At 31.5% G+C, this 72,089-nt stretch overlaps 3 protein-coding genes across 6 annotated transcripts; 1 reads left to right on the top strand and 2 right to left on the bottom strand.

The window, feature by feature from the left end:
* Positions 1 to 22,171: 22,171 nt before the first annotated feature.
* LOC120083717 (palmitoyl-acyl carrier protein thioesterase, chloroplastic-like) lies at positions 22,172 to 24,803 on the top strand. The gene is made up of 6 exons (XM_039039566.2): positions 22,172 to 23,004; positions 23,227 to 23,360; positions 23,522 to 23,635; positions 23,745 to 23,922; positions 24,063 to 24,131; positions 24,294 to 24,803. Exons 1-6 carry the CDS (start codon positions 22,546 to 22,548, stop codon positions 24,534 to 24,536), a joined length of 1,197 nt encoding a protein of 398 aa, XP_038895494.1. The 5' UTR covers positions 22,172 to 22,545; the 3' UTR covers positions 24,537 to 24,803.
* Positions 24,804 to 39,628: 14,825 nt separating this feature from the next.
* On the bottom strand, positions 39,629 to 41,704 carry LOC120084232 (heavy metal-associated isoprenylated plant protein 7-like). Its single transcript, XM_039040132.2, has 5 exons — positions 41,399 to 41,704; positions 41,034 to 41,316; positions 40,721 to 40,926; positions 40,518 to 40,605; positions 39,629 to 40,364 (listed from the first exon to the last, which is right to left on the bottom strand). The coding sequence occupies exons 1-5, from the start codon at positions 41,405 to 41,407 to the stop codon at positions 39,922 to 39,924; spliced, it is 1,029 nt and encodes a 342-aa protein (XP_038896060.1). The 5' UTR covers positions 41,408 to 41,704; the 3' UTR covers positions 39,629 to 39,921.
* A 26,001-nt stretch (positions 41,705 to 67,705) lies between these two features.
* Positions 67,706 to 71,303, bottom strand: LOC120082546 (SUMO-activating enzyme subunit 1B-1-like). 4 transcript variants are annotated; one of them, XM_039037763.2, is made up of 11 exons: positions 71,061 to 71,303; positions 70,842 to 70,937; positions 70,669 to 70,720; positions 70,348 to 70,543; positions 70,044 to 70,123; positions 69,830 to 69,946; positions 69,496 to 69,546; positions 68,756 to 68,822; positions 68,357 to 68,460; positions 68,164 to 68,268; positions 67,706 to 68,083 (listed from the first exon to the last, which is right to left on the bottom strand). In XM_039037763.2, exons 2-11 carry the CDS (start codon positions 70,922 to 70,924, stop codon positions 67,976 to 67,978), a joined length of 963 nt encoding a protein of 320 aa, XP_038893691.1. In that variant the 5' UTR covers positions 70,925 to 70,937; positions 71,061 to 71,303; the 3' UTR covers positions 67,706 to 67,975. The 4 variants fall into 4 exon arrangements, with proteins under 4 accessions (XP_038893691.1, XP_038893688.1, XP_090172126.1 ...); XM_039037760.2 differs by having other exon boundaries at positions 68,357 to 68,586; positions 71,061 to 71,300; XM_090316000.1 differs by having other exon boundaries at positions 68,357 to 68,586; positions 70,669 to 70,745; positions 71,061 to 71,232.
* Positions 71,304 to 72,089: the final 786 nt, after the last annotated feature.

The raw sequence follows: 72,089 nt of genomic DNA, 5'->3' as shown, positions 1-72,089 counted from the left end.
GATAACTTCACTAATATAAATAGTAAGCAATTAAAACGTAGTACTTATCAATAATAGTAACACAATTATAGTGACTCCCAAATAGCTCAATTACTCAACCTTTTACTTAGGCTCTCCTAGGTATGAAACTCTTTCTCACAGTAACTTAGGCTCCTCTAAGTTGTAGTATTAGTGAAGAATGTCTTAAGTTCCTCCTAAGATATAGACTTCCTCCCTGCTAGTCTGAAGCTCACCTCAAGTCTATGACTTCTTCTCACTTGATCTTTATCTTTCCCTTTTAGAGCAAAGTCTCCTTCGCTTGAATAGCCTAAGCTCCTTTAAGCTTGAGAATCCCTTCTCAGATAAAACACACTTCTAATGTAGTGAATAATTTGGAGTATATCCCTAAACAACATAACTACTTCTTTTCTTCCAATGATGATCACTCTGCTCACAACCAAATACAACTCACAATACAAGAACTCTAATATTCTTTTCACATAAAACAACCAACCCTAAGCGAAGGACTAAGAGTTTTTTAAATATGCACAATGGACAAATAGATGAGCAATACTAACTTTCAAAACAGTCGTGCACAAAGAAGGAAAGAAATTTGCAAAAGTACTACTCATAAGAAATTTCGAAAAGGAAAGTATTTTTGCATAATAGCATTTCCAGAAAACATCCTTTTGTCAAAAAACCACCAATGTAGAGACATCTCAAATAATATTTGTGAAACATAAACAAATATTACCAACACATAATATCTAATCGGATCAAGTCCTATCATGACTTTAAGTCACATTAACTCAAGAAGAGTATGATGAATCAATGGTAATCTGAAACAACAATGATGAATCGAGAAGGAAAATACTAGTTCAAGGATTTTAGAGTTATTAAACGAAGACGAAAGGAGAACAATCGGAATTTGACGAAGAAGAGTTCTAATATTAATCTATACTTCGCTCAAGTGCATCTAGTCCAGTATTCACATTCAATTCAAGTATTCACTCCAAAAATAAAATGATTATGAAACAGAGACAAGTAAAAGAAATTAATTCTTAATTTTTTTAATTATATCCTATTGATATGTTGTGCTTTTAGGAATTGATATATATAACTTGTAAAATGGAGGTTAAAGTGATTTGTGATTATCTCTAAAAATTATTTGTTAAATAATCACATGCATGCCTACTTTACCTAATTCCTTTAAAGATATTAGAATATATCTTTATTTTCTCTAAAGCATGAGTAATGGAATCTGATTGGGAACTAAAGGTAGTTATTCAAATTACACTAAATAAACTTTGTTAAAAAATCTTTATTAAATGTGGAAATAATCGACACCGAAAGAAGAGAGAAAATGACTTGAAGAAAAAAAAATTAATGTAAAAATACAAATACAAAAGAATTAAAAACGTTGGATAGAAGAAAATCTTAAATACAGAAGAAATACGATTAAATTGTTCGTTTTAATGCTGCAAGTAAGTATGGTTTTAAAATTCAATAAATATAATATTAAAATTTTATATTTGTTAGATTTTATGATAGATATAAGGTAGACCAGAGCTTATCAATTAAGTTAGAGAAGAAAAAGAATTGCATTGCACAAATAAAAGGAAGAAAAAAAGATTAACTATATGACATGGCTTAACTACTTTCTTTATGTTTCAACCTTTATATTTTGATCACAAAGGGTTTTACGTTTGAGGTAAAGGTTTACAAATAAGATACTACTTTATAAATGGAATGTTCATTTGCATATTTAAGTGATCCACCCATTAAGGAAAAGATGATAGCTTTACATTTTTATTTATATGAATAAGATGCAACTTTAATTTGAGACACTTCCATTTCAATGTGTATGCAAGTCAATTTCTAGGAAAGGAATAGATTCTAAAGTTATGTGCCCTTCCTTAAAAAAAAATTATATTATATATTTCATTGTTGTTATGCATTTTCGAGCTCCTTTACTTAGTTTAGAGTTATAGCTAGTAATATTGTCTCGGTTTGTTAATCTTTTTTTATTTAAATTATTCTGATTTCTTATTTAAATAATGTTTTGGAATAAGATAGTTCATTCTTCACTATCATTAGTTGGACTCTTAATCTCTATTTGATAATAATTTCTTTTTAGTTGATTTTGTTAGAATAACTGAAGGAGTACGAGGCAATCAACCCAAAAATCTAATGAATTTAGGTCATTTTTTAAGACAATTTTGCTTCCTCTAAAGGTACAATTATCTCTCAAAATAAGACAGATTACTAACATGTGAATACAAGACTCAACACAAATTCAAGTATTTAAGTAATTGTATTGAGAGGAGAAATGTAACGACCCGTCCTTTCAAGTACTCTGACAAAGGCCGTTACGACTAAATACACATTTAAAACCCAAATATTTTGTTCAAAAAAATTCATTAAAACAATAAGGATAGTTTTTCCAAAATAAACTCGAAAACAAATAAATAATAAATTAATAAAACTTTTATTCGGGGTCCCCTAAAAAATAATATTCATAAAGAAAACATTCAAAACGTTAAAATTTGCTGTCTCACATTAAATTCTAGTTTTAAAACATTCAAATGACAAAAACATAGACTGTGCGAAAGCTATTTCTCTCGTCATATGGCTCCGTCATGGGTCCTGACTGTCACTCGCCAACCTGTTCCTGTCATTCCTTGAAAACATAAAGGAATAAAAGATTAGTATAACAATACCTAGTAAGTGATCCCATTACCGGGATTAGGCTGTCCATTCACATGCAGTTAATGCTTATGGTTAGTGGAACTTTCATGGTGAAGTTGTTCCTGAATAGCTAACTAAAGGGATAACCTGACTCACCTTAACTTGCATGTCTAGTGGCCTTGTGGCATACCGTCAATCATGGGAAAAGAACCATAATCGTGTACCGGTCGGTTCACGCATGTCTAATGGCCTAAAGGCACACCGTCAATCATGGGAAAACAAACATGAACATGAACTTATCGATTCATGCATGTCTAGCAGCCCGAAGGTGGATCAGGCTATGCATCCACAAGCAGAGAGGCTTAAACAACTACAACTGTTTCAAATAATGAAAAGAAACCAAATGACATATTGTCTTGCCTTGATCTACATGTCTAGTGGCCTGATGGCACACCATCAAATATGGAAAAGTAACATGAACGCGAACCTATCAATTCGTGCATGTCTAGCGGCCCGAAAGTACACTGTCAAGCATGGAAAAGTAACATGAACGTGAACTTATTGATTCACGCATGTCTAGCGGCCCGAAAGCACACCGTCAAACATGGAAAAGTAACATGAATGTGAACCTATCAATTCACGCATGTCTAGCAGCCTGAAGGCACACCGTCAAACATGAAACTAGACCCGTCGATCCTCTGAAATAAAACATGCATCAAGGCGAGATGGTAAACTGTCCTATTAGTCTAATCATGCATCACATACATAATTTCAGTACTGTTTCCGCCGCACAAACCATAACATAACATGGAAGTTCAAACATGCTCATAATACATATAACTATCATGCAATAAGTATATCACAAAGACAAAATAATGCTTCTAAAATCATTAATTAACTTTGTAAATCTAATCTAGGCCGCCTGGTACGAAGGTACCGGTAATAGTACTACTTACCTCAAATTAAGTCAAGGACAGTTATCTCAACAACCAATTCCAACAATTTACTTAAACTAAAACTAACGGAAGGACTGAACGATTGTAAATCCTGCTAGAAAGCACGCCATTGATCTCCAAACTTCGAATAGTAAATGTTCAAAAACTCGTTTCCCTTGTTGGATAGTGACCCGAAATGCTCCCAAACTTCAATCTAAAAGCAAAACGTAAAGGATATCAACCAATTTGGGCCAAAAGCTAATGGATGGTCAAGAACCTCCAAGAATTCTAAAACTTACCCAAAATATCAATTTCGGTGACAATGATATCAGCAGTGGTGACAACCATAGATAGGCAGCGGGTGTTGTTATCGGACGACATAAATTGTTTAGGCTAGCGGCTGGTAGTGGGAGTCTTGTATGAGGAGGGTTTGCGAGAGTGAGAGAGAGAAGGGGAATTTCTAGTTTTACAGATTTTATTCACCAGCTATTACGAATAAACTAGAGCTTCAAACAACGGTCTAACCGTTCAAAATGGAACTCTATATGTCTCGAACAGACTGACCAAATTTGAGCACGATCCAACAGTTCAAACTCCGGCAATCGATAATTTTGTGGAAGCTGTTACTGAAAAATCGAATTGTTTTCTCCCTGATTTTTGGTTTCTTTTCAACCCTATTTAATTTCGAAAAATCTCAATTCTTTTATTTTTTTTCAAATAAAATATTTTATAACAATATATCAAAAATTTCCAAAGATTCTATTAAATTAATAAATCAATTAACTTTTCAAATTGTCTTAGTTTAGGCTTCAAAAACCAAAATTAAATGGCATAAGATCCATCAATTTGATACAAATTAAATCCTTCCAAATATTTAAATCAATTCAAAACCACATGAAATTAATTATCTCCTTGATTTTTTTTTTTAAGTTACCCTAAAATCCAAAATCAAAGGGAAGCAAAATTCAATATTTTCAAGATAATTAGTTCGAATATCTAATCAATTAAATTCAATTTAACTAATAAAAGTTTTACAATTATTTCAATTTAATCTCAATTTCCTAAATGAAAGGGAAATTTAAACTCAATAATTTTATATAATTAATTTAAATTTTCCTGAAATTTGGAATGTTTCAAGAAAGAAGTTTTGTATTTTTGTGTGTATTAAAATTAATAAAGAAACTACATATTTATATACTATTTATGATTATTCAAATAGTCACAACTCTGTGTCTTTTGATAAAAGACATATCATTTCATTTAAAGATTATGTCATTTACCAAAATACACTCTCTCATGTGGTTTTCTAAATTAAAAATAATAATAATTTTATTCATAATTTTCAATTGATTTTGTTTCTAAAAGAAATCGAATTGTAGTTCTAAGAACTCGTAGTTTTCTTGCTCATGATAGTGGTGATGCGTGGCCACCTCTTGCTAGCCACCATTACTGCATTTATTAATTTCACTTCTTTTCCTTTTCTTTATTTTTTTTTTAAAAAAAAGTCACTTTTTTTCCCTTTTTTTGTGTGTTTTTCCCCCTTAAAATTCACGTTATTTCGTTCCACTTTATTAAATATAAATATTGAGCCCATTATGGAATTCGATTTTTTAAAAGCGAAAATAAAAGACAAATAAGAAAGAAACTTGAGAAGCTTCTCCTTTTAAAAAACAAAAAATCAAAATTTGCTTTTAATAAAGCTACTAAGATTTGCGCATTCTCTCTAACAAATGTATAATATAATATATGATCCTCCACTCACATAAATTAAAGTTGCTTATCCAACTTGTCATTAGTTTATTATTTATTATTGTCTAATTAGAGATTAATAATTTTAAAAGGGGAAAAAAACAACCAAGGGGTTAATTGGATAAAAAGGGCTGTTTTAAAAAAAAAATGGGAGAAAGGGGTTGCTTCAAAATTATTTAGAGAAATGGGTTTTTTTTTTTTTTTTTGTCTTTTAATGCATAAAAGGGATGTTCGTGAATTTGGTTAGATTAGGTTGAAAAACTTTTTAGACCTAACTCAATTATCCGGGTTGTAAATTTCTTCAACCTAAATAACCCTCATTAAAAAATGAACCGAACCCAATCCAACCATGAAACATTTGGATTGGGTTGGTTCAGGTTACTCAAGTCATTTATTTAAATTGTTATAAAAGGAAGTAAAATGTTAATACGTAAAAATTCGATATAACTATTTTTATATATGAATTAAGATTAACAACTCAATTTCAATTTATATAATGTATAATCTTTTTTCAAAGTGCAAAAAAATTATTTTTAAGAGTTGTTAAAAAATAAATTATCCAAAAAATGATAAAATTAAAGAAAACTAAAATAAATATATGTATGTCTAATTGTACATAAGCAAAAAAAAAAATACATTTTAAAGTTAATAATAAGTTCGGTTGGTTTGAGTTATTTTAGGTGACCTATGAACCAACCCAACCAATAAAATTTTCATTTAATTGAATCCAACCCCAGACAAGCCGATCGGATTGAGTTAGATTGATCATTTTTTTTCGAGTCATCACGTTTTTTTAACACCACTAAATACATTTTCCCTTTTTATTTTTTTTTTATTTTTTTTCATTTTTCATCTTTTCCCATTAACTACCGTTAGACCGTTACCGTTTCTTTTTTCTTTTTTCTTTTTTTCTAAAGTTCTTTTGTTTACTTCTTTTCCTTTTAAACTATTTTTTCATTCTACTCAGATGGTCAAAGGTTGTTTTTCTATCTAAAGAATAAGTTTCTAAATTTTGAATCTAATTTCTATTTAATTGATATGTTTCAAAATATTATATTTTTAGTTATTTAATTTTGAGTAAATTTGATTTTAATTTAGTCATTAAAATTTTTAATGTAACACGTTTACCGTTGAATACACTATTTGGTGGTTAATTTTTTATGGTTTAGTGGTTAAGTTTTTATATTGTGAGAATTATATTTGGGGTTGAATTTCTTAGCTGTAGTTCATAAAAAAATAAAATAATAATAGAAATAATAAAAGCTCTAACACCTCGATGTAAGTGGGAGTTTATAGTATTACAAGCTTAATTTAGTGCTTCATTTAATTGTTTAGTGGTTAATTTTTATTTTCCAATAAATATATTTAATGAATAAAAGTTTTATGTTAAAATGAACCATGATTTTAACTGACATAAAAAATTACCACAACTTCGAAATTAAGGATTTTATTCTCTCTCCATATTAAATAAATTATGTGTCAAGCCAACAAGCATGGTAATCAAAATTTTAACCATCACATTGTATTGGTCAAAGAAAATAATTAGAACAAAAGTGTACTTTCTAAAATTTGAGGATTAAATAGACTAAGGGTTAGTTTGTCATTGCCTTATGGAGGGTGAAAAACAATTCTAGAATAATCTTAACCATTTTATATGTTTGATGAATCAATTATTTCTTATTTTGTATAGAATCACTTTTCTCATTTTAAAAGCAGTTTTCTTTTAAATTTCATATTCTCTAACTAATTATTTTAAATTAAAATTTTATCCTTATATGGCTATCACAACTATTTCATCCAATATCTATAAAATTTTGATTGATTCAACATCTTTATAACCAGTGTTTTTCATAAACTTGTATCAAATAATTTGGATTCAAATAAAATATCTTGCAATTTAAATCATGTCATTTTAAAACATTAACTTATAATTAAAAAAAAAAAAAAAAAAAAAAAAAAAAAACTTAAATTGGAGTAACTCACCTTAGTTTAGGCAATTGTTTTAAAGGGTAAAACTGCTGAAAATATTTTCTAGTATAGCAAAATGTCATTGTCTATTAATGATAGACCAAAATAGACCGTGATAGACATTTACCACTAAAATTGATCGATGTCTATCATGATCTATCGAAGTCTATCACAATAAATAGTGATATTTTGCTATATTTGTAAATAAGTTGGTTGATTTTCCTTTATTTTAAAACAACTCTTTTAATTTTATATAACAATGATTTTTCTATTCTTTTATCATATAATTTAAAGAAATAAAAAATTTAATTTGTAATTTAACTATAAAATTATAAATAATAAATCTAAGAAAATTCATGTACTAAATAACAATATATAAATAATTAAAATAATATGTCGAATTTATGCCCCGTTTGGAAACTATTTCGTTTTTTTTGTTTCTGACTTTTGAAAATTAAGCCTAATTTCTCTCAACTTTTTTACCATGATTTGCATCTTTCTTAATTTCGAGAGTTAACTCTTAGTCAAATTCTAAAAATAAAAAAAAATAAAAAAAATTAAATTTTAAAAAACTATTTTTTTTTAATTTTCAAGATTTGACTTGATTTTTTTAAAATAATGGTAAAAAGTACATAAGAAAGCAAGCCAATTGAAATGAATGATTGTAGGTTTAATTTTTAAAAACTAGAAATCAACTACCAAAAACCAAATGGTTACTCATCAGGACCTTAACTTTTGGTTTTTAGTTTTTGAAAATTAAATCTATAAACACCTCTTCCAACGGATAGACTTTTTACTTTGTTATCAACTTTTTTACCCATGTTTTAAAAAACAAAAGCCAAATTCTGAAAATTAAAAGAAAAAAGTTTTAAAAACTTGTTTTGTTTTTTAAATTTGACTAAGAATTCAACTCTCATACATAAGAAATATGTACATTGTTGTAAATAAATATGAGGAAATGAGTTTAATTTTCAAAAACCAAAAATAGAAAATTAAATAATTACCAACAAGGTCCTAAGTTTTGAAAATTTTAATTTAAACTTTTTGAACATTGTTACCTAATTTTTTATTTACTAAACACTAATTTAATTAATATAACAACTGCTTTTTCTAAAAACATTGTCATCGGTAATTATTTAAAAAGCAATTCCAGAGCCTAACTCAGACTAAAAATTAATCAATTACATATTAGGTGGATAAACAAGTTGAATATTGTTGTTTTCATAAAAAAAAATTAGAGATAATTATAAATATTATAGAAAATAGATATCCATTAGATGCTTATGCTTAATGTCCATTGACCATGTGTCATGTCTTCATTTTTTAAAGTGTTGTTCATTTGTCTTGTAAATACCATTGTTAGTGTCCATGTAATCCACCTCCTACTTACCAAATTGCATATAAATAATGTCATTTGGTCGGTTTTGAAATACACACGTTGGGTGAAATCCATAATTTGTTATTTTATTTACTCATTCTTAGTGTACCAGATATTTCAAATTAGTAAGTGATTACAACTCCGTATTATTTAAAATCAGTTCAAAATTGTTATTATGCGAAAAGAAAATTATTGATGTTGATATGTTAGAGAAGATATTTTCTACATTTCATGTCTCGAATATACTTTTGTACCGAGAGAAAGGTTTCAAACAATAAATTAATTTCATGTCTTCTCGTGGTCGAAGAAAATAACAAGTTATTGATGAAAATTTTTGAATCTCGACCAACCAGAATGACACCATTCCTTGAAGTGAATGCTGTGACTTTTAATAATAATTGTGGTCAAGGTCGTGATTGAAGTCGAGGTTATGACCGTGGCAAAGGAAGAAATAATTATTATTTTCGTGATGGTCATTCTAATCATTCAAATTTCAAAAGAACCATACAAAATGATGATCACAAAGGAAAAAACTCACAAGATAAGAATTCAAAAATTGTTGAAAATAAATGCTTCCGATGCGGAATGACTGGGCATTGGTCATATCTGTCGTACGTCAAAACACTTAATCGATCTCTATCAAGCCTCCCTGAAGGAAAAAAAGAAAAATGTAAAAGCAAATTTTGCATATCAGAATAGTGACATATTTGACCCATCCCATATGAAAAAATTGGATGTGGCAGGCTTATTTGAATCTCTTGAAGAGAAAATTGGCAAAATTGATGGAACATCAAGTGTTTCATTTGACTTTGAAAATATATACATTTAATTTTTTTTTCATCTTCATGTTTTTTTCTTCTCTTAGTAGATGTTAACCTTTATAGATTAAAAATATTGTTTTTCTTATTGTAATTATTTTCTTTTAATGAAGAAACTTGGATCATTTTCATATGTTGGGTGACTCAAAGATGAGTAAAGAAGATCTAAGTCTGGCAAACAGTGCAACTTTATTTTCATATGTTGGGTGACTCATAGGCAGAAAATATTTATCAGAACTGACAATGTTGGAAGTAAAAGTCAATATGATATCAGGTTCTGGAAACCTGATTGAAGACTTTGGAAAAACAAATATTATTTTGCATAGAGAAACAAAATTTACAATTGACAATGCATTCTTCTTAGAGATGTCCAATTTTTCAAAGGGGGTAGGGCCCCGACCCGAATGAGGCGGGCATTCCCCGATTAGGCGGGGAATGGGGGAGGGAGTGGGGGGAAATTCCCTGTGAGATAAACGGAGACGGGGTGGGGAATGCATTCCCCATCCACACTCCCGCCCTCGCCCCCGCCCCCGCCCTGTTCTCCCTCCCTACCCAGATTAGCTTCTACATATTTATTTAGTATAGTTATCTAATATTATGTTATTATTATTATTATATAAATATTACATTTAAATTTTAAATTTAATTATTTATTAGGAAAGATAATGAATATGTTTAAATTGATTATTTAAATTTAAATTATATATGTGAATAATTTGATTTATATTTATTTCTTTCTACTAAAAAAAATTAATTAGCTTTTTCAGGCCAAACTTTAAGTAATTTATCTTTAAATTCAAATTGTCATGTAAAACTAACCATAATAAACAATTTAGTGATAAAATTAAGTATTTAATTAAAATTTGCTCAATTTAAATTAATTGAATTTTTACCAAAAAAAAAAAGTAACGAAAAAAAATTTCCCGCGGGGAACCCAATCCCCGCGAATTTCCCGCAGGGAATCCCTACACCGATCTCTGTGAGGAATTTCACATGAATGAGGACGGGGAATGGCATCCTCGGCCCCGCCCCACCCCGTGTGAAGGAAATTTTTTGAAAAGATCATTTGAGCGGAAGCAAGAACAACCAGAATTCCATTTTTCCTTGAATATAAGTTTTACAATAAAACAAGAACAAGATATGCATTTACATAAATTATAGCATGTTTTAAAAAAACTTAGGGTTTCAAAAACCCTTAACTTTGAAGAACCCTTTCTTCAAGAACTCCCTCGAACAAAACATGAACGAATCACCTTTTCCACGCGGGTCTCCTTCTTTAGAAAGGACACCAACACTTGAGAACTCTCTGTATTCTCTTAGGATAAATGATTAGTTGTGAACTTTGTTTGAATTCTTGAAAGAGGGAAGGAGATGGAGAGGAAGAGAGGGAAGAGAAGAACTTTTCTTTTCTATATTTGTTTTTCTAGAAAAAACTCTTCTCTCAACGTTTTTCCAAGTAGAAGATGAAAATCTCATCCACTCTTTTTTCACACAACCCACGAATATTAACTGATAGAAAATAGGATAAGGGAGTTGTAACTCCTTCCCTTTAATTAATTTCAATTAAATTAATAATAATAAAATATATATATATATATATAATAACTACTTTATTATATATATATATATATATACACTATATATTATATCAAATATAACATATAGTCTATAGTTTTATATTGCATCAAATACAACATAACCAATAGATTTTATTTTTTCTCAACAATACATGACATTTAATATAAATCACATTTATATTAAATTCACTTATATGAATCTCATCCATATAATTGATATTTGGATCATATCCAAATATTTAATTCCTCTCAATATAAATCATATTTATATTAAATTTAGTTACATGAATCTCATTCATATAATTAGTATTTGAATCATATTCAAATTTCTCTCATATTACCTTAAATTATAGTGTATCAAATACATTTATTAATTATATCGCATATATAATCAATTTAATTAATTTTACCATATATAATTAATTAATTTGAACACTTCAAATTAATCCAAAATTAATTCTCAATTAAATCTCTGTTGAGCTACAGAAGGGACCTTATGAACCTATAGATTGAAGCTCCAACGGTGCTCAAATAATTAATTAAACTCTTTAATTAAATTACCCAACATCCGTTAACTGTCGGTCACTCCACTAAAGACTGACAGTTGCACTCTTCACACTACAGATAAATTTCTGTGTTCATTAGATATAACCAATCAACAGTGCGATGACCTTTCAAATTGATCGTAAGTACAGCTAGGCCAAAATTATCGTCTTGCCCCTATAGTTACATCTAACTTCTTAAGTGCCACTAATCCCTCTAATGAATAATAAGTTATAGTCCAACTATGATCAGGTCCCTCTTAGGTCAGGAAAGGGTGTGGCCACTATGTTCAGGACCCACAATCAGCCCTTAAGGGAGCAATTTATCTATTTACCCCTGCATCGGGGAAGGAGTGAATTCCATCTTTTGTAGCTGTGTTCCCAGCTCCCCAATCAGACGAATCTCCAAAATGGTATGCTTGTTGAGTTGGCAATTTGGCCACTCTCACCCATACAAATCAAAGGATTGCCTTCATGAGCTGGAGTTCACAACTCACTCAAGATTCAGGTCATGTCACCTATGGTCATCATAATGAAATGTAAGTCTCTATTATTAACGGCGTTATATAAAGAGACTAGCCATTTTGTGGTCTGGTCTTATACAAATTCTATTTGTATAGGATACTCCCGCTCATATGTCTCCACATGAATGATCGGGATCAAACATTTGTAGTACTTTACTACACTTGTAACACCTACAAAGCGGGTTGTATCCGTAGTGTTATCATGATAAGGTACCCAGCCTTATCCATCTACTACATATCGTTTAGGTTATTATTTAAACAAGATCCACTTGTATGTCTCTACATACTTGTTTAAATTACATGAAATAACCTCGGATCTTAGTTTATTGGATTGAGTATATGCTTATAAAATAATACTTATTTTATTAACAATAATATGTTTATACAAATTTTACAAATTACGAGATTACAAGAGATTTAGAACACCAATCCCAACAATATCCCACTTTTCCTAAAGCTTAGGGAGACTAATGTACAATAAAAATAAAGTAGAAAAACACAATAAACTAGGGCATATACTATACCCCAGTAACATTTCCCACTTGCCCTAGACAATATGCTGCATATCCCATAGACCCAGACTTTCTACATGACCCTCGAATACTTTAGCCACGAGAGCCTTTGTAAACGGATCAGTAATGTTGTGCTCTGAAGCAATCTTCGTAACAATCACATCATCTCGATGCACGATCTCCTGAATTAAATGATATTTCCATTCTATGTGTTTGCCTCTTCGGTGACTCCTAGGTTCGTTAGAATTTACCACAACACTACTGTTATCACAATAAAGTGTGATAGACAAAGACATGTTTGGAACAACTTCCAAATTATTAAGGAACTTTTTAAGCCATACAGCCTCTTAGCAGCTTCACAAGCAGCTACGTATTCTGCTTCCATAGTGGAGTCTGCGATGCATCCTTGCTTGATGCTTTTCCATGCTATAGCTCCTTCATTCAAAGTAAACATTGACCTTGATGTGAATTTCTGAGAATCCCGATCAGTCTGAAAGTCAGAGTCTGTGTATCTTGTAAGGATCAAATCCTTATCTCCAGATACGAGCATATAGTCCCTCGTTCTCCGAAGATACTTGAGGATCATTTTGACTGCCATTCAGTGATTTAATCCTGGATTGGACTAATATCAACTGAGAATTCCTACTACATAGCAAATGTCAGGTCTAGTACATAACATTGCATACATAAGGCTACCAACAGTCGATACATAAATATTTCGTCTAATTTCCTCAACCTCTTGAAGAGTCTTAGGACACTGTTCCTTAGACAATAAAATTCGACGCCTGAAAGGTAATAAACCTTTTTTGGAATTGTGCATCGAATATTTGACAAGCATCTTGTCAATATATAATGCCTGAGACAAGGCCAACTTTTTGTTCTTACGATCCCTTATAATCTAGATCCCTAGAACAATCTGCGTCTCTCCCAAATCTTTCATTTGGAATTGGGTGGCAAGCCATTTCTTTACATAAATTAGAAAATCTACGTCATTCCCAATGAGTAGGATATCATCCACATATAGCATGAGGAAAGCTACTGAGTTGTTGATGATTTTCTTGTAAACACAAGGCTCATTAATATTCTGATCAAAGCCATAAGATTTGATTGCAGTATCAAATCTTATATTACAAGATCGAGATGCTTGTTTTAGTCCAGAAATTGATCGATTAAGCTTGCAAACCTTTTTCTCTTGATCTTGCTCAATGAATCCTTCTAGTTGAATCATGTAGATGGTCTCATCAAGATTACTGTTCAAGAAGGAAGTCTGACGTCCATTTGCCATATTTCATAGTCATAATATATGGCTATGGACAATAGAATCCTGATAGACTTTAACATGACAACATGTGAGAAAGTTTCTTCATAGTCCATTCGCTCAACCTAGGTATAACCCTTTGCCACAAGTCTAGTTATAAAGGTCTGTACCTTTCCATTTACCCCTCTTTTCCTCTTGTAGATCCATTTACAACCTATAGGTTTTAGCCCATCAGGTTGATCTACAAGCTCCCAGATAGAATTGAAGCACATGGACTTCATTTCTTGATTCATGGCTTTAGTCCATTCGTTCTTGTCAACATCTTTCATTGCTTGTTTATAAGATAATTGATCCTCAACTCCATCATCGGTTATGATGTTTTAAGGTTCTGTTAAACCCATATAGCGTACAGATGGGTTCATAACCCTACCACTACGTCGAGGTAATCTCAACTCTTGAGATAGATGACTAGATGAACTGACATCAACAACCCTTGTTGATGTATCAGCCTGTTTAAAAACTAAGTCTCAACAGTCTCATTAGAAATCTCATTTAAAACTAGTTTATTTCATGGTTTATGATCCCTCATGTGGTCTTTTTCCATTAAGGTAACATTTGTCGATACAAATACTTTATTCTCACTTGGATCATAGAAGTATCCACCTCTAGTTTCCTTGGGGTAATCTACAAATAGACACACTTTTGAACGAGATTCCAACTTTTTGAGGTTTTCCATAAGCACATGGGTTGGACATCTCCAAATTCTGAAGTGGTGTAACTACCTTTACGACCTCTACATAACTCAAAAGGTTTTTCAGAAACACTCTTTGAGGGATTTTTGTTCAAAATATAAAGTGCAGTCTTTACTGCATATCCCCAAAACAAGTCAGGAAGATGAGCATAATTCATCATAGACCGAATCATGCCTAACAGGGTTCTGTTTCTCCTTTCTGATACATCATTCTATTGAGGTGTATCTGGGGCTGAAATTTGGGACGTGATTCCATGTTCTATCATATAGTTTTGGAATCTTAAGTCTATATACTCTCCACCACGATCAAATCATAGTATTTTTATCTTTTTACCTAACAAGTTTTCTACTTCAATTTTGTACTCCTTGACCTTTTCAAGAGCTTCAAACTTATGTTACATTAGATATAGATACCCAAATATAGTATAATCATCTATGAAAGAGATGAAATATTCATACCACCTCGTGCTCTTACATTCATCGGACCACAGAGGTCTGAATGTATAAGCTCCTAGGTTTCTTTGGCCCTATACCCTTTTCCAGTAAAAAGTCATTTGGTCATTTTGCCTTCAAAGCATGACTCACATACTAGTAAAGAGTTTTCTTCTAAACCATTTCGAAGTCTATTTTTTACCAACTTCTAAATCTTATTGAGATTGATGTAACCTAATCTTAGATGCCAAGATGGACATTTTTTTTAAGAGAAATTCTCGGTCTTTTTACAGATGTTGATGTTTTGAACATTTCAGTATTGAGCACAACTTTTCTGACTAAGTTATTTTCCATTGAACTAAAACTTAACTCCATTCCATTCTTAAAAAGAAACACTTTATTCTCAGAGAAGAATATGGAATATTTTTGTTCAATCAAACAGGAAACAGAAATTAAGTTCCTCTTGATATGAGGAATTACATAACGTCATCTAATAACATATAACGTTTCTTATCCAAAAATAACTTAAGTTTGCCTATAGAAACAGCTGAAAGGGTCTCACCAGTACCGACTCTAAAAGTCATCTCTCCAACTTCCAACTGCTTACAGGAATTAAATCCTTGATGAAAAGAACACACGTAGTTAGTAGCTCCTAAATCAATTATCCAAGCAGAATCATCATGCTCTGCTAAGCACGTCTCCAAGACAAATAAATCAGATTTATTTTCTTTGGAGTTCTTCCTTTTCTGGAGAGTGGTGGGATCAGCTTCAGAACCTAAGTCATAAACTCCAAGTTTCATCTCCGTCGATGAACTTCATCAAAGTTGGCAACGATTAATTTCTCTGTTAGTCCCTTGACATTCAATATGGGCTGGAGATTATCTTGAGAACTGATACTATTGGTTTCATTGTCATCAATCTCGTTCTGCTTGAATAGTGAGAACTTTCGTTCAAACAATTCTCGCATTGATACCATGATCTCAAGTGCAATGACCATGTTCTCAAACCTTTTGGCCAATGCATCAGGTATGATTGTAGAAATGTGAACTCGAGCCCTCGAATTAGCCTTTGTCCACACCTCATATGCACTACGAACACTTCGTGGTGCATCAGGGGTTGGGACTTGAGGACAATCCTCATTCATGACAATTTCGAGGTCGTTTACAACGAAAAACGTTTTAATGAATTCTTTTCACGTCCTATAATTGAAATCGATCAAACTAGAAAAGGCAACTAATGGAAAATTGCTATTTGACATATTTGTTGAAAATAAACACATTGATCTATATTAGATTTTAGTATAACTCTTAAAAAATCCTATCAGTTTACCAAAATCTAAATGAACCCCATTTAACATCTAATTTTGCAATGGCGCTTCAGTCAGTAGTCCCTTCACTGAATTGAGACACTCTCAACCAATCATTCCACCAGAATAACTTTTATTCCTATAACGATCAGTCATCATTTATTTGGTCAAGAAATCATTAACTTGCTTAATAATTTTTCGTAAGTGTGACCCTTCATTTTAGATCCTAGAGTTCCGCCCCAATGAGCCAACCGAAGGGAAAAATCGATTTGGACAAAAACTAAAACAATCATATCCATTTCTAAAGTTTGCCTTTATATTGACCTACTGCACAAACCATCTGAATGGGGACGCTCCTAGAGTGCCTCGAGGCCAGGCAAGAAGGTCTTGTGGTGCAAAACAATGAAAGAGACCGTAGGACATGTTGCACACATCCCTCTCCCACTTACTATCAATATTCTCCCCATTCACCTTATATTGATCCATGCAAACACCATCTGAAAGAGGACGCTCCCAGGGCGCCTCAAGGTTAAGCATGAGTCTCACGGTGTGAATATTAAGGGAGAAACGTGAGTGAAAAAATGACGTATCATATACATCTTTTCCTCCCACTGAGTATTTTAACAACCTAGGGTTTAATTTATTTGGGAAAAATACGGCTAATCATTTGTACTAAGTGATTGTTTAAGTTTGCCCAAAAGTAACATTTACTTTGGAAAGTTAAATAATTTTGATTAATATTCGCTAGACACTTTAACAAATACTAATCAACAATTGCATGCTTGTAGCAAATCTATTTAATTCACCTTTCTAAGTAGGTTCCTAGGTAGGGGTGTTCCCTCCGTCATCTTAAGTACCCCAACCTAGCTAGAATCCACCTTAGACAAAAGGACCCTTATAGATATATTTTCTATAAATTTAATCTTTTATTGAAATCAATTTAATCTTATTACATTGATTAAAAAAATATTAATCTAATTTTTAATCTCATTAGAAATTTATGAACATAGGTCTATCTGAACCATATTTTAAAACTATTTTAAAAAATGATTTTACCTAAGTTTGCATGCAACTCTTAGTTATTGATTTTAATTTCTAATTTCATTTATTTATAACTCTTATAAAGTAAATGAAACAAATTAAAACCTACATTGCATTGATTGACATACTTTATAAAATTATAACGTTTATAAGATTACCTAAAGTAATGTCATGCATTTTGCAATGTTCATTTCATTACCACATATATATAACAAAGTAATGAAATTAAATAACATACATCAAATGCATACATTCAAACTATATATTATAACGATTATAATATAAATGATGCATGGCTATGTTATTTATGCATGCAAGCATATTATAACACTTATATTATATGATGCATGAGCATGCTATAAAATAAAATCATGCATATACATATATTATAGCACTTATAATATAAATGATGTATGAAATTAAATACATAACCTATGGTGGGTTTTGATTCAATATGACATACAATATGACATATAAGAAAAAACATACATCATATGTATATTTAATTCAAACAGTTAATAGGCCGAGATAGGACACCTAAAAGGAAATTCAAAAGGCTAACTATTACAAGAGCAAGAGTCCTCTGGTTCGAAACAGGTGAACCAGGCCTTGAACCGCTCGAACCGAACCACCATTCAACAAACTTTTTGCAGTGATCGTGTAGCAAAAAGGATATGCGATCTTGTAGCAAATGTTACATGATCGTGTAGAAAAGTCTACACGATCATGTAGTATTAGATACACGATCGCTTAGCAAATGCTACACAATCGTGTAACAAAAGCTACAAGATCGTTTAGCAAAAGTTGCACAATAGTATAGCTATAGCTACACAATCTTGTAGAACTACTTCTTCTTCTTCATTGAAACAGTGCTCAACAACTCTTCTTTGAAACTCCTTGGGAACAGCATGAGCGACTCAAACTTATAAATTACAGACTCTATAGCAAGAGTAATGCCCAAAAACGCATGGGCCTTTACAAACAAAATTTGTAAACAAAGAAAGCCTTAAAACTAATTATCCTATCCCTAAACATCCATCAACAAAACCACATTCACAATCATTCATCACATGAACAGAATGCAAAATTTGTAAAACCCACCAACACTGTAAAACTGATTCAATAAAAGAATGGAATTTGGGATCAGAAAACCAACACCCTGACTTTGATACCAATTGAAGGAACTCTAACTAGAGAGAACCGTGAATGGAAGATAGAACGACCTAAATTCCATTTTTCATTGAATATAAGTTTTACAGTAACAAGAACAAGATATGCATTTACATAAATTATAGCATGCTTTAAAAAAAACTTAAGGTTTCAGAAACCCTTACCTTTGAAGAACGCTTTATTCAAGAACTCCCTCGAACAAAACATGAACGAATCACCTTCTCCACGCGGGTCTCCTTCAAACGGGAAACCACCACCTGAGAACCCTCCGTATTCTCTTGAGATAAAGGATTCAAGCAAGAGTTGTGGGCTTTGCTTGAATCTTTGGAAGAATGAAGGAGATTGAGAGGAGGAGAGGGAAGAGAAGAAATTTTCTTCTTTGTATTTGTTTTTCTAGAGAGAACTCTTCTCTCGACGTTTTTCTAGGAAGAAGATGAAAATCTCACCCACCCTTTTTTCACACAACCCACGTATATTAACGGAGAGAAAATAGGAGAAGGGAGTTATAACTCCTTCCCTTTAATTAATTTCAAGTATATTAATAATATATATATATATAATAATTACTTTATTATATATATACACTATATATTATATCAAATATAACATATAGCCTATAGTTTTATATTGTATCAAATACAACATAATTTATAGATTTTATTTTCTTTCAACAATACATGACATTTAAAATAAATCACATTTATATTAAATTCACTTATATGAATCTCATCCATATAATTGATATTTGGATCATATTCAAATATTTAATTCCTCTCAATATAAATCATATTTATATTAAATTTAGTTACATGAATCTCATTCATATAATTAGTATTTGAATCATATTCAAATTTCTCTCATATTACCTTAAATTATAGTGTATCAAATACAATTATTAATTATATCACATTTATAATCAATTTAATTAATTATATCATATATAATTAATTCCCACAATAATTTGAACACTTCAAATTAATCCAAAACTAATTCTCAATTAAATTCCTATTGAGATACAGATAAGACCTTATGGACCTGTAGATTGAAGATCTAACAGTACTCAGATAATTAATTAAACTCTTTAATTAAATTATCCATCATCCTTTAACTGTCGGTCACTCCACTAAAGACCAACAGTTGTACTCTTCGCACTACAGATAAACTTCTGTGTTCATTGGATATAACCAATCAACAGCGCGATGACCCTTCACAAATTGCTCGTAAGTACAACTAGGCCAAAATTACCGTTTTGCACTATAGTTACATCTAACTCCATAAGTACCACTGATTCCTCTAATAAACAATAAGTCATAGTCCAACTATGACCAAGTTCCTCTCGGGACAGAAGAAGGTGTAGCCACTATGTTCAAGACTAGGAATCAGTCCTTAATGGAGCAATTTATCTACTTGCCCCTGCATCGGGGAAGGAGTGAATTCTGTCTTGTGTAGTTGTGTTTCCAGCTCACCAGTCAGACGAATCCCCAAAATGGTAGGTTTGTTGAATTGGCAATCTGGCCACTCTTACCCATACAAATCAAAAGACCGCCTTCATGAGCAAAAGTTCACAACTCATTCAGGATTTAGGTCATGTCAGCTATGGTCATCCTAGTGAAATGTAAGTCTCTATTATTAACAACGTTATATAAAAAGACTAACCATTTCGTAGCCGGTCTTATACAAACTCTTTGTATATAATACCCCCACTCACATGTCTTCACATGAATAATTAGGATCAGATCATTTGTAGCAGTTTACAACACTTGTAACACCTACAAAGCGGGTCGTAGTCATAGTGTCACCAAGATTAGGTACCCAACCTTATCCATCTACTACAGACCGTTTAGGTTATTATTTAAACAAGATCCACTTATCCATCTACTACAGACCGTAGATGTCTTCACAGACCGTTTAAGTTATTATTTAAACAAGATCCACTTATCCTTTGTTCCTGATAGATGACCTTCAAGTTTGTATCCCTTCAGGATGGGAAGAGCTAACGTCTTCCACATCATAAAATTACCTCTCTCCAACTTGGTGCTGGTTATCTGATTCAGCAGTTGATTAAGAGGAGGTATGCTGAACTTCGACGATTCACCGATCACGTTAAGTCCTGTGATAATGGCATCTGCCATAGTAGATCTGATACCAAGTTAGAAAATATAAAGAGATGGAAACTGAATCGTTTACATCTTCTTTGTGTACGATCGAGTCACGCGGTTAAACAATGCAAGACAACCTTGTTGTTTACCTTGTACTAAGAGACAGAGCCTTGGATACTAAGCGATAGTAGTATCGCCTACCTTATCGTACTAAACGATGGAGCCTCGGAAACTAAGCGTTAGTGATATCGCTTACCTTACCTTATCGTCTACCTTGTCTTGCTAAGTGATGGAACCGCGAAAGCTAAGCAATACTAGTATCGTTTACCTTTTTCGTACTAAACGATAGGACGTTATCGCCTACCCTTTCGTTATACACAATGGACTCTATGCACTACACGATAAATGATGTATTCAATCGTTTAGTTGATCATTGTACACAATGAAATCAATTTACTAAGCGATAGACAGAGTGATGTTGGCTTTTGACTCTTCGTATTCTATATATTTCATTGAAAATGGGCAACATGCCCGATTTATACATTGTTTCCTATTTTAGGGATTCAAAGAATTAAAAGAATTATATACTAATCAACTAATAAAATGAGGACACATGGTTCAATACATGAGGAATGAATATTTGTTTGTTATCACCAATCGTAATAGAAATCTTGGAGCTCTAAATGGAATAATTTTTCATGACTCTCCACAGTGACATGACAATCTTCAACTGTTGACTCCTCCTTAGTTGCCGTGACATTTTCTCTAACACTGTGGGCTTATTTTGCAGATTTTCTTCCTAGCATGGCCCATACTGTAAAGTTGGGTTGGCCCAGAACCCAACACTTTAGCGACTTTGTGCATCGTAATTTGCGGCCCAATCAATAGTGCACTTATTAGAGCTTAAATACTCATTGTCATTGATGATCGTTAAGACTTTTATTTATTTATTATTTTGTGAGATTAATCCTTCATCTTACGAAAGGAAATAGAAATTAAACAATCGAGCTATAGTAAAATTTCCAAAGAAAAAAATCAATCCAAAAAACACTAAATTTGAGCTCATTTAAAGCAAATCGAGTATAACTTGAGTTCATCAAAAATAAAACTTGAATCCATATATGTGGTAAATTTCTAATGTTTGTTACGGCATTAAATAAGTGAAATAAATTTCTCGAACAACTCTTTTGGCAAGGCAACATTATTGCAGGAATAAGATAGTAAAAAAAATTCATATTTGGTATATTCTTATTGAAATTGTCAATGAAACTGGAAATATAGCATTCTCATTCTTTGGAGGAGCTTCTTTTTAATAGTAAAAAGAAAAGACCCATCTAAATAAGCATTATAATCATATTATTGCAGATATCCAAATTGGTCAATTATTAGAGTAGAACCATTCTCGGAAGAGTCTATAATTAAGAAAAATGGCAAAACCATTCATATCTCTCTACTTTTGCGTGTAAGTTAACGATGGAAGAGATCTCCCAATTTCTCTCCCACCCATTTCAAAGTGGTTCAACAAATAACTCCCATTTCTTTCCCTTTCCCCTTCTTTATACATACTTTAATTACTTACCTTACCAATTTTTCCAATTTCCCTCTTCTTTCTTTTTCCTCATTATTCTACCTTCTTCCTTCAATACTTGAAATCTTCAGTTGCACCTACCAGGCTTATTTTTATTTCCCCATTTCTTAGCCAACAATGACCTAGCATTATTTTATTATCTCCTTCCTCATATTCTCCACACATTCACTTCATTTCCTTTCCTCTTTTCATTTTAAAACAACCTCCATCCATCCATTTACCACTATTCAATGGCCTCCTTTCCACCATTTTCGCCTAATGCAAGATCAATAACAACCCATTTTTGCAAACTCCAAAACAGTTATTATTCTTTCAAATTCAACGTTGGTAACACCTCGTGTCTTCGTCCCAGATGCCACGGCAGTGACCGTGATTTAAACCGACGATGTAACTCCTGCATTGTGATAGCAAGCGGCCGACGTACTAGCCCACGAAGCGTGGGCTTGGTAAATGGGAAGAAGGTAAATGGGGTTCACGTCATTGGGGAGGCTCCGCTTTTCTCCGGCGAAAAAAGGGGGCCGTTATTGGTGGAAGAAAGCGGAGTTGATGGAGAAAAGCCTCTCCATGATTGTCTTCTTGGGAGGTTTGTAGAAGATAAGTTTGTTTATGGACAAACGTTTATTATTAGATCCTATGAAATTGGACCTGATAAAACTGCCACCATGGAAACTCTCATGAATCTTCTTCAGGTTTGTTTGTTGAAAGCATATAAATGGATATAATTGATTTAAATAATACATTAGCATATTAACTTGAGTTCTTTATTTAGCGATGATTTATTATGAGGTGATATGTTTGAACTTAATGCAATCTTATCTTTGTTTAATTCCTTTATAAAGGGGAAAAAATGAAGTATATAAAGTAAGGGGTTTGATGATAATTGAGAATAATAATGAAATAAAATTAAACAGGAAACTGCGCTGAATCATGTAACGTGCTCGGGGCTGGCCGGAAATGACTTTGGCGCTACTCGGGAGATGAGCCTCCGAAAACTGATTTGGGTTGTTACACGTGTTCACGTCCAAGTTCAAAGATATAGTTGCTGGTAATATTAAAAACCAAAAGAAAAACGCTTTCAATTTTTGTGAAATGAAGATATATGTTTCAAAAACTTTATGTTATGATTTGGATGTTGCCTGTCCAAGTCCAACCGTAGGATTCGAACTCTCAACGTTTGAATTGAAGTTATTAAACTAAATCATACAGGGGAGATGTTGTTGAGATAGACACGTGGGTTGACGCAGCAGGCAAAAATGGAATGCGGCGTGATTGGATCATAAGAGATTACCATACTCGAGAAATTATTACTCGAGCCACTAGGTACTTACGTATCCTACTACACATTAAAAATTATAACCTCTATTCATGTTTCATTAATATTCTCTATAACATTATTTCTAAGTTGCGCAACTTTTTTTTTGGATTTCAGCACCTGGGTTATTATGAATAAGGAAACAAGAAGGCTGTCAAAAATACCGGACCAAGTAAGAGAAGAGTTAACTCCATTTTACCTCAACAGAATCGCCATCCCCTCGGATGAAAACGATAGTGAAAAGATCGACAAGCTCACCGATGAAACCGCCGAGAGAATCCGATCAGGCTTAGCTGTGAGTAGCATAACTCACCCTTTGTAAATTTAAGATGCAATCAAACTAATTATTAACACGTCCATGTCCAATCTAAAAAAATATGAATATGTGATAAAAATTTCATACCATAGTTATTAACATTGATATCTGTCTTGCAGCCTAGATGGAACGATATGGATGCCAACCAACATGTCAACAATGTTAAATACATTGGGTGGATTCTAGAGGTACAAAATATTTAACGTTAGCTAAAGTTTTAAAATTGTGTCAAATAAGTCCATAAATTTTGTGTCTTATAAGTTTTTAAACTGGTAATTTATCGGAACATTAGATAAGTTAAAAACCCAGTTAAATTTGTAATATAATATAATATTTATATAATTTTGCAGAGTGTACCAATAAATGTGTTGGAAGATTTTGATCTGACGAGCATGACGCTTGAATATCGAAGAGAATGCAGGCAATCCAATCTGGTGGAGTCGTTGACAACCACCACCGCGACAACAGCCGCCGAAGACCGTCGCAACAACCTCCAGTACACTCACCTTCTTCGTATGCAACCCGATAAGGCTGAAATTGTGAGAGCTAGAACTCAATGGAATTCCAAGCCCAAACAAAATATTACTAAATAATCACCTCTTTAAATTTCTTACACCCTTTCTTTTTTTTCCTTTCAAACATTAATTCTTCTGTTTCATATTGGTTTTTTTTTAGGACTATTTGTCTGTCGTCCAAAGCGATCTCTACCAATTAATAATTTTATTTTTTTTTATTAAGAGTCGCGATGTGACTGTCACTCTCATAATTGTTGGAGGGTTTTTTTTTTTTTTTTAAATTTTTTACATTTAACCCTGTAAAACTATTTAGTTGAATAATTTCTTGGAACTGCATTTTCATTATTTTTTTGATTTTGTGTTCATGATGTTTTGAGGTTGTTTGGAAACTAGACCAACTAATCCAAAACTCATGATTCAGAAGTGCAAGAGACATAAAAGGGCCCATAATAAGCTTTGACACATAGAATATAAAAAGTCAAAAGAATTTTCAAATCTATTGCAAATTCACAGGTTAATTGAGGTTTATATTTAATTCATATTTCCCCAGTTATTTCTTCCCTCTTTTCATTTTTCCTTTTCGTCCGTTATATATTCCCTTCCTCTATCTTAGTTGTTATTCTCTCCCTAACACTGTATGCCAAATAGCACACCATAAATAGATAAATATCAGTACCAAGGCTCTCATTTTTTAGTCGTCAAGCCGGTTCATTTTTCATCATCTTATCTTCTTCCTTTCTTCTTCTCTTACATGGTATCAGAACTTTAGGCCTCCTTTTTTGTTTTTTCTCTTCCATGGTGTCAAGTTCAGGAACATCAGAAGAACAATCAACTCAGCCGGTGACGTACTTTCCAGGTACTCACTCCCCCAATCCACCTCCAGCCAACATCTCTGTCTCCTCACCCTCTTTCACTCCACCAGCAACTCATCGAATCCCACCCCATTCTATCCGAAATCCAACCTTCCCTCCTCAACACGGCCCTTCACCGCCGCATTTTCATCCACAGTACGTCGGTTTTCTGCAAATTATCCTTACCCACCCCAAGTACCACAAAATCCTTTCTCCACCCTCCCATCCCCTCAATCACCAATTGCTAATTTTCCTCACATGTCTCAATCCCTCACTATCAAACTTAACGACTCCAACTATCTCCTCTGGAAAAATCAGCTCCTCAACTTGATTATAGGCAACGGCCTTGAAAGTTTCATCGACGGCACTTATCTTCAACCTCCCAAGTATCTCGACCCTTAGAGAACACAAATGAATCCTTACTTCTACTACTGGCAAAAATGCATTCGAACCATCGTGAGTTGGTTCTATTCCTCACTCAATGAAGATAAAATGGGCGAAATCATTAGCTATGAATCCGCATTGGAAATCTGGGAAGCTCTTCGCACAGTCTACGAGTCATCCTCCACTGCCCGAATCATGGGACTCTGATCTCAACTACAACAAATCAAGAAGGATGGACTTACCGTGTCTCAATACCTAACTCAAATCAAAGACGTTGCTGATAAGTTTGCTGCCATTGGTGAACCTCTGTCTTATCGAGACCACCTCAGATACATCCTTAAAAGGCTGGGTAACGAATACAATCACTTTTTAACTTTTATTCAAAATAGAACCAATCGTCCCCTTATTGTTGATGGTCGCAGCCTTCTTCTTGCATATGATTCCCGTTTGGAAAAGCAAACTGCTACAAACCAGCTTCAACTTATCCAAGCCAATGTTGCTCATCTTTCTCTCCATTCTCAGAATAGGCGTCCACAGTGGCAACAACATACCAGACCTCCCTTCAGATGTCCTCCACCTCTCTTAGGTACTGTTGACCATACCTTCACTTGACCCCCTGCTCGAAACCAAAAAGGACCACACACTCAATCACCTAATTATTCCAATCACCCTCAATGTCAAATTTACAACAAACTTGGTCACACTGCTTTAGCTTGTTACAACATTGATAATCCCAAATATCGAACCATTCATCCTCTCTGAGCTCACTTCACTCAAACTATCCCAGCCACCAGCCAACCCCTGTCCTATGCAACCTCATCCCTTATCTCCCAAACTAACCATCCCGATCAAGGTTGGTACATAGACTCCGACGCTACTCATCATATGACCCTTGATCTCTCCAACATACAGCAGCCTATTCCATACTATGGTGGTGAACAAGTTGTGATAGGCAATGGTAAGTCTCTTCCCATTTCTCACACTGGCTCTTCTAAATTTCTCTCTTCCACCCCTCCCCCCTCGACAAATCACTTGTGCACCTCCACTTTGTCCTCTACACTCGTTCCATCTCTCGAAATCTTATTAGCATTGCTCGATTATGTTATGACAATCATGCTTATGTCGAATTTTTTCATGACTCATTTGTTATGAAGAATCTTCAAACCAAGACTCCACTCCTCCAAGGCATACTTGATCGCGGACTCTACAAACTATCTATTAATCCAGCCGACTCAAGTTTATCCCATCCCTCCATACATCCCACAGCTTTTGTCTCAACTCTCACCGACGTCTCCCTGTGGAATCATCGCTTGGGGAAGCCTACAATTCCAGTTGTTAAATCTATCTTATCTAGATGTAGCTTGAAGTACAAAAATAATGTTACTCTTCTTGTTTGCAAACAGTGTCAAATGGCCAAAAGTCATCGCTTACCTTTTTGCACATCTGTCTCCTTACCCCCTTCCCCTATTGAACCTGTGTATGCTGATGTATGGGGTCCTTCCCCTATAAATTCAGTAAATGGAGACAAATACTTTCTTCTCTTTATTAATGCTTTATCTCGATTTACATGGTTATACACACTAAAAACAAAATCTGAAGCCCTCCCCTGTTTCACAAAGTTTCAGGCCATGGTTTCAACCCAATTCTCTACCCCTAACAAAGCATTTCAAACCAATGGAGGAGGTGAATTTCGAGCTCTCTCATCTATCTTAGACAAATATGGCATCTTTCATCGCTTATCCTGCCCCTATACCCCTAAACAAAATGGTACTGTTGAAAGAAAGAACAGACATGTTGTCGAAGTAAGACTATCCATGCTAGCTCATTCCTCTATTCCACACATATTTTGGCCCTTTGCCTTTCATACAGCTACCTATCATATAAACCGAACACCTACACCACTTCTTGAACATAAGTCTCCCTATGAAGTTATTTATGGTAAACTTCCGGACTATCATCTCCTTAAAGTCTTTGGATGTGCTTGTTTTCCTTTTCTTCGTCCCTTTAATGACAATAAACTTCAATTCAGATCCCACGAATGCACCTTCTTGGGCTGTACTTCTCTCTACAAAGGATATCTTTGTCTTCATCCAACCTCCAATCGTATCTATGTCTCTAGACATGTCATATTCAATGAAGTTGCTTTTCCCTTTGCAGCCAACTTCCCAACACCGAATCCTTCAAAATCATCTTCTTCTTTTGTCATCTCAATTCCTATCACTATCACCTCTCCCTCTGCCAACTCCCTTAGCCCACCTACTACCACTCTTCATCACAACGATTTCACCATCTAGATTCACCCCCATATCCTCTGCATTCACTCCTCCAATCTTTCCCCCTCCCATCATTCTTCACCAATCAGCCAACACCTCACCCTCGATCTTAACTCCCCTACCTTTGCCATACATTCACCTAATTCTCCAATTCCCTCACAATCAACGATGTTCACCCCTGCCTCTACCTCTGCCTCTACTTCTTCCAATCACTCTTCTTCACCATCCCCACCTTTCCCACCCTCTACCTTACCTCTCCACACACACACATAAAACCAATGCCCATCCCATGATCAAACGCTCCAAAATGGGCATCTTCAAACCCAAGGCATGGTTATCTGTTGTCACTGACCTAGACACGGCTGAACTAAGTTCCTACGAGGAAGCTTTCTTCCATCCCAAATGGCATCGTGTTATGCTTGATGAGTATGAAGCACTCATTCGAAACAACACATGGTCATTAATGTCTGTGCCCCAAGATCGTAAAGTCATTGGTAGCAAATGGGTGTTTCGACTCAAACACAACTAGTCAGGTGATATTGATCATTTTAAGGCCCGAGCCATCGCTCAAGGTTTTGGCCAAGATTATGGTATTGACTATTTTGAAACATTCAGCCCAGTTGTCAAGCCTACCATAATCCGGATTATCTTATCCATTGCACTATCAAACAATTGGGCTATTCGACAACTTGATGTCCACAATGCCTTTCTCAATGGCGATCTATCTGAAAAGGTATACATCAAGCAGCCACTAGGTTTCATCAACAACAATATCCAAATCATGTACTACTCTTTCACAAAGCACTGTATGGCCTTAAACAAAGCCCTCGTGCATGGTTCTCCAAGCTCTGTACTTGTCTGATGCAGTGGGGCTTCTTAAATGCCAAATCTGATACGTCTATGTTCATCCTTCGCAATAACAACTCTTTAATCATTTTCCTCATTTATGTTAATGATATCATTGTCACCGGCAATAACTCCTCCCTTAGCAATAACTCCTCCTTTACTCAACATTTTATTAGTTGTTTACATAATCAATTTGCGCTCAAAGACCTTGGTGACCTATCCTTCTTTCTTGGTATTCAGGTAGCTCACTCCTCCAATCTCTTACACCTATCTCAAACTAAATACATTCACAACCTATTAGACCGTTCAAGCCTCTCAGACTGTAACTGAGTACCGTAGTTTAGTAGGAGCCCTCCAATACTGCACTCTAACCAGGCCTGATATCAGCTTCAGTGTAAATAAACTATGTCAATTCGTGCACGCCCCAACCTCCTCACATCTTCAAGCGGAAAAACGGCTACTTCGATATCTCAAAGGCACTTCCAACCATGGTATCCTACTGTCAAAATCCCCTATTTTAGCCTTAACCTGTTACACTGATGCTGATTGGGCCAGCTGCCTAGACGATCGACGAAGCACAAGTGGTTTATGCGTCTTCTTAAGTTCAAGCCTAATCTCATGGTGCTTCTCCAAGAAAAAGGTTATATCACGGTCTATTGCTGAATCGGAATATCGAGGACTCTCAAACGCTGCTACCGAGGTGATCTAAATTCAATTGGTTCTGTCTGAAATTGGTATTGGCCCATTCTCAACTCCCCTACTGCTGTGCGGCAATCTAAGCGCCACCTACATGGCTGCTAACCCCATGCTCCATAATCACACAAAGCACCTTGAAATTGATCTCCATTTTCTTAGAGAGAAAGTGGCTACAAAACAAATTTCGGTCAAATTCGTTCCCTCAGAAAACCAACTTGTAGACATTATGACCAAGGCACTACCCAGACTCTCAAGACCAAGCTCACAATCGCGGCAGCTCCTCGTTCACTTGCGGGGGGTGATAAAATAGTTTTGTTTGTTATATTTAATTCCCATTTCCTCTGTTATTTCTTCCCTCTTTTCATTTTTCCTTTTCGTCCGTTACATATTCTCTTTCTCTCTCTTGGTTGTTATTCTCTCCCTATCAATGTATGCCAAATGGCACACCATAAATAAATAAATATCAGTACCAAGTCTCTCTTTTTTTTTTCATTGAACCGGTTCATTTTTCATCATCTTGTCTTCTTCCTTTCTTCTTCTCTTACATAGATGTCTAAATCTTTCCTCACATAATGTTGATCAAAATAGAGTTTTGGTGCATTTAAAATTGTGTTTTATGAATGTTGGAATCATCAAAAAGAACTTAGCTCAAATGACTTTAATATATTGTGAGGGTTAAGAAGTCCATGTTGAAATCTCTCGCTCCATTTGGACTAAAAGAAATAATATGAACTAATTTGTGAAAGATAAAATCCTATATTTGTATTAACAAATAATATATACATCACTTCTCCTTTTCAGCATTTGTAAAGTGTCAACCAATTCTTTCACCATCTTAATGTATGCCACACATTTCTGACTCACCAAATTAATAATACTATCAAAAAGTAATTAATGAAGACAAAAAAGAAAACGAAAGTACACTACATGATTTACCATATATAGCACAATGTTTTTATACCTTTAATGGATTTTGAACCTTTTTTATATTTTTTTTTATTTTGTGTTTAATAACCCTATAAATTTTTGAAAATTTTATTTCGCAAGACGGTGTGGACCTCATACGCTTTAATCATCTTTGTGGTTCCTCATTAACTTAGATTGTGCTCCTATTTTTGTCTCGCTTGATATGAAAGATTGTCGCATCGTATAGTGTCGAACCTAACATATTTTGATGCATTAATTAATACAAGAAATTTAGTTCACACAAAATTAAGGACAGAGTCCTCGTTTAAAAATTACTTACTCTTCTTCTTTAGGGTTCTTACATGGAATTGTTTACCAAGATTATCTAAAGCTTGAGGTTTTGAACTTTCCCTCAACAATATCGCTTATAGGCATTGAACTTTATTTGGGATCACAATCCTCAATAATATCTAGTAATTCGAAGATGTATTAAATAAGAAATTGAAAGTATGTATGAACTTTTAATATAATTTCTTAAATAAGTAGAATTTTATTTTATTATTATTTTTTTTTTTTTTTGGTTTTGAAAAACTGTGAAGCTGCTTAAATTTTGTCCCTACAAATTAATATATTTAGGGGATATCCCTAGCAATCCACCAAATGCACTAGGTTTGGTCAAAAGGGGGATGAATGAAAGGTATTGAAAATATAATGTGTCGTTATAACTTAAAGTTAGGGCTAGAGAGAGAAGATTGCGAATTAAGTTAATGATCATTTAATTAAGGTATTAATTAATTCTTAGGATGCATTGCCCTTCTGTCATTCTTGTTCAAAACCATACCCTAAGAAGACAGTGGTCCATTAATCATTGACTACTCAACTTTATAATATATTGTTTTTTATACCCTTTTCAATTATATGATATGATGATTATTCTCATGCATGTTATGTTATTATAAGACCAATGCTAAAGGGCATGAATTCTCTCATTCTTTTTTTCTTTCTTTCTTTCTCTCTTTCTTTTTTTAAGTTGATTCTCCTTTGTGTTCTTCCCGATGGCTTTTTGTAAACCAAAATCCACGTGAGACTTTGATGCAACAATTCCTTTTTTTTTCTTCTCTTTTTCCTTTTTGTTTTAGTCAAATAAAGTAACTACCATTTGTTGGTGGGAATCATAACTTCTATTATCATTTAATTAAACGTCAAATTCTTCATTAAATTTTAAGTGTACAAAAAAAAAAATAAACCTTTGATCTTTGATGGATAATATATATTTTACCTCAATTAAACGATGTTCATGTTTCTTTGAATTTTTAAATCATAATGTAACAACTTAACATATAATTAAGTATAAAAAAATATTGAAAAATCTCCAACATTTTAAATATCGTTTAAATTTTTGTAAAAGAATGGAATAATGAATTGAATATACAGTTTTAAATTACATTATTATAATGTAAAATTGTTGTGATTAAATCATACTCGAATCATATAAATAATTTAGTAGTATCAATTATATTTTGTAATAATGTTATGATTAAAAAGATATAAATTATATTTATTCAAAAAGTACAAATTGATTAAATATATATATATATATATTAAAGAAGCCGTAAGGAGTCGGTGCGTGCAAACTGCAAAGGGCAGGCCATTGCACAAGAAGCGAGGAAAAGATTAATTTCAGCATGTTGTTTTGTTTATAATTATAATTTGAAGAAAAAAAAAAAGCGAAAAAGAAAATTTAAAAGCGAACCCAAAATCGACCTAGTAAGGAAAAAAAAGAGAGATTGTTCAAAACTTAAAACTTAAAAAGAGAGGGTAGTCACGTGGGTTTCGGCAACCGACATATGAAATGTGGGACCCGCCACTTCATCAAACATTGAAATTACCAAACTACCCAAAGCCTCCGCCATTGTATAAAGATTATTATGTTTTAAGAGTAATGTTGATCCCAATTGGGGTGAGTGGTGAGTCAGCAATTTGTAATGTAATAATGGATGGAATATTTTGGAATGAAGAGTGAAAGAAGAAAAAGGGGGATGTGTCAGTGTAGTGTAGATCTCGGATCAGGGTTCAGTATCTTCTTTATTTTACACTTGAACAAATAAATAATACATTCAGGATCCACGTCACACCCAGCCTCCACATAATATCAAATCAAAATAGGGTCAATAACTAATACTCTTGCGTTTCAAGGACATCAAAATAAGTTATACGAAGCCCATCAGGACATGGACCCCACTTTATGTGTCAGCCTGCTGATCTGGATTAATCAAAATCAATTAACCCTTTTACGCTTCCAACTTCCAAACTATCATTCTAAAATCCCTAATTTATACCAATTATTCCCTAAAAACTTTGTACTACGTGTCAATAATAATACACTTAATAAGTTTACGTTATAAAATAGATTCCAATATAGAATTTCTCGATAAATATAAAAAATAAAAAATAAATTCAAATTTTGAAGTTACTGACCGGTGATTTATGCAAGTTTCAATAATATTAAATATTGAAATTGAGTTGTTTATATCAATTTAACAAATTCGTGGGTCAAATTTTCTCTTACTGTTTTGTGTAAAAATAATACACTTTCAAAAGTTTCAAAATTACATTTAGATTTAAAAAATAATTTTTTAAAATATTCAAAATTTTTCTTAACGTTAGTATTTCAACAAAAATTGTTAATACTATTTTACTTCTCTATTTTTCCTATTTTTCTTCCTTTCTCTTCTATGATACCCTATTACTCTACTTTATGTTAATATGTATCATTCGGTTATTTGAAATAAATAAATAAAATTATCAATTTCAGTTGAGGTATATAGACCAAAAAAGAAATAAAAGAGAAAAATTAATTGAAGAACCAATGGATCTTTGGATTTAAATGTTTAACAAGGTTGTATGTCAATACCTAACCATGTGTTAAAAGCAAAATACTTTTTTTTTTTTTTTTTTTTTTGTATTTGACTAGTTAATATTGTTGTGATATATTAAAGAGGAGATTTTGATTTTGAAATTTTGTCAAGTTTCATGGCATTTTACGTTTTAACTTAAGGTTTTGGTTGCTGAGCAAACTGATGCAAGGATCAGAAAAATGAGAGGAAAATGAAAGTATTTATATAAAAAAATAAGAATATCTATATGAATTATTTTATAAATTTGGATCTTTGCAAACTCAAAAAACTTCAAACAAATTTACCACTAGACTAATAATATGAATATTTTTTTTTTTACTTTTTTAAAAAATATATATTTCAGAGTTTATCTTTTCCAACGAGATACTAAGTTTCTGTTCATATACTAACATTAAGAATATTTTTAAATTTTTTAAAAGTCGAATGATATTTTTTTATACTTTTAAAAGTTCAAGAGGACTTTTTAAAACAAAAATATTAAGGTGTATTTTTAACACAAAATACAAAATTTAAGGATATTTTGTATAATTTAACATTTTAAAATTAATAACCTATTAAATTAAATTTGTTGAAGTGAGTTAATCTCAAAACATAAAACATAATTCATAATGTGGATCAAATTGTCTTTTATGTGACTCTAATAAAAAAAAAATTATGTAACGGTTTCTCTTTTAAAGGTAACACTCAATATTTATTAGTTACTAAGCTAATAAAGATAAGAGACCTTGTCCAATAATATGATATTGTCTATTTTAAAAATAAGTAATTGTCATTGGAGAGATAATTCTTCTAACTTATATATTATGTAGGGAAATTAACTCAAATGGTAAAACTGTTGAAAATATTTACAATATATAATAAAATTTTAGAATTATCAATCATAGACGTTTATATATTTTATAAATATTTTGATTCATTTATTTATATTTAAAAACAACATATCTCTCCTTTTCTGAGTGAATATAAAATTTTGTTTGCACCTAAAGTAAAGGATAATCTTGCGCGGCAATTGACAACTAAGCATTAGGCTCACTCTCCATAACATGCTCATGATTGAATTTCTATTACCAAAAAGAAAATTCAATTAAAAGAAAAAAAATAGATAATAAAACAAATAATTTCAATTGATTGTATCCTAAATATAATTTGAAATTTCAAAAGATCTATTAAAAAAAATAAAAACAAAATAACTACCAGGTGAGAATTGTTTTTGTAGGCCGTAATCATAAAAATTAAAAACCAACTTGTTATGAAAAGTTAACAAAGATTTTTTAAACTTTCTTTTCACTTTTGGAATGAAAGAACAAAATCTGAGGAAATATTAAAATAAAAGAAAAATTGGGCATTATATTCTATTTATTCTCACATTTGTGGAGCCCTCTATCTTGGAATATTGTAGTCCTCTCGCATGCCTCTTGCAGTCGGCAGTCGCACCCACCACATGCAGCTTTCTTATCCCAACCCCAAAAATAACAACAAAAGAGACCCAAACTTTATGTACATTTTCTTGAATCAAAGTCGATTAATTAGTTCAGTAAGAATATAGTTATCAGAGAACTTTGGATATTGAGCAACGTGACATGTTTTAACAAGCCATTCCTCAAATGCATTTGAAAATCAGTTCAAATGGGGTTAGAATTTATGGAACTTTAGACTTTAAGCAACATGGCATGTCTTATCACTAGTAGACAAATGTCTCGTTTGTTATAGATAGATTTACCGAGATAAGTCAAGATTGAGAGTCTAGAGAGAGAGAAAAGCTATTTATAAATGTAGCTCAGATAACTCATGAAGTAGCTAGAGAAAGCTTTAAGGACTCATAAGGGAGCTTAGAGGTAGCTTAAAAGACCAATGGGGAGCGGTAACTCATAGAACCCATGTGATGCTTAGTGGTAGTCCCAATGACTCATGAGAGAGTTTAGAGGTAGTCCAGATGACCCATGAAAGAGATTAGAGGTAGCTTAGAAAACCCAAGAAGAGCTTAGTGATAGCTCAAAGAACCCATGGGAGAGCACTCAGAAAACCCATGGGGGAGTTTAGAAGTAATTGAGAGTGTTTGAGGTAGGAGTGGAATAGTGAGGAGTAACGAGTTATAAAGTTTAGTAAGGAGTTACGAACTCCTGGGCGTATAGTGTAAGAAGTTGATAAGATATAAAATTGATATTTTTTGGTAGTGGGGTATGTCAATTCCTTTGACCAAACAAGGAGTCTAGTTGACAACTCTATTTCCCAACTATTAGTTCACAACTCCTTGGGCCAAACATACCCTAAGAGAACTCATGGGGAATTTAATGATAACTCAAAAGACCCATGAAATAGTTTAGAAGTAGCTCAGATAAAAAATGATGGAGCCTAATGTAGGCTTAGTGGATCCACGGGAGAACCAGTAATACTATGAAGAACTTAAGAGTCAAATGGAGGATCGAGTATAGTGGAGGTTTAGATGATCCATGAGAGAGCTTAGTAATATCCATGAACGACCTAAGAGTCATATAGAAGACTTGAAGGACCCATGGAAGACCTCTATAAGATCCATGGAGGGACTTAAGAGTCACATAGAGGATCTTGAAAGATCTCTACATGAACTATAAAGGATTCTGGAGGACCTACAAGTGATTCTTACAGGACTCATGGAAGAGCGTTGTAAGATCCATGAAAGATCTCAGAGTATAAATAAGTACATAATGAACCAACATAAATTGAAAAATAAAATTGTTATCAAAGTGACATAAATTGTCGAGCAAAAGGTAGATAATTTGTGGTAAATTTCTTATGAATTCCACTAAACAAGGTGAAATATGAAATCAAAATCAGATTCCAAATTTGACTTGATCATCCAAAATTCCACTCGCATTCATTCCTCTATAGAATTCCACCATCCATAGCTACCAGTTTGTTGATAAACATAGCTATCCACTTTAATTATGTTATATTGCTCAACTTGGCCAAATTGCATTTCCAAATGTCTTCCCCCTTTTTTATTTTGGTCTTAGCTTCGAATCTTTCTACTTTTGAAAAGGTCGTGATACCCACATTTTCAAAGGAATTGAACATAATCTCATTTCATTTCATATGTTATCACAATGAATCTCTCAAATTCATTTGTTAACAGTGGAACTATTTAACGATAATTTACTGCTACATTTTTGGAATTTTAATGGAATATAGTTTTAAAATTTTGATTAAAATAATATGAATGAAAATAAATTGACTAAAATGATCTATTGTTAAAAAGTATGATACTAAAAAACAGACATTTTGATATGTATCAAAATAAAATATATATATATATATGCATAAATAAAAATAGTATTTTAATAACCGAATTATATAAGTAAGCACAACAACCACGTTAATTTGAATATTTCAAAAAGAATTCAAAAGCACACAGTCACGTAGATATAAACAAAAAGTATACATACATAATATATGTTTTACATTATTCTATGTTTAAATAACTTAAGGTTTTATCTTAAAATCAATGAGTAAATAACATTAGGTTCAAACATAATATTAGAAGAGTGGTTATCCCATAATAAAAATGTTGCTAAACTCCAAATACTATAAAATGAGTCTATTTTTTATTTTAAATTGTCTTAGTTAGAAACACTTTAATCTTAAAGCGTGTTAACTCTAATTAAATTCCTTTTTGTATTCTCTAATTTGAGAGGGATTAAAGAGTACGAGTAGTGTAAGCTTTGAGAGAATATTATTGTAATTGGGATCGGAGAGAGAATTATTTGTCTGATTGTAACAATTTTTTACATAGGAAATTTTTTTTAATGGGTCGTGATTTTTCTCCAATTAGGAGTTTTCCACGACAATTCTTGAATTTCTAGTTTTATTGTTTTCTTTTAATTGCTTTGTGATTTTTTCTATTTATACGTACGAAAATAGTGTAGAGGTTTTTCAATCCATGATGGTCAAGCTAAGAAACATTAATAAAATAATAAAGCATGGAATAATGTGAAAAATAATAATTAAAGAATGTTTAACTTTTCAATAGTTTTCCAATATTTTACACCAAAAAAGGTACATAAGCTTTTGTTTGGACATGAAACATAACAAGTTCCAAAGATAGTAAAAAAAAGAATTAAAAAATCCATTTAATTAAATAAATGGAGTCCATTAAAAAGAAAAAGAAAAAAAAAAGTGTTACGATGGAAAGGAGCATGTGAGGGTGGAATCTGATGCAGAAGAGCAAGAAGGCCCATAAGTTTCTGAAGAAAAATAAAATTAAAATGTTTCCTAATAATAATATATTTTTTTGTTTCAAAATCATATTAATAATATTTGAAAAAGGGACATAATAATAATAATAATAATAACAGTATATTGTTATTATTATTATTAAGTTTTTGAATTAATTGTACCGTTGTCTGTTGGCACAGCCCTCCATAGTCCACTTTCAAAAATTATACATCACCAAAAAGCTAAGCAATTGCATGTGCTAAAGCCAATATCCTTTTAGGTATCAAGCTATTTATTTCTTTCATCATGTTATTTTTTTGAGGGGATTCAATTATTATTAAGAGATTATTAGTATTATTATTATTTATTATTTCATTCAAAGGCACCCCAAAATATAAATATATTTACTTAATGCCACTTTACCGGTAGTACAATAATGAACTCTACTGATCAAAATGTTGTTCAATAATTTAGAAAATAATTCAATAGCGCGCAGAGTGATGTAAATACAATTTGTTTTTTTTTCTAATTTTCATTTCTGAAAAACAAAGTTTTATTTCTTTCTTTCTTTTTTTTTTTTTAGTTCAAAAAGTTACTTTAATTAATAGTTATGCCATTGTTGATAATAAGGTAAATCTAATTGGTGATGAGACAATGGATATACATTATGATGAACAGTGCCACACCAACCTAAAAATTGCACTTAAATGTGATTTAATATGAATTTTCAAAATAAGTTTTTCCTGATTTTCTGTATAACGAGAACAAAACGAAAAAAAAAAAAATTAGAGAGCGAGGAAAAGAAATTTTGAACCTTTTTTTTTTCTTCTTTTTTTTTCCTCTCTAAATGAATTTAGAAAATTAGAAAATTGGTATTATTGATATTAGAAGGTGAAAAAAGGGGGAGATAATGAGATGGAAATAAAGTGGGTGTGAAGTCATATTTGAGATAAAGTTGTGAAAGAATTAAGTTGGAATCAACAAAATGGCACTGACTTTTTTACTTCAAATTTATATCAAAATTAAACCTTATCCTTTTTAATTTTGTTTTATATGAAAGCCTTTTCAAACTCTCATTTTTTTCCTTCATTCTTCTTCAAACGTCACATATCTCGTGTCAACCCAATTTTTAAATAAAATAAATAGATAAATATCAATTTAAATCCTATAATTATATCAGTTTTAACGTTGAATTTGAAGATTATATCAATTTGATCCTAAAACCAAAGATTATTTTTAATTGATTCAATTATGCAAGTCTCAATTGATACAATTAAGAATATTGTAAATTCAAGATTTAAATGGATCTGATCATTAATTTAACATTAAATTAATACAACCCTGAAGTTCAATTAAATTTTGTAATATTAATTATATATATATACAGTTTGTTGATTGTGGAGGGTTGTATAAGTGACGTTACATTTTCTGAGGTTCTGAGTTTGGGGAAGAAACAACAGAAATATATTCCCAATAAAACCACTCTTGGGAACAACTCCATTAAAGATTAGAAAGGCAAAGTTTTTGAGCAAAAAAAGCCTTTGGTCAAAAAATATGATGGTAGAGTTCCAACGCACTTCTTATCAAAATTAAAATTCCATTTATTCACATTTTCTTAAATCTAAATTTTTATTAAGTTTTAAAATTCAATTTTTTTAAAATCTAGAAAACTAGAATTTAACAAAATATAGGGATGAAATGAAAAGGGTATTCTATTCTTCCCAATAACTAAAATTACTTCTTTTTTTTTTTCTTTTTATAAAGGTTATATTTTCTAGTCATCCCCTAAAAGGGGACCCTAACATAGCACTAGTAGCCATTGTACTTTGTATGGAAAGGCATTCCATCCCCCACTATGTCCCCACTCACATTAACATTCCCATCTCTCTTCTTTTACTCACAAAACTACATTTAATTATTTTCATAAATTTTTTTTAAAAAAAACATATAGTTTCAAATTTCAAATATTAAACATCTAAAACGACTTCTAGAAGTAGTGAACATTTGGCTCAAATTTTCCTTCATACAGATATAACACATCTAACCGCCCATAACCCCCACCCACACAAGACAAATACTAAATTATATATATATAACAACATATGAATTATGTAACATCCTTCACAGATTTTTCAAATTTTATATGACAAATATTATTCGATATCATTATTTTACATCCCCATTTTTCCAAAACAGCTAAAAAAAAAAAATAATAAATAAAAAGAAAAATTACAATCCCCAGCAAAATTCTACAGCCTTTTCTGTAGAGACCATAATTTTTTTAGAGAGCATATTTCAGTAGTAATTCCAGCTCCCTCCCCCACTCTAATTTCTTCTCTTTTTTTTTCTTTTCTTTTTTCTGAAACCCTTGAATGAATGTTCTTAAAGTTTTTTACATTCACATGACACAACATGCATTAGGATTTTCATCACTGAAAATCTGGGGTGGATACGCGTACATTTCCATGGCGTACCTTTGTGGGTAATGTTGATAATATTCATTCTTTTTCAATTCCACCAATATCGTTTCTTCCGGCACCACTTCTACGGTGGCTTTGGCCTCACCACCACCGCCGCCGCCGCCACCCTCTGCTTCTTTCTTGCCCTCTTTGCTCTCGCCGCCGTCATCGCCCTTCTTCTCTTTCACACTTTCTTCATTTGGCTTTTCTTCTTTGGCTTCTTTGGCCTCTGCTTCTTTTTCTTTCTTTTCTGGGTCTGTCTTCACTATCACAGCGTGTTTTCCAGTTCTTTTGTGCACATAATCCACAAGCTTTGGTGGGTCGAAAACGCCCGTCACTGAAACTTGTGACCCTTTCAGATCTGCCTCCACTGCATCCACCCCTGCAACCATTTTGTTTTTTTTTTAAGTTTAAGAATTGGATCTGATTTGGGAATCCATTGTTTAAAGGGATCTATAAATAATATATTCTTTGAGATTCCAAGTTGGATTCGATGCTCTAAATTTGAGTTTAAGGGGTGAAAATGAAGTGAAACCTTTCATTCTCAATATGCGCTTTTTGATTTCTTGAGCACAGGCTTCGCAGTGCATATGAACTCTTAATACCACTGTCACGACCTGAGGCTGCACATTGCAACATCAAAAGAGAATAAAGTTTGATTTTCAGAAACAGAGCAAAAACCAGCGGGGTTGTATTAATAAATAAGGTGTCTTGGTGTGTTCCGATGTGTAGTTGTACCTCTTCTTTCTTCTCTTCAGGTTTGGGCTTCTCTTTCTCCTCCGGTTTCGATTCCTCCGGCGCCGGTGGCTTTGGAATCGGAGACAGAAGCTCCACCTGCCTGTGGCTCTTCCTCTGTACTCTATCCAAAACCTTCAATGGATCCGCCTTTTCCCCTTTCACAACCACTTTATGGGTCTTGCAATCAGTGATTACATCTTCAACCCCTATTAAAATCAAAAGGAAAAAAAAAAAAAAAAAAAAACCATTACAATTACAATTACAACCCTCTCATTTTTCCCTCTCTTTCCTCTACTTTTCAAATCGAGATTACCTTCAAAGCCTCTGAGGCAACGGCGAACTTTCCGAGCACACCCTTCGCAATGCATGTAAACCTTAAGCACAATCTCGGGTGGAGGCAGCGGTGGAGCTTGCTCCTTGGTGGGTTCCTCCCCATCCTTAGAATCCTCTGTTTTCTTCTCCTCTTTATCCGGCGCAGATTTTTCCGATGGCTTATTTTCATCTTTCTTCTTCTTGACACTGACATCCTCCGGCGGTGGTTTCTGAACATCCATTTCCTCGACGGGCACTGTCTTCTCGTCTGGCTTCTTCTCCTCCTAAACAAACGCAGAAAAAAAAAATGAGAAGAGAAAGAGAGAGAAATGAATGGAGGGGTTTGGTGAATAGAGAGAAAGGCACCTCTCCCATGGTTGATGGGCGTGAAATTAGAAAGAGAGTGAGAAAGCAGAGGAAAGGCTTTGAAATGAGGGTTTAGTGAATGGGAGAAGAGATTGTAATGTAAAAGACGCTGAGCAGAGTGTGGGTGAAGTATGAGAGTAAAATATAATGATAATAATAAAGAAAAGGAAGAAGAGAGAGGTGTCGTTTTATAAAGAGAACATGCAACCGAGACGCCATATTTTTAAGCCAAATGCTGCCTGCGCTCTGCACCTCTCATGCTCTTCCCTTTTCCCACTTTACTTTGGGTATTTCTGTCATTTCTCCTAACTCCTAACCTTTTTTTTAACATTAAATTGAAATTAACCTAAATTACATTCAAATCCTACTTTCATTCTCCAACTTTCAATCATGTTTTATTTTTCTTCCTAAATTTTAAAAACATACATTTTACACCATAAATTTTTAGAAATGGATTATTTTATCATTTATCATTAAGAAGCTATGAACCACAGACACAGATACGACTACATGATATGGATACGATGATCCATCAATTTTTAAAAAACTATGATACGGATACATTGAAGGATATACTATTTTTTATATATTATTTTAATATATATTTCTAAAAAATGAGTATACTGATACATTGCTTAAAAAAATAGGTTGTCTAGTTTTAGATTGAAAATGATTGGATGAGTTGTTTGTCTTTTTTCTTTAAAAAAAATTAAGCGTAAAAATACATATATTAAATCGCTCGTCAGATACGTATCTAAGAAGTATCTAAAAATATCGTGTCCGATATGGATTATTTGTCTCACATGAAGTATATGTGTTTCATAGTTAAAAAGTTAACTCAACATAATGATGAGATGATTTGTACTTTTAAATAACTAATTGTCAAATAAGTTAATCGTGCTAAAAAAATCTAGAATCTTAATTAAGAATTAGGTGGTAAAACGTTTTTCTATAGGAAAGTTCAAAAGTTATTTTGTGTCCAAGATTTTGGTTATTCACGGTTTTGGCCAATTGGTTGTTGATATTTTACCTCGTTCTCATATTACTCAAACAATGCTAGGTGTAGTTTCATTCTTAAACATATTTAATCACCAAAAATTTAACAAAATCTTAACTATAGGAACAAAAATAAACATTTTTGTAAAAGTTCAAGAGCTAAAACGGACGTTTTCGAGAGTTCAAAGATCAAAATAAAACAATGTTCGAAGTTTAAAGACCAAAATATGATTTTAACGCACTAAATTATATATTTTGTTCTAATAATTTAGAGAAAGTTGCTTTAGTTTTTATAGCTTTAAAAATTAAAATTTAGTCCTTATAGTTTGACAAATCTTTATAAATAGTCTTAAGACATAATAAAATCTTTATATATTGTCATTATGGTAGGAACTATTTATCAAAAAATTTATCAAATCATATGTGATAAATTATAACTTTCTACAAATCATAAAACTGAATTTGTAATGCCTAATTATTAAGGTTTCATTTAATAACTATTATTTTCTATTATTTTTTTTTTAAAATTAAACTTATACACACCATTAATACGTGTAGTTTTGACATTTTTTTGGAAAGAAAAACACTAATTTGTCAGATTCTAAAAAAAACATAATTCAAGTATTAGGAAGGCAATTGTAAAATTTCTTTTAAAAACAAAATTAAAATCAATATTATTAACAAATGGGTCTAATTTAATTTTGAAGAAAAAAAATATATCAAATTATATCCTAACTTTTACTTGTAAATTAATTTTGACATTTTTGTTGTTGATTTGGTAGCTATTTTTGTTTTATTCCATTTTAAATCACATTAATAAAATTTTTCATTTGCCAACAAAAACCACCAAAGTAATAATAAAATTGCAAGGTAAATTTTTAAAGAAGTAGATAAAAAAAACTAGCAAATGAAAATCTTTTTACTATTTATTTGAATCTTGCGTTTCTCTTCAAATTATTTTAACAAATTAAATCAAATATTTAATCAATGTTTAATTATTTAAAAAAAAAAATTAGTATAATAAAATTGAAGGACACATATCTTTTTATCGTCAAAACGTACCTACGACATTTGAGGTAAGTTAATTTTAATAGCTAATATTTAATTACTAGCTACTGTTATTAAAGATTATTTTATTATTTTATTTTTTGAAACAAATACTTCAGAAAAATATCAAGCTTAGAGGGGTAGAGGAGAACACAACGAGGTTATTGCATCCAAAAACCAATCAGAAAAGCAAGAGTGCCAAATTTTTTTCAAATTTGTAGAGACATAAGAAGGTAAATGAAATATAAATCCAGCAGTAAAGCTAGTTAAATTAAGGTTTATTATATTTATTTGGGTTACTGCAGTTTTAATATTTAAAACAATTATCCTATTTATTATTTACTCATTTTCAAACTATAAAAAAAATAATAATAATAAAGAATAAAAAAAACTAGTACTCCATAAATATTTTTAAAGTATTGTTTTTAAAATAAATCTGAAAATAGAGGAATAATAATCACAATGGTGAATAGTGTAGTTGTTGTTTTTGTGATGATTGGGTTTAGAAAACGTGATCAACGCAAAACTTGACCACAACTAATTTACGTTTTACGTTTCACCAAAAAAGCAATCGTCTCTTAATTTACTCGTGAGCAACCAAATTTCAAATTAGTGTAAATTAGAATATAGAAAAGAAAATAATCATTTTGAAATTAAACTCATGAATAAAAAGGTATTTTATATACATTAATAAATACATACAATGAGACCACTACGTTGTTTCTATTTTATAGTAACTGTGAAATGAGAATTTAAAAATTTGTATGTAGTATAATGACTATTGGATGTAATGTTAAGATATTTTTATAAATTTCTTTTAAATATTATTGGCGATGTTGTCAAATAATTTTGTCTCAAATTAGGGGTGGAAAGGAGAGGACAAAAAGAAACAGAATTGAGAGAGGAAAGTTTATTAAGTAATGAATTGGTTTAAAAATACTTTTCCAAGTATGGGTTAAATTGGTGGGGCAGTAGAGGCAGTTTTTGAAATGGAAAATTGGGCAAAATTTAGTATTGACACCATTTTGCTTTAGGGATAAGTGCTGTGCTGGCCAAAACTAGGATTACTTGTTTCGGAACTTTCTTAAATACGATGCCACGTAATCATGTCCAATACTTACTTTACAACATACTTTATACTCCACTTTCATATTCCAATTGTAAATTTCTTCGTAATAAGGTATCATTTGATTCCCAATATAAAATGTTACATGCTCCCAATACACTAAAGTTACAAGAACTCGAATAACTCTATTTTGTTTTCAAAAATATCAAAAACTAAAATCAAATCATCTTCTTATTTTAAAGGATGCCAAATAAAATTGACAATGGATAAAATTTTGATACATACGCATATTCACCAGTTTTGTATGGTAGAAAATCGAGTGGCTAAAAAGTAGAGTTTAAATCAATACACACGATTCGATTTTTCTCATGTTTTCGATTTCAAATTTACACTCTTGTCTTATTTCTATACGACTCTCCAACCTATCTCTTTCTTATCTTTTTGTACGTGGGTTTAAATTTTGTCTCTACCTTAACTTCTACCTTCAATTTATCTCTTTATGATGTCCCTCTTGTTGAAAATTTGTCCTCCTTATTTTCTTTAACAATCTTCTCTCTACTTCTAATTCATGCTTCTATTTTTTTTTTTATCTAAAAAATATTTTATAAACACGAACTATAAGAATAATTACAAAGTTAAAAAAACTAAAAATGTAATTGGTAATAAATTGGATGTATGTTTTCTATATTATTATTTGGAATTTTTCCTCCTTATTTTCATATGAACAAATTATATATACTTGATCCTTGATTACTAAAATGCATCTTAAATAAATATCGATATACCTATGATATATATCATTATTTATTACTAATGATAGACCAATGAAATACTTGATTTTACTACTAAAATACACATTGACTATACCCAATATTATACATGAAATGTATGTTGCTACACAAATAATGCAATAATTTACTACTTCTATATATGTTAAATGAATGTTGATGCACTATATGATACTTGAAATGTATGTAACAGAAGCTATTTTCACGTATTTAAGGGTATTATAGACTTTGATTATTAGGTTTTCAATATGTTATTAAAATTTTACTAAATCTATAAATCCTCGGAAGAAAAATAATGATATTTGAATTCCATAAGCATGGAACAAACCTCAATTCAAAATTGTGTTTGATGAATGGAAATTATGAAGAGAAAGTGAAAGAAAATTATGAGATTTAAATGTAAGGGGAATTTGGATTAAAAAAGAAGGACCATATAGAAAGCGAAATGTGTATGGAGCTTAAAGAATATGCATGTGATGCAGTAACTCAGATGCAATAATGCAACATTACATTACACCTCAAAAATCTATTCATATTTGTTCATTCAACTTTTTAACTGTGGTCCATATTGTTTGTAATAATTTGATCTTTTATTCTTTTTTTTATGACACACATAAACCAACGCAACTATATATTATTTTCATCAAAATACATGAAATTGTCTTTACACATCCATTTGGAAAATGTTTGGTTTGATTTTCATTTCCTTGTTGCATTTTGCTACTTCCAAGTTCCTTTCTTTTTGCGTCAATCCAAGCATGCATCTTTTCCTTTCTTTCCAACGCATTTCGTCTCATTATCTTTTTTATATAAATAAAGTTTCTCGGCCAAACAATTATCTCGATTGGTAAGATACCATTATAAAGATAGGTAGAGATTTTGTTATTCTTATCCTACAACTTCCCTTTCTCGTCTTAAATTCCAATTCATTTTGAAAATACCAACATAGTTATGTAACCATTAGCTAGAAGTGAGATAGACCTCAAGATCTAAAGGTCAATAGTAAAATCCTACCTTCTAGAGTTTATTGTTTTTCCAGGTCAGAAAGTATTAGGGAATATTCCTGTATAAATATTTCAACATCATCATTCCCAAATATCACTCCATAACCTTTTTCCTTAATTTGTGCCTCTAATTTAAAATTGATTTAAATGTAATCTTACCACTTGTAATGTATATAAAATGTAGACTACTAGAAGAAATATATCAAGCGAATTACATTCCATCATTTTCTTCTTAGACCTTTAGAAATGACTTACACTTACCATCTTAATTAGCCATATATAAATGAAAGGTCTTTATTAATGCGTATTTTTTAATACAACAATTGCAATAATAGGGAATCGAATCTCCAACTCTAGAAGGAAAGTTATGCAATTATCGTTGAGCTAAACTCACACTGACATCTTCATCAATGTACTATAATAGTAATGATTAAAAGTTGTATATAAATGTGAATAATGTAGAAATAATCTAACATCAACTCAAAATAAAGATGACATTTAGTTTTGAGTAAAATAAGGATGACATCAACTCCCAACAATGAAGAAATTTTAGTCCTAAAAATTGAATTGTTTACCATCTTCGTCAATTCATTTACTTTTGACTACAATACATTGTTCTGACAATATCATACAACAAAGATATGTTAACATAAACATAGTTCAACAATCAAAATATTTACATCTTTTTTAGATGAAAGATTCAAATTCTCGCCTTTCCAATTTATCGTGGTAAAACAAAGAAAATAATAGTGATTAGACCCAGCATCCCAACTATATGTTGATGTTCACATCACCCTCATCGATATATTATGCTTTAGCTAAATTAATCTCTCTCAACTTGAAACGAACCACATCAACAAATTAGAAACTATGTATATTTAAAACAACTACTATTAGTTTTATAATCATTGCTCTAGAGAGAGAGATTAAAAATAATAATAAGAAATGTGCGTTGGTGAGTGAAGAAATGAAAGAACAAAACAGAGGGCAAAACAATGGGATCCCATATTGTTTGGTCGTACTAAAGTTGAGAACAAAACGTGGGATTATATAGTTTTAAATGAAACCTCGAGACAGAAAAACTACTGTATCTCTGTCTCTGCTCTGCACCCACTTTTATTTATTCAATTCTGAAATCATCATCATCATCAACCCACAATTTCACTCCTCTCTTTTTTTCTCACAATTTTCAGATCATATCCTCAATTGGCTGTTGGGGAATCAAACTACCTTGCACATATATTTTTTTACTCTAATTTTCCATATATATTTTTCTATAAATAAATTGGTTAAATTTTAAATTTTGTTTTAAAACTTCCAAAATTTCAAGTTTACTTTCAAAAGGTCCATGAAACAAGTTTGTTTCTTATCTTGGAAGAGAGTTTGATAGGCCTCTCTAATACCTCTTTAAATTTTAAATTACAATCTATCTAATAAATCTTTGATTTATATAACTTATATATATATATATATTAACTTACTTTATACAAAACTAAAAGCTTTCAACTAATAACTATTTGATTTTTTTTTAAAAAAAAAAATTAAATCTACATTTATTAGCTTCTATGTTGTGTTGTCTACGTATTAAGTGTGCTTTCAAAATTAAAACCAAATTTTGTAAACACTAAAAACAAAAAATACGTTTCAAAAACTTGTTTTGTTTTTAAAAATTAGTTAAGAACTGAAATGTTTACATATAAAATTTGAAAGACAGTGTGTAAGAAATGGTGAGAAACGAATATAATTTTAAGCAAAAATCAAATTGTTATCACACGGAACCTTAATACAAAATTTAATATATTATCTTTAATAGATATTTTTTAAAATGTTATATATGTGAGTGATCTTTCTTTTTGTGTTTTTCTTCTTCTTCTTATTTTTTTTAGCCTAATATGTGAATCATCTATTTCACATAATATTACATAAAAGTAAGAGAATAAAGACTTATTTACTTTAAACACAAAATTAAAAGTTTAGGTTTGTTTAATAATCTTTAATTTGGTTTTTTATTTCTTGTTTTATGGGAATTATACTTGTTTTTCATATATATATATATATATATATATATATATATATATATATATATATATATATATTAATCATGGATTTCATCTTTTCTCGATAAAAAAAAATTGTATTCTGGGTTTTTTTTTTTAAAAAAAAAACATTTTTTTAATCAAAATTTAGTTTGATTTCAGAAAATACTCTTAAAAGATAAATAATAAAAAAAAATCAATGGATGCAAATGATGTTTATGCGTTTAATTTAAAAAAACTAAAATACTATTGGGTAATCATTTTGTTTTTTTGTTTTTAGTTTTTGAAAATTAAATCTGATTTTTTTTTCTTTTAATTTTCATGTAATGGCTTGTATCTTCCTTAAGCACAATAATAGAATTTTTAACCAAATTCTAACAAAATTATTAATTTTTAAAAAACTACTTTTTTTTTTTTTTTTTAATTTTCAAATTTTTGCTTGACTTTTAAAAACACGGGTATGATAACAAAGCAAGAAATCTAGGAGTGGAGGAAATATTTGTAGGCTTAATTTTCAAAAACTAAAAACTAAAAATCAAATGCTTCTTTCCTATCCTTTTTTAATTTTTTTTCCTTTTTTTCTCCGATTTTTGTTTTTTTTTTTTAATTTTTTTTCCTTTCTCTGATTTTTGCTTCTTTTTTTTTTTTTAATTTTCTTTCATTTCTTTAGTTTTTGCTTCTTCTTTTTATTTTTCTTTTTTATTTTTCTTTCCTTTATCCGTTTTTTTGCTTCTTCCCTCTTTTCATAAGAATTATGGGGTTGAGTTTCATACCCAAAACTTGAAAGTACCAAATTCATAAGTGACTTAACACCAACAAGTCAATCATCAAATTTGATTATTATAACCAAATATTAAATATAAATAGCAAATGAAAGTCTATCAATGATAACCACTAATATTTTCTACCATTGATAACTTAATTTTTTATGATTTTTTTTCACAATTAATAGTTAAGTCTATCATTGATAGCCAACTTAGTGAATTTAATTAATAAAGTTGAATCTCGAATTAATTTGTAAGTGAAATACCTAGAAGTTATCACTAATAACGTGTTTATCAGTGATAGAAACTATCAACGATGACATGTTATTTGATGGTAAAAAAAAAATGATAGAAGTTATTTTTAATAGCATGTTATCGATAATATAATTTATTACTGACAACTACGATATAAGTGATATCAGTGATAGAACTTAGGTGATATCCATATATCGATGATATCAATTCTATAAGAGTCAATTTCATTTGATGAAAGTCTATCATTGGTAGCCACTACTAAAAGCTATTGTTGATAATCACTGATTGAAGCTATCAATGATAGTCATAGCTATTAATGATATGACTTAGATCAAATGAATTATATTAACGATATTGGTGACATGATTTAAGTAAATATTAGAGATAGTCGCTTATATACCTCTTATTGATAAACTTCTATTACTTGTAATTTTAAATGTTAATCTTAGAAAGATTATAGTTTCTTTTTAAAAGTTGATAGCTACTTATAAAAGTTTATAATTGATATCAACTGATAGCTTTATGTGTTAATATTTCAAGTTTGATTCAAATTTGATAAAATGTATCAATGATACCCATTAAAAACTGATAACAGATTAAAAGATAATATTTAAAGTGTTACTATTTTAAGGTTATATTAATATTTCTCAAATTGAAAACTATCTCCGATAGCAGCTAGCAATGATAGCAATTGATAGCCTATCAATTGCTATTATTGATCAGTGATAGTTTTCAATTTGAGAAAACCGGAAGAAGAAGTGTGAAATGATGGGCGCTTTTTGGTCATTTATTTAATAGTTGCTATCAGTAATATCTGATGCTAATTTTATATAATAACTCTGATATGTTTATCTTTATTGTACATCTTTTATTAATTTGGATCTAATTGTTATCTGTACAAACTAGTCGTTTGGAAACTTGTTAGAAGAGTTTATTCAACTAAATCTGTGCTTTAATAAACAGGGAAAACAAATACATTTATTGTAGAAGTATTTTCTACAGAGTAGTAGTGTTGACTTAAAACTACTCGATTCTCTTCGCATTTTAGATATTGGGAATCAAAAGTAATGCACGCCAATACAAAAGACTCCAACTCAACTTAAATTATCGATAAAATAAGAAAAATGCATTCCAGTTTACCTCACAGTTTTACTTTTTATTTTTTTTTTAAAGAAAATGAAAAGATTAATACAATCATATTTAAATAAAATTTTAAAAAATTCTTACCAAAGAAGCTCCTAAGAAAATACACACAAAAAAAATAAGAGGAAGACATTCAGTTATTTCTCATATTATATTAATTCATGCGTTTAAAGAAATTACAATTATACATTCACTGATTTAAAATGAAATTCTAAGAAATAATCGAAATAAAATCAGTTAGTTCAAAAGTTTAGTTGTTGTGATATGTAAAATTTAATTGATTTTTGGCTCAAAAAGGTATAAGAATGAAATAATTGGTAGTGTAGCAGGTACCAAATTTGAATAGATACCCACAGAAGATTGAGAAGAAATGATTGGATATATAAGGTGTGTATTTTCATATTTGCAATTATTTGGAATTGGATGTGAATGGTGAGTTATGACATCTCTTACAAACTTTATGTAAAATCAAATCAGCCTTTTTTTTTTTCCTTTTCTGTTCTTATTATTTAATGGTGACAGTGTGACTGTGTAAGGGCTACATTTATTTTTATGTCACTTCATTTACACCTTTATTATTATTGTTATTCTGATCAACCACTTTTAAAACCTGTTTGTAAAGTGTACCTCAAAATTGGCAGCTCCTTCCTATGGAATTGCATTTTTGAAAGAACATGAAGATGGGTCACTCGTCACCCTTAACCACACATGCCAACTCTAAACTCAATTACTTTATTAACTTGATTTATGTTGAAAATTTTGTATAATTATGAGCAAATTCGATAATATTGTTGTTTTAAGAATTTACACTGTTTGGACCACAAAATTATAAAACAATTTTCAAAAACATAATTCATATTCCTTACCAGGAAAATACGTTGAATTCAATAAATCTGAAAACATAAAACAATATTTGAATAGTCTATCAAATAAGTATTTAGATTCATTTGTTAAGGACATTGACTTTTTACTTTTTTATATATCTATATCACTCTTTTTTATTTACAATTTATAATCAAATTAAATAAGGTTAACCATATATGGCTTTTTTCTTGTTATGTTGCAGTTATTTTTCTCATAAATATATTTAAAATTAAATTCAAATTCAAATTAATATTTATTTATAAAAAATCTTAAATTATTATAGATTTTTTTTGTGGGAAATAAAATATAAAAATAACGTAAACTATATTAATTTTTTTAGAAAAATAAAATAGTATTAAAAAAATGTTATCAAATTATATTAAATTAATTATAAATTATTGAATAATATGCATATTCAATACATTATGTGAGTTTAAAATATTTTCGAAAAACAATCTTACAAAACAAATACAGTTATCCACGTATTTTCAATTATTTGAACAAATATTCTTAAAAAACAAACACTTAGATATGTGATTTTGGACCATCAAAGATCTTTGTTATCTACATTTTCAAACAAATAAGGGATAACAATACACAACGCCCTAATAAAGGCTCTATATTTCACTTTTATAAAGCTTTCCTATTTTTTTTAAAAAATGTCCCAATATCTTCTTAGTTACACAAAAATAAGGATTCAAATTTTTTTTTTCCTTGACCTATAATGAATGGTACATTTTTCCAAAAAGGAAACTTAAGTTTCCTAGATTTACGTTTATTTTTATTTTCCAAAACCCTCATTATCTCCCCCTCCATCGTTTTCTCTATCCCTCCCTCGTTCTCTCCACCTTCGCAGCAACACACAACAACCAAACCAGCAACCGAGCACACACCGTAAACTCGACTCGACAACCTCGAATAGTGCACAATTCAAGATCGGACAATTAGAAGAAGACCTTGAAATCGGATGGATGACTAATTCATGATGAACAGGAAGAAGAAGAAATTTGGTACATGCAAATCAAGGCTAATTAATACAATTTTCTTTTCCTTCTAAATGTATATATATGTATGTATGTATCCCTAAGTATAATATATATTGTGATATATGATATATATACTATCATTTATGTTCAAAATTTTATGATATATACTATAAATTATATTGATAACCGAGTCAATCTAGAATTTGTATACTGTAGCATATATATATATATATATATATTATATTTTTATATCCAACTACTTTGAATTAATGATATATTCTCTGATATAGATGAAATTTATGATATATACCAAGATTTATATTGCAAATCGAGTATCGAAATCGTGATATAAGTGAAATTATGATTTAGGTCGAACATTAAGCCAATATGAGATTTATATACTATGACATATTTCATATATTGTATTGGTTTATACTATGATTTGTCAAACATTGAGTCAATCTCTAATTTATATACTGAGGTATATTTCATATTTTGGTTAGAAAATTTCCAAATACCTAACAAAATATTCTAAGATATATTTAAAATAACCATGATAAATCAATAATTGCATTTTCTCTCTCTAAATAAGCAAATAACATTTAATTAAATGCATTTTCTCTCTCTAAATAAGTAAATGAATAAAATCTCAACAAAAAAAAAATACATTTTATCTTCCCAATTAAACAAAAAAAATAAAATCTCAACAAACTAATGAATTTTCTCTCTCAAACCAATAGTAGCTTTTTTAGCAATGTCGCATTCTCTTTCCGGCCGTTTCACTATACTCAAGGATACTTTAACTTGAAAAATCCATTAAACCATATATAAAAAAAAAAAAAAAAAAAAAAAAAAAAAAAAAAAATTATAAACAAAAAATTTAAAAAGGGAGTGAATCTATAATAATTCCAACAAATAAATGGCCCTTACGGATATTATACAAAGCACAATCCGGAGTAAATGAAAAGGATATGTAATTATTTTTGAATTATTAATGTGTTAAAATGGGCAGGATTATTCTAAAATGATAAAAAGTGGGGTTGGCAAAATAGATTTAAATTTGATTTGTCTAAAGATTCCAGTGGCTTGTGGAAGCACAAAAAATTGATGGGTTTTGGTTATTACGAATAATAATTGACATTGTCTCTTAACAAATTTTTGATTGAGTTATAATGGAAAAGGAAAAAAGATGGCAAATCCATGTCATCGGGTCCCTACTAATGAAAAATTATTTGCTCTTCTCAAATTTCCACGTGATTTTGTCTTAAAAAAATAAAAAGAAAGAAATACGTGTTATAAGTAAATTTAATGATCCTTAATTCGGTACCACAGTTTTGTTATATTTGGAGCCCACGTGGCAACGAATGTCTTGGTTTTTTTTTGTTTGTAAAGGAAAAGTGGAAAGAGGATATGCCATGTGGTCGTCAAAGGTACACGTCATCTCCATTGAGTTTGTACACGTAAAGCCAACATGATACAAGGTGTGTCAACTCGGTAACACGGCAATGCTTGCAAATGGGGGGGACTGTTTTGTTTCTTATTTTTATTTTTTTTTATATATAACAATTCGATCAAAAGAGAAAAAAGAAAAAAAAAGCAAAATGGGTGAGCTAAAATATGCCAAACAAACCAAGAGTTTTGATTTTAGATAGCCAACAAATCAAAGTTTATGACCCATCAAAAAGAGAAAAAAGAAGAAGAAATAATAATAATAGGAAGAAGGTTTTATTATTTGTGGATGAATATTGGGCCATATGGTTCTAGCAAGTCCACTGATGAGTCAAATCTAGCTTTTGATTTATAATTAAGAAGAGCCATTTGGATTAAATGGACTTGATATGTATCAATAATAATTATAGCAATTTTAATTAGATAACTTGTAGGTTATATGAAGATAATTTCAACACCTAAGTATTTGTCTAGGAGACAAAAAAAAAAAAAAAAAAAAGAAAAGAAAAGAAAAAAGGAGTGGTCAAATAATAAGAAAGGGAGAAGGCAATAATAATGGAGGGCTAAAATGTGGTAGATGTCTAAAAAAAGTAAAACATATCATGGGGGAATGAGAGTGGTAAACTGGGGCATGCATGTGATTTGTGATTATGGTCTAAATTTGGAGTGGACCCTTTTTTTATATATATAATTTTTATTTTTAAAAAATCCCTTTATGAAATTTTCCTTTATTTCAAATTTGTTTCTGTATGATCTAGAATATATTTTTATTTCATATATTGCATCAATTTCCATTTCCAGAAATAAAACTTTAGTAACAAGATCTTTGATCAACATTATTCAAAAACTATACAAAAACAAAATCAAAGATCTGTGACCAATCTTATCAAAATACATTGCTTCTCCAGAATATATATATATATATATATATATTATCAAAATAAATAAATAAAAAAGATGTTTGAGAAACAAGCTGTTCTGGAATCAAATACATAAATGGGCCCAGTGTTGGTTGTGATTGTTTCGGCCCATGGTTGTTCGATGTGTGCTTTTGAGTTGTGGGCAACTAGGTAAATGACTAAATATTAATAGCCTGAACTAAAAAACAATTTTTTTTTTTTTTAAAATAGTTTAAACTATTTTTTTTTTTCATAATATGATTTTTGTTGTGAATTTGAGAAGCACAACGGTGCACAATAAGAACACGGATATGGAGAAAATAAAATATAATAATAATATATAATAAAATAAATATAATATAATATAATATATAAATATATAAACTAAATAAATAATAAAAAGTAAATAAAATAACAAATAATGAATTTCTCCACTTTCTCCAATATTTTTGGATTGATGACCAATATGTGTGTCTTCTAAAACTCACAGAATGCCACTATTTATAGCCAGATGGATTACATGGATACTAATAATGAGCATATATATTACACCTAATTTAACATATTTATAATACTCCTCCTTAAAAGCCTATTATATATGAAATATGTTTCATTAAAACTTTACTAGGAAAAAAAACTCATTGGGAAAAAATTCTAGTGAAGGAAAAAGAATACATATTTCATATAATCCGATACTCTTAAAGAATATATTTACTCCCTCTCATAGAAACATCACTTGATATCTCTGAGTCGTCATATTCCAATGTTGTGCACCAGTTTTTTAAAGATTGCAGTAAGTAATACCTTTGTAAATAAGTCTGTCAGATTATCTTTCGAATAGATTTGTTGTATAAAAATGTTGTCATTTTCTTCAATATTATGGGTGTAAAAAAGTTTTGGTGAAGTATATTTTGTTCTATCTCTTTTAATATATCCTCCTTTGATTTGAGATATGCATGTTGTGTCGTCTTCGTATAATATCACTGGAAGTTTTTTTACTAGAAGACAAACCACATGTTCCATAAAGGTACTGAGTCATTGATTTTAGTGATACACATTCTCAACTAGCCTCGTGAATTGCAAGAATTTCAGCATGATTTGAGGAAGTGACTGTTTCACCACTAGAAGAATTTCGGCCTTTATGTTGGTTGAAAACCAACATTAAAGATAGTGTTATTAAAGCCCTTTAATGTTGGTTGTCTTTAATGTCGGTTTTAAACTGACATTAAAGGGCTTTAATAACATTGTCTTTAATGTCGGTTGCAACCGACATTAAAGCCGTTTAATAAAATTTGCAACCGACATTAAAACCCATAATTTGTCCGTTTTATCAATTATTGTCTGTTTTTTTAAATTCCATTGCCGAATCCATTTTTTTGGTCAAAAAGTATTACATGACACATCATCATCGAACACTGTGGCTATGACATATTATTTATGCATGGATTGCAAATTTATTACATTTAATCTATAAATTCTGCTATAAAATTATAATTTAAAAGGCCGTACAATAATTCAGCCCTTGAAACCACAAATTACAAGTAATACAAGCATTATGATTTTACAAACATTATGAGTTTACTGTCCCTCTCCAATTGGTAAGTATGGATCCCTTCATAATTCTTCTTGAAAAGGCCCCCCCAACTTCAGCAGTGTTTGGTTACAGGCATCTTTGTCTGACCACTGTTGTTCAAAGGATTACAAACAAAAAAGGTTTAAAATAAAGGATTGAAAGTGAAAATGTGATCAGAATTTATATCCAACTAACCGTGTTTATTGGGAATGTGTATAAATGGTACATTCAAGGTAAAATTCTTTACTAGAGTTCCCCAAGAAAAATCATAAAGAGGTTGCGATACCAAATCTTTACTCCATTGTTGCACTTGCAAAACAAGAAAACTCAATAGTTGAATAAATGAGATAATCTTCTTTTTAAAACTATGAGTCATCAACTAAAACTTATTAAAACTGTGAGTCAAACATTCTTTTAGTGTATTTAATTAGTATAATGCACATGTTCTCAAGCCAATCAATCGTTTAGTTCCTGCATCTATCGCTTAGCTCCATAGCTCAATTGTCCAGTGCCCGCCTACACGATCGTCCAGCGCCCACGCATCTGTTATACAATCGTCCAACGCCTGTCTACACGATCAACAATCGTCCAATGCTCGCCTACACGATCGTCTAATGCTCACCTACACGATCGTCCAACGCCCGCCTACACGATCGTCCAACGCCCGCGCATTTGCTATACGATCGTCTAGCGCCCGCCTACACGATTGACGATCGTCCAGCGCCCTCCTACACGATCGACGATCGTCTAGCACCCGCCTACATGGTCGTTCAGCGCCCGCGCATCTGTTATACGATCATCCAGCACCCGCCTACACAATCGTCCAGCACTCGTGCATATCTACACGACCGTCTAGCGCATCGTTTAGCTTTGTGCATTTGCTATACAATCGTCTACCTCATCGTTTAGCTCCCTGCATTGCTACACGATCGTCTACCCAGCGCCTTGCGCTCAACATTTCACTTTCACTGCTCTTGCTCACGCATACTCAACGCAAGAGCAACTCTTGGTAATGCCTCTTGCCAATACTTCAACAAATGTATCATATACAACAAAACCATTAATCAAATCGAATTTCAAAGGCCATAGACACATAAAAAGGTCCAAATCTAGGAGCAGAGAGACATATTGAAGTGAAACTGCAACTGGCTTTCATTGAGACATTTACACAAATAGTTGAGAGGCATCATAAGAACAAAAATTGTTGTGAGTTTAAGAGAGGAAAGAGAATAAGAATAAGAGCATATTGATCTGGACGAACGACGAATGATGAACTTCAGATCTGGACTTCAGATCGAACGATGAACGGCGTCACAAGGATCCGGGCGACTTCAGTCTGGACTTCAAATCCGGGCGACTGGGTGCGGCCGACAACTGGTGAATGAGAAGATCTACACCACGAACGACTAAGTGCGACTTCAGATCTACACCACGACAGACTCTTCACGCACGATCGACAGACGAATGGCAAGGGTTTGGAAGAGAGAAGTGAGAAAGAAGAGGGTCTGAAGAGGGAAGTGTGAGAATGAGAGGAAAAAGAAAATAGGGGGAGAGTGAAGAGGGAAAAATGAAAATAATGGGGGGGAAATAGAAATTAGGGGGAGAATGAAGAGGGAAAAATGAAAAGAGTGGAGGAAAAATAGAAAATAGGGGGAGAGTAAAGAGGGAAAAATTAAGCGGTTCTTTAATGTCGGTTTAAAACCGACATTAAAGGTCTGCTTTTTTTTTTTTTTTTTAAAAAAAAAAACCAACATTATACATCCGATTTCACTTTTTTCAACTGACATTAAAGCCCAAAATTCTTGTAATGCACCGATCGTCATGATATACCAGTTCCTCCACATGTAAATAGATAACATGTTTGAGACCTAGTTTTGAGTGGATTAAATAAATATCCTAAATCTGCATAACCAACAAGATCAAAATTTGATTTATTTGAATAAAACAAACCTATGTCGATCGTTCCTCGAAGATAACGGAGTATAAGCTTAATTCTGATCCAATGTCTTTTTGTTGGAGAAGAGCTATATCTTGCTAATAAATTTACTGAAAATGCAACATTGTTAGTTTAAAAAAAATACACAGCAGAAGAAAATAGGATCATTAAGCATTCTAATTCTTTAATTTTGGCTACAAACTAAACATGTTCATCAACTATGAAGAGGGTTTCATTACATACCTTTGAAGATCTTTTTCAAACTCGAAATTTAACTGCAATCTTCTCCAATTCTTGTTGTGGACCACCACTAAAGCTTCTTAACTATCCTCTAGGAGCTTTAGATTAAGTTGTGAGACTCAAAACAAGCATGAATTTGGAAATTGAGAGGAGAAGAGGCACTGGTTCATCACACAAGAAGAACCTCACTGGTTTATCACACAAGAAGAACCCTTCTTCCACCTTGAATCTTCAACAAAATTCAGAGTTTTACATGGGATTTTCCACTAAAAAACTGGATGATTTATTGCATGACTTTCATGCAAGCTGATTACATGAAGTTATTGCAGCTCCTCCTTGAATTTGGTGGTGGAATTATGTGTAAGAAGATGACCGACCTTCTTGCTTGAAAGTGGGAAAATCCCACATTGGCATTTTCTCAATTTTCAATTTTTGTTTTGATTTTGAAATTTATTTTCAAAATAATTTTTTTTTCAATTTTAATTCTTTAATTAAAATTAAAATTTTATTAATTTTACAAAAATTAACTCAATAATAAATTTTTCTAATAAAATTAGTAATTAATAATTAACTAAATAATTTAATTAATTCTATTAATTTAATATCAAACATTAAATTAATTCCATTACCATGAATTCCTATTTATGAAATTAAAATTTAAATCATATTTATATATTAATCGATTCTCCAATTTCCGTTTAGTTCTAAAATTAAACATGTAATTATATCATATATAATTACTAATTCCCTTAATTCAAATTTAAACGTTTCAAATCAAGTTATCACTCTATTCTAAGGCTTATTTCGTTTGTGGTCTAGTAGGGGATCTAATGAACCTACAGATCATAGGCTCCAACGATCTGAGATTAATTGGCTAAACTCTTTACACCAAATTAATGTCACTCCACTAAAGCCCAGTAGTTGTACTCCCCTCACTGTAGATATATTGTGTCCTCTTGATATAACCATAATTAGTAAGTTAATCCTTCACAGGTTGTTCGTAATAATGAATGGATCAAATTACTATTTTACCCCTACCTCTTGTTCCTTAAGTTTCACTGGTCCTCTAATGAATAATTAGATTGTGATTCGATCATCAAACCGAGTCCCTCTAGGGCCTGAGAGGGTGGGGCCCCTTGTTCAAGACCCGGAGTCAGTACTTAAGAAAACAACCTCTTTGCTATCCCTGAAAGTGGGTAGGAGGTAATTCCATCTTACACCCTATGTCCCCAACTATCTACCCGGTCTTACCCCTGAAATGAGAGACTTATTGAGCCGGTGCCGTTGAGCCAACCCTCACCTATGCAAATCTAAGGATAGTCCCAAATAAACAGGAGTTCATAGTTAGCTCAAGATTAAGGTTAAATTACCTAGACCATCATTTTGAAATAGTCAATCTTAAACAGTAAACAACGTTATAAAATAAGAGTGACTTATTTCTTAATCTGATTTTGTGCATACTCATTGCATAGGACACCCCCACTCTTCATGTATCACATGATCGAATCAGGATCACTTCGTTTGTAGCACTTTACAATTCCTTGTAACAATTACAGAGTGGGCCACATCTGATAGTGTTACCAGAATAAGGCACCCAATCTTATTTGTATACTATAGATCATTTTGACTATTTACTCGAACATGATCCACTCGTATGTCTCCACATAAAGCTCAAGTACTCATGTAATAGTCATGGATCTTTTAATTTATTGGATTTATTTCTAAAACAAAATAAGCAATTCATATATTCAATTACAATTTTATTGAATTTCATAATAAGTTTATTGTTTACAAACCACGAGTTTTTATAACATAAAACGCAATAATATATGGTCTTGTATTATTAGTAAGATCATAAGTGCACCAATTGCACTAAGATATGGTACTTCAGGACCAAGAAGTTCTTTATTATCATCTCGAGGTCGAAATATATATTTCTTCACTTCTAGTGAACAAACTTCCATTAGAATGTTTAATGGATGTGTTTTATCCATATAAAATCTCTTCAAACATTTCCTGTATAAGTTGACTGATGAACAAAAATCCCATACGCTAAATGCTTAATTTGCAAACGAAGGCAAAATTTTATTTTTTAGAGATCTTTCATCTCAAATTCTTTCTTAAGATATTCTATTGTCTTCGAAAGCTCTTCAGGAGTTCCAATTATATTTAAATAATCAACATATACAGTTATAATAGCAAATCCCGACTGTGATTTATTTATAAAAATACATGGACATATTGGATTGTTTTGATATTCTTCTTTCAACAAATATCCATTCAGATGATTGTACCACATTCATCCTAATTGTTCCAATCCATATAGTAATCTCTATAACTTTATTGAATACAATTCCCGAAAATTTGATTTATATGTTTCAGGTACCTTAAATTCTTCTGGAATTCTCATATAAATATCATTATCAAGAGATCCATATATATATGTTGAGACTACGTCCATAAGATGCACATCCAGACTTGCATACTGCTGGGTTTTATTTCCTAAAACTCGCAGTTTATAATGTTAAACATATTCTATTATCAATAAAGATGTTATTGATGTTTATTCAATAAAACTATTGTTGAATATGTGAATTGCTATTGTAAAGACTAAATCCATTAAATTAAAGACTCATGGCTATTATTTGAATGCATGAACTTTATGTGGAGACATAAGAGTGGATCAAGTTCAGTAAATAAGCCAAAATGATCTATAGAATACGAATAAGGTTAGGTACCTTATTTTGGTAACACTCTCGAATGCGGCACACTCTGTAGTTGTTACAGTTTGTTGTAAAGTGCTATAAACGAAGTGATCGTAATTCATTCGTATATTAACATGAGAAACGAGAGTGTTCTATGCAATGAGTTTACATAAGATCGAACCAAGAATTAAGTCACTCTTACTTTATAATGTCATTTGTTGTTTAAGACCGACTATTTTAAAGCGATGACCTAGGTAACTTGACCTTAATCCTGAGCTAACTATGATCTCGTCTTTATTTAGGATTATCCTTAGATTTGTATGGGTGAGGGTTGGCTCAACAACGCCTGCTCAATAAGCCTCCTATTTCAGAGGTAAGATCGGGTAGATAGCTGGCGACATAGGGTGCAAGACGAAATTCACTCCTACCCACTTTTAGGGATAGTAGAGAGGTTATTCACTTAAGTGTTGACTCCAGGTATTGAACAAGGGGTCTCACCCTCTTATTGGCCCAAGAGGGACTCGATTTAGTGATTGGATCACAAATCAATTCTTCATTAGAGAATCAATGGGGCTTAAAGAGTAAGATGTAATCTGGGGGGTAAAACAACTTTTGACTCAGCCTTTATTACGAACAACCTGTGAAGAGTTAACTAACTAATCATGGTTATATCGAGTGGACATAATATATCTACAGTGAAAGGAGTGCAATTACTGAGCTTTAGTGGAGTGATCTGGTAGTTAATGAATGGTGGTTAATTAGGTTAAAGAGTTTAGCCAATTAATCGCGGATCATTGGAACCCATGATCTATATATTCACGAGGTCCCCCTACTAGCTCATATCAAACTAAACCTTAGAACAATGAGACGCACAAATTTGAAGTGTTCAAATTTGACTTTTAGAGCAAAGCGGTAAATATATTCAATATATTTAATCTAATGTTTAATTGTGAATTAAACATAAAGAGAGAGAAAATAGAAGATATTTAAAATATCAAGATTATGAATAGGGATTCATATTCATTGGGAATATTGTTTGATTTAATATTAAATTAAATGAATTAAATTATGAAATTAATTATTTAATATTAATTTAATTTTAAAATTAATTTTAAAATTAAATGGAATTGGTCAAAATTGCTTTAAAAGTCAAATTGTTGACTAAGTAAAAAATGCAATGAAAGTAAAATTGTTGACTTTTGACTTTGAAAATAAAAAAATCAAATTTGTTGACTTTGGACTTTGATAGTCATACTTTAACCATCAACCAAGTTAGTGGAAAGATCCAATAAATTGTGAGTGAGAAATGTCAACTTTTACATTGGTAAGTGTTGTCTTCATTTGAAGACACTTGCCTCACTAAATCCCACTTTGAGTTAATGGATTTTTTAATGTGAAATTCTCATCAAACTCAAAGTTGCATGTTTTGCATGTAATGGTCTTTAAAAGGAAGAGTTTATGATTGTTTAGAACTCTTGGCCAAAGTGGAAATTTATGAGAATTATGTGATAATCTCATAAATGTTTCCTCTCAAATACTTAGCTTTTCTCTCTCCAAATTAGTCACTCACCGGATCCCACCATCCCGTTCTAAGGCTGGAGAATAGTCGAAAAGTCTCTCGTGGTGGTCTACGAACCGTTCGTGAGGAGATTAGAGCTGATTTGGAGAAGACTAAAGACTACAAAGGTTGCATTTCTACTTTGTCTTTATTCTTCTTTTAATTGCATGCTTATTTTTTAAATTAACCTAATTAGAGTACTTTAGATCCGTTTTTCTCCTGTTGCGCATGTGTTTGTTCCATCACATACACAGTTAGATCAATTAAATATCTTAGTGTAATTGCATCCACCCTTGGAGAGTATGTCTCCTCATAATCAATACTAGGTTTTTGTGAAAAACCTTGTGCAACTAGTCTTGTTTTAAATCTTGTGACCTCATTATCTTCATTTCTTTTCCTCACAAATACCCATTTGTATCCCATAGTTTTGACACCTTCTGGTGTTCGGACAACTAGTCCAAAATCCTGACTTTTTGAAGGTGAGTTTAATTCTGCCACAATTGTTTCTTTCCATTGAAGCCAATTTTTTCTATGTCAACATTCTTCAACAGATTTTGATTTAGAATCCTCATTTTCAGATATAATATCAAGAGCAACACTATACACAAAAATATTGGCAATAACTACATGAGTTTGGTTCCATCTATTTCCTGTCATGACATAATTTATTGAAATCTCATTATTATCTTCACGTATTCCACCTTCCTCATTAGTCATGTCATGAATTTCTTCATGGGTATTTACATCCTCAACCAAATCTTTTCGATTATTAGTTTTTTCAAGGATTTTTATTTTTGGAACCCACTGGTCTACCACGCTTCTGGCATGTTCTAGACTCATTAGTGACAATTTGTTGTATTGGGATATCAATTTTCGATGGAACATGCTGGTATATGTGATTTAATTATTTTCTTTGCATCTATAAATGCATCTGGTAACTGATTTTCTATATTTTGCAATTGAATAATCTTTTAAACTTCATGTTCACATTGATCTGTACAGGGATCTAAATGAGACAATAACGATGCATTCCATGTAATTTCTTTTTCCAACTTCTTAATTCCTCCCCCTAATGTTGAAAATTTTGTCTTCTTAAAATGACGATTAACAAATCTTGCAGTAAATACATCACCCGTCAGGGGTTCAAGATATTTAATAATTGATGGGGAATCATATCCAACATATATTCTTAACATTCTTTGAGGACCCATCTTAGTACGTTGTGGTGGAGCAATTGGAACATATATTGCATATCAAAAAATTCTCAGATGGGAAATATTTGACTTATGGCCATAAGCTAATTGTAATGACGAGTACTTATGATAAGTTACTAGCCTAATGCGTACAAGTGACGCTGCATGCAAAATACCATGTCCTCATACAGATGTAGGAAGCTTAGTCTCATAAGCAATGATGTAGCAATTAACTGCGAATGCTTTATGAATGATTCTACTAAACCACTGTGTGTATGAATATAAGCTACAAGATATTCAATACTTATCCCAATTGACATATGATAATCATCAAAAGCTTGGGATGTAAATTCACCAGTGTTATCAAGACGAATAGTCTTAATTGTATAATCAGGAAATTGTGCTCTTAGCTTAATGTTTTGAGCAAATAATCTTGCAAATGCAAGATTTTGACTTGATAATAAGCACACGTATGACCATCTATTGGATGAGTCTATTAATACCATAAAATATTTAAATGGTCCACTTAATGGGTTAATATGTTCACATATTCACCATGATTTTGTTTTGAAAATGCAGGGGATTGGATTAATTCCAATTTGGCTGGTGATGGTTTAGTTATTAATTTTCCATAAGAGCGAACGCCACATGATAATTCATTAGATATTGAAGAATCTTATGGCTCTTCAATGGATGTCTATTTGAATTCTCAATAATTCTTCTCATCATTATAGACCCTGGATTGCCTAATATATCATGTCAAATTGTAAATATGTCTGGATTTATGAATTTCAGGTCTATTGTTGCATATGTTTCAATTACTCGTATATGAGTATAATATAATCAAGAAAATAAAGCAGGCAACTCTTTCAGTATATGTTTTTCTTATGAGACGGTAGATATGATATAAAGATACTTCATATTATTCTTTCTATCAATCTCAATATGATAACCTTTGCAACATATACTTTAAAACTAAGTAGATTTCTCTTTGATTGACTAGAGAACAATACATTGTCAATTGTAAATTTTGTTCCTGTAGGCAAAATAATATTTTCTTTTACGAACCCTTCAATTTGGTTTGCAGAATTGGATATTGTATTGACTTTTGCTTCCAGTATTGTCAGTTTGAAAAAATATTTTCACTTGTTAGTATTGTATGTGTAGTTGTACTGTCTGCCAGACAAAGATATTCTTCACTCATTTTTTTAGTCTCCCAACATATAAAAATGATCCAAGTTTCTTCATTAAAAGAAAATAATTACAATACGAAAAACAACATTTGGAATACACAAAGGTAACATCTACTAAGAGGAGAAAAACATGGAGATGAATAAAAAAAAAAAAACAACATTAAGTCTAGATATTTTCAAATTCAAAGAAAACACTTGATGTTGCATCATTCTGCCGATTTTCTCTTCAGAAGATTCAAAGAAATCCACCACATCCAAACTTGTCATATAGGATGGGTCAAATATATCGTTATCTTGGTATGCAAAATTTGCTTCCACATTTTTCTCCTTTTCCTTCAAGGATGTTTGATAAAGATCAACTGAGTGTTTTGATGTATGACAGATACATGACCAATGTCCAGTCCTTCCACATCGAAAGCATTTATTTTTAACACTTTCTGAACTCTTATCTTGTAGAGCTTTTCCTTTGTGATTATCATTTGTGTGTGGTTCTTTTGAAATTTGAATGATTAGAATGACCACCAAGAAAATAATTATTATTTTTTCCTCTACCACGGTTATGACCTCAACCACGATTATTATTAAAAATTCACAACATTTACTTCAGGGAATGATGTTGTCTCGGTTGATCAAGATTCATGATTATTCATTAATAACTCGTTATTTTGTTCATCCACGAGAAGACATGAAATTAGTTCAGAATATTGTTGAAAACCTTTCTTTCGATATTGTTGCTGCATAAACATATTCAAAACATGAAATGCAGAAAATGTTTTCTCTAACATATTAACATTAGTAATTTTCTCTCCACATAACAATAGTTTCAAACTGATTTTAAATAAAGCGAAGTTGTAACCACTTACTGATTTGAAATCTTGTAACCTTAAGTGCATCTACTCATAATTAGCTTTAGGAAGAATAACTGTTTTTTTATGATCATACATCTCTTTCAAAATATTCCACAAGATACGGGAATCATTTATTGTAAAATACTCCATTTTCAATCCCTCGTGGAGATGATGACAAAGGAAAAACATAGCTTTTCCTTTGTCCTGATTGGATGTCGTATTTCCTTCTTTAATAGTCTCTCCAACATTCATAGATCTGGGTGGATTTCGGCATCAAGTACCCATGAAAAAATAATTACTGTCGTTAATAACAAGGGTGAAAAATTCTAATTTGTGAGATTTGTCATGACAACCCTATCATAAAATATTGTATTTATATTATAAATTTAATAGATATTAAATATGCAATATAACGTAAATTTATTAATTATAATGAAGAGGAAAAAACTGACATACCCTTAGAACCTACCTTTAGTGAGGAAAATGATAGGAGCTTGTATTGATAACATGTTATGAATTTGAGGAGCACAATGACGCATAATGAGAACACAGATATGGGTAAAATATAATATAATAAAATAAATATAATATAATATATAAATATATAAAATAAATAAATAACAAAAAGTAAATAAAATAACAAAGAATGGATTTCACCATTTTCTCCCATCTTTTGGATTAATCACCAATATGTGTCTCTTAAAATCCATCAAATACCACTATTTATAAGCAATTTGACAAGTAGGAGATGGACTACATGGACACTAACAGTGTGTAATCTTGAGACACATGGACAATACATGAGGTAATGGATAAGTAAAATATGGCCAATTTTTTTTTTTAATATCTAACCAACTAAATCAATATATATATATATATATAATCTTAAAGAGAGAACTATTAAATATAAACATTTCATTTAACACCATCTAAACAGAAACTCTAAATTCTTAATGTGGACCAAATTGAATATAGTTCAATTAGCATCCGAATATCTTAAAAATTACGAGGTCCATGGTTGGAATCCTTCTACCCCAATTGTTCTAAAAGAATTCTTAATATTGCATAACAAAGGATTGTAAAAAATAAAAATAAAAATAAAAATAAAATAACAATTACACTAACCACAGTAATCAAAGTGATAAACTACATAAGAATTGACATATCATTTTTCCAACTCAAAAAATGTAAATATATTTAATTAAGGACCCGTTATGCATACCATTTACATGCGTTACTAATCTATACATCCAAATGTGAGCTATTTCTTAGAGTTGAGTATTATTATTTAAGCAATTTTCATTAAAAAAAATACCTTGATGGACAAAATTTAAAATTTATTAAAAGGGCAGAGAATAATTTTAACATCGATATGTAGAAAACATCAAATAAGTAGTGACAAATATAATAATCAAACATAAAGTATTAACGAATATAGCACTATACAAATTGCAAATATAACAAAATTTAGATTCAACTCTCATATTCTATCAGTGATTAACATAGAGAATCACTAATAGAAGTTTATCAACAATATAATCTATCACGGATAGATTTTGTATTTAAATTTTTTAAAAAATATTATTATATACTTGATTATTAAAAAAAAAATTACCCAAAAATGGTGCGCGTGAAGTTGTCGTAGAAGTCCAAAACAGATAGGTTAAACACAAGCTACGCTGGGCTTCCATTTTGGGCCTGAGTATTTAAGTCCATTGCGAATAGAATTTCGTTTCAGAGATGCAAATTAACGAAGCACCATCATTATGAGCAAATCCCTTATAATTTATAGTATAATTCAAATAATCAGAGCAAGTAAAGGCTAATGCAACGCAGTCCTTAAATGCATAACTTCGATTTTACAAAAAGGCTGTTAAAGTTAAAAAGAAGTACAATAACTAAAAATCCACAAATATTACAATTCCATCCAATTCAAAATCTATAGAAGTTAGTTCGAAAGGTTAAAAATTTTCACCAACCGCGACCAGAATCTCCTATGAAGTGCTTTAAAACGAGATCGATAAGCATCCCTTGTTAGGGCTGGCTAGATATGTCCTCTATGATACCCTTTCCATCAACAGCGTCGAAGTAGAAGAAATTCTTAAGGGGATCCCCCTTCCCAGAAATAGCTTTAATTACTTCCTAAAGACGGAACAGCTGATATAAGTAACTAGTATGATTAAACGTTTAAAGTCATTTCAAACAGTTCCTTAGATACACACCTGCCCTAGAATTCCTCCAATAATAGCACAAACAGGAGGGAATTCCGTTGGATTAGTCACCAATCTCTCTAGGAGGACATTGGGAATGTGAGCTTCATTCAGCGACTGTAATGATTGTTACTGATAAAGTAAGAACGAATGCTACTTGAAATAACAAGACACAGAAAAAAAGCATATTCCTATTACTCACAACCTGTGACTCACAGAGATCCTTTTTCAACTTCAAGACCCCAGGAAGATCGGATATTGAAGTCTCTCCTGGATTTCTTCCCTCAGCCTCTTCAAACCGTTCTATCACTGCACCCATGAGAAAACCGCTGTTGCTATAGTCGGGGCATAATACATGAGGAAAAAACAGTTCGACAGGATAAAGATGATTGGAATTCAACGCCGGTATAGAGACGAAGATCACTGTCCTTGATTCTAAACCAGAATGACAAAGGATCTTAGCAGACTTGATAGAACATATGCAAGTTCTACATACTCTAAAGAACCATAACATTCTTTGAATTCCCAAGTCCATTCCCCGATCTAGGTCTATGAAAAAAAAAAAAATTAATTCACTGTCTATTTGTTCACAAAAGTATGGCACCTCTTAATGCATAAAATAGCTTTGAAACTTTTCTGGGATGTGCTTTCCAGCGTACTGAAATTGCTTCCTGCAATAAATAGATTACAAATGCATGTCATGAAGAAAATGAGTACAATGTATCTTTTATACACACAATAATAATAATTAAAAAAATAAACAGCTCATCAAGACAAACGAAAGAGTAATCAAACAATACCAAGAAGAAAAAGCCCACCACAAAAAGAACTTAAACAAAGAGTACAAATGAGTAACATGTATATGAACATCATCAGTCATTTAAATACCCCCTCTCCTCTCTTAAATAATATATATCGGAATGAGCTCCCTCCAACTTCATGTTTGCCTCCACCTCCACAAATCTTGACATTCAAAACACCAAATGATCAAATGAAGACTGCATTTCAGAAATGCCTAAAGAGATTTCTTGCCACAGACTGCAAGCGTGAGCACACAAATGGACTCAAGAACTCAAATGGAAGAGGCTAAGAATACTTGCATCAGTTTCTTCGTCCTTTTTGGCAGATGAATATGAAGGATAGCAAGTTAAAGGGTAGAAAACAATGAAAGAGTGAAAGAAAAAACCAATTCCACTTATGTAAGATTGCGTGTCAGTGCATCATAGGAAAATCAGGATTCAGAAGACTATATATTCTGAAGCTTTTTTTTCTATAAAAAAAAGGAAAAGGAAAAGGAAAAAAAAAACTCGGTGTTTAATATTTAACAAGAGAGAAAAATGATACCTCAAAGCTTGGATATGATAATTGGCATTCCACAGTGTCCTCGAGTTTTTTCTGTCAAGAAAATGTCAGAACAAAGTGATATGAGCATTATCCATGAATTTATGCCAGAAGGAAGAAATGTAAGCGCCAACTTCACAGAACAAGTGATCAAAAGGAAATACTGAGATGAACGAAGCCCAGGAAAAATTCAATACCCCATACCATAAACAAATGCCTCCGGCTGACAGTCTTAGGGACAACAAAATGCAGTACAATTATACAAGTATAGAAGAAATCAAACACATATAAGCAGATATCTAAATTAAAGATAGAATAGTATATTTTGACTGGTCACCTTTGCATATTTATAGTCTTGCAGATCAACAAATATTTCACCATAGGAATCTCTACAGTCAACGGTATAAAATGATATGCGCTTGGGTAACTTTCGGCATTTCTCATTGACTGATTTCTACAATAATTACAGAAATAAAAAGATGTCGAGAATTAAATCCCGGAGAGAATATATAAAAAAAAGGCAACAAAGAAGGTGAAGTCTTGGCTACTACTTTTTCAGCCAAGGAGCAACAGCTGACAACTATAACATCAAACGTCTTCAAAAATTCTTCATCAAAGCTCGATGGTTCACCTAGAAGAACATAAATTTTAGTTTCGTTTTATCAGGGGGTCACAACTTCAAATGATATAGAAGTTAATAAATTAAGGACTAGAGAACTTGAATTGAATTTGTTACAACCATCAATAACAAAAATACAGACAGAACGAGCTCAACAACATGTGACTTCTATAACTACGACAACATTGTTTAGGAGTACAAGAAAGAAGTTAATGAAAGAGGAAACGGAGCAATACCTTTTACGACTGAAACTCGTACCATCGGGTTGAAATCTTTCAAAGAATCACAGCAAAGCTCAGCCACAGTTTTCCCGCCAAAAACACTCTCATCAGGTGGGATTAGAAAATTGGCAGAAAGGGCTTCTTCCGTCACCAAACGGTTGTCCACCAATGTCAAACTACCGATCCCAGCAAGAACGACATTCTTGCAGAACTGACAACCCAGAGAAAGAGATAGAGGAACAAGCACCTCTCATCAAATGCAACAAATCCTAATTTGAATATAAACAAAATGGAAGGCCAAACCAAGACTCAGCTCAATTAACAACTAAAAATTACCTCAGCAACAGCCCCCTTCATTCCACATACTAGAACGTGAGCTTTGCTCAGCCTACGAGCGAAACCCCACAACGAAACTTCAACTCAGAACAAAAGCATTTCAAAGCTTGCAATTGAAAACCAATCACTTTGAAAATCAAGATAAGAGAAATCACAGAAGACTAAGAAAATACCTCCTCTGTGCATCCGCACCCCAAACCCTAATTTGGCGGTCATACAATTGAGTTTCCTGCTCCGTCAACTCCTCTCCATCCATTGTCGGCTTCAAACTGCAACGCACAAAAAATAGAGCTCTTTAATTTCCGTTAGGAGTGAGGAATTTGAGCGTGTCCATGAAGTTGTGCAGCGTGCCGGCGTTGATTTACTAAATGCAAAAGAAGGGGACGGAAAACCTTTGGAAAAAAGTGTGCTAGTCTGTAATAGCAAATAGTAACTTCGATTCTTAGCGAAATCCGAAGATATGCCGGTACATAGACGATGAGCTTCCTTACTCTTCTACTATGAAGATGACGATCAAGCCCGACGTCCGGAGGAGGCGACCGATTTCTTGGTTTTCATAATCCCGAATATGAAATTAGAAAGAAAAAGTATTTAATAGATTATGGCCATTTACCACCGATTAAAGTGTTGCTTTCAAATATAGAAAAATCAACTAACATATTTAAAAGATATGGTAAAATTTTAGAACTATCAATAATAGATATTGATAGACACTTCTATCAATATCATTGGTAAATACTTATAACCATTTTTCTATTTGAAATAATTTCTCTAAATTAAATATATATGTATGTATATATATATATATATATATATAACTAAATATATATACTTTTGAAAAAAAAATAGTCTTGCATTGGGTGACAATTTTATCGTTTACATGTATTCGACATGGTGAAAGTTGCATTTAACTTTTCATCTCCTTGATAATAGTAATTGGTAACATTTTTAAGAATAATAACCAAGTGTATAATCATTTTTAAAAAATTGCAAATATAGACAACTATCGTTGATAGATTTGACGATAGACTTTTATCATTGATGGACTCCTAAGTCTATCAACGATAGAACTATCGTGGATGGACTCCTACCAGTGATATGGTTTATCACTGATAGATTCTTACCAATAATATGGTCTATCGTTGATAGACTATTTAAATTTGACCATATTTGTAATTTCTTTTACATTATATTATATCTATTAATATTTTGACTCTAATGTCTATATTTGCAATTGTCTTTATTAAATATGAGGTCATAATTTCATAAGTTATATTATTTAATGTTGTATGTGTTGTGCACAGGAAAAAAAAAATTCGAATCTTCCACTTTGTTTGAATTATTGAATGTATTTTAATAGATTGAAATATGAAGAAGCAAATTTTATCATTTAATTATTGAATATCAAAAGTTGAAGAATT

Source organism: Benincasa hispida, chromosome 8 (assembly GCF_027475165.1).
Source record: "Benincasa hispida cultivar pf3 chromosome 8, pf3_genome.v1.1, whole genome shotgun sequence".
Classification (NCBI taxonomy): Eukaryota; Viridiplantae; Streptophyta; class Magnoliopsida; order Cucurbitales; family Cucurbitaceae; genus Benincasa; species Benincasa hispida.
Note: the sequence above shows the minus strand (reverse complement) of the source record. Positions and strands in the feature narration are given on the sequence as shown.

What these genes read in the sequence shown, in the direction of transcription:
- LOC120082546 (XM_039037760.2), bottom strand. Translation starts at nt 70,924, where the DNA reads ATGGATGGAGAGGAGTTGACGGAGCAGGAAACTCAATTGTATGACCGC. An exon ending in GTTGCTCCTTGGCTGAAAAA is followed by an intron (nt 69,947 to 70,043) that starts GTAGTAGCCAAG and finishes TAATTATTGTAG; the next exon opens with AAATCAGTCAATGAGAAATG. An exon ending in AAGACTATAAATATGCAAAG is followed by an intron (nt 69,547 to 69,829) that starts GTGACCAGTCAA and finishes TTTTCTTGACAG; the next exon opens with AAAAAACTCGAGGACACTGT.
- LOC120083717 (XM_039039566.2), top strand. Translation starts at nt 22,546, where the DNA reads ATGGCCTCCTTTCCACCATTTTCGCCTAATGCAAGATCAATAACAACC. An exon ending in CTCTCATGAATCTTCTTCAG is followed by an intron (nt 23,005 to 23,226) that starts GTTTGTTTGTTG and finishes AAAATTAAACAG; the next exon opens with GAAACTGCGCTGAATCATGT. An exon ending in GAATCCGATCAGGCTTAGCT is followed by an intron (nt 23,923 to 24,062) that starts GTGAGTAGCATA and finishes TCTGTCTTGCAG; the next exon opens with CCTAGATGGAACGATATGGA.
- LOC120084232 (XM_039040132.2), bottom strand. An exon ending in CTGAAGAGAAGAAAGAAGAG is followed by an intron (nt 40,606 to 40,720) that starts GTACAACTACAC and finishes TGCAATGTGCAG; the next exon opens with CCTCAGGTCGTGACAGTGGT. An exon ending in GCGCATATTGAGAATGAAAG is followed by an intron (nt 40,365 to 40,517) that starts GTTTCACTTCAT and finishes AAATGGTTGCAG; the next exon opens with GGGTGGATGCAGTGGAGGCA.